Here is a 72,089-nt window from a genome sequence, read left to right on the forward strand (position 1 = left end):
AGAACCTCTCCAGTAGCATTCCGGCAAGCAGCCACTCGACTAGCCACGAACTGAGCGTTTGAGCAGTGTACACTTCCGACTGGGCCCTCGAGATAATGTATACTCCTGTCTTAATGCACAGATGAGCATGCACTCTCGATTAGGCCCACAGATGAGCATACACTCACAGTTAAGACCATACTCCGACAATCAACATGAGCAACCTTTTAAGAGAAGTGTTCATTCGCGGCTAGGCCTGCAAGGGGCATTCTCCACCTCACATTGGAGTAGGCAGCATGACGGACATAGTGAAACATTCACTCGATACGGCTCAAGTTCAACCGGTAGCCTATGAGGAAATTACTCGCTTGCTAGAAACATATTACATGCATTGCAACCGCAGCATAGACAAGTCGAACATATAGAAGAACAACCTAAACTAGCATGTTAAGACCGGGGGCAGCCAAAAGTTCCACTACCCCCAACAAAGGCAAATTCAAGAAGAAGTAGAGAATCTCTTGACCGAGCGATTGCATGACTTCCAACGTAAGGAGGTCACCGATGAAGCACTGTGACGATACATGACCGACATGAGCAGGTCACCCTTCACGAATGTGATCGAGCAGGGAGAGTTTCCCGCAAGTTTAGCATGCCATATTTCATATCTTTCAAATGAGATGGAGATCCGGAGAGACACTTGAAGCACTACCGAAGCACGATGGTCCTTTATCGGAACAACGATGCCCTTATATGCAAGATATTCACTATCACTTTGCAAGGCGAATCGCAAGATTGGTTCCACACCTTGCCGCCACGATCCATCCGGAGTTTTGATGATCTTTCTTTGGTTTTTACCAAAGAATACTCGTCATATCGCTCAATTAAAAAGAATTACGACCACTTGTTCAACGTGAAGAAGAACCCAAAGGTTGCGTGAAAAGGTTCAAAGTAGAGAAGGCAAAGATAGTCGGATGTGACGACTCAATAGCAAGTGCAGCTTTCCAAAAATGACTCCCAGTAGATCACCCATTGTTTGGAGAATTAATCATGAAATAAGACCTAACTCTGGCAGACTCATTCTCTCTGGTAGAAAAGCATACATTTTGGGACGAGGCTCGACGAGCAGACAAGGAACCCGAGCAGCCTCGAAAAGAATCGGTAGTAACTCAAACAAAAGAAGATGGGAAACAGTACAATAATAAAAAATAGGCAAGAGGCCAAGCGTAGGGATCGGTCCCCTACCAAAGAAGGCTCTCTTAATCCTGATCCACCAAATCCCTTCGCGACATCAAAAGCGAACCATGGTTCAAGCTGCTAAAACAATCAAAGAGAGATACTTCCAAGTTGAATCATACCAAATACTGCGCATTCCACTGAGGTCCTGGTCACACGATTGACTACTGTTACACTTGGAAGAACTACTTAGAGAAGCTCGTGAAAAAAGGCAAGGTCGACAGATACTTGGACAAGCCAGTTGTGCAGCCTAGAAGGGACGCAGACGTCGATGAAGAGTCACCAACTAAAACGTTTGGATTAATGGCATCTTTGCCGAATCCGAACACTTGGGATACCAACAATTCTAAGAAGATGAAAATCCAGCAGGCTCTATTAGTTTCACAAGTCCAGGCAGTCGACACTCAATCTGGACCTATCGTTGGTTTCATCGAGCAGGATGCCGAAGATGTCGATTTCTCGCACGACGATGCACTAGTAGTATCTGTCCAACTGACCCATACCATAATCGACAGAATGATGGTTGATAATGCAAATATAGTTAATCTACTTCAACTCTTAGTAATTCAGAAGATGGGCCTGGAAAGCACAATCATATGCAGAGCGGAGACACATACTGGATTCAACGGACACACCTCAACTGCCATCAACCACATTACACTTAACGTGAAAACACCACCAATTGTCTCAAAATAGACGTTCACAATAGTAAGCGACTCATCTCCCTACAATGGGATTCTAGGGATACCTTGGCTAATAAAGTTGGACACCGTCATTTCCATCAAGTATCAAAAAATTTGATTCCGCATCCCGAGATAAGGAGTCGGAGAAATGAAGTCTGACCAGGCCGCATCTCGACAATGCATTGTGCAAGTATTGAAGGAATCAAAGAAGAAGATCTTTACCCTCGTAGAGGCTATGGAGGTTCAAGAGGACTATGGAGCTACCAAATAACAATTACAGCAAACAGATCAAGAATATATGGCGCGTTTACTAATCCGTAATCAAAACAGGTGGAATTGAATTGAGAATGAATTGAACTTAGGAGGAATTGAATTGATGAGGAATCAGAAACAGATTCCTACGAAAGGTGTTTACTATAGTGTCAGGAAATGGAGTAGGAATAATGTCAGTTCCATATAAATTGTTTACCAATTCACTTCTGAATCGGAATCGAAACCATTTGATTACTAAAATGCCTTGGTCTGAATGAGTGATTTTATGTGATAATTAATAAAATTTAATTTTCATAACAACATTAACTTATAAATAATTGAATTTTCTGTCTGATCTTTATAAACTAAATTGTTAACCCTTTTTAAACCTAATTTTTATACCCACCCCCCATAACTTCCCAAGCAGCCCAATTTTTCGACCTTTTCAAACCTTCATGTCTTTTACTCTTCTCCCAATATCATTCGTCAGTCCTTCCCAGCCGCCATCACCACCACCATCACCATCTCCCTCCCTTCCCTACATTTTATTTTCTGTGCATCCTTCATTATCATTTCCTACGGCTCCGTCTCTATCCTGCTCCTCCATCCCCACACGACCACGACGCCACAACCATAGAAGAACCATCTTTACGATATCTGAAGACGGTTCGGTTGGTTGATTGGGGTGTAAATGCAGAGGGAGGTGAAAGGGAGGCAGGCGGAGAGGTCTGGGCTTGTTGGTTTCACTAGCAGATTGGAGTTTTAGGAATTAGTTGGGGTTTTAATAGGTAGAAAAGTTGTATTCCGGATTCCACTTGTCTCCCGGAATTCAAATGACACATCCCACCTCAGGAATACAATTCTTCCAAAAACAGGAATCCAATCCCATTTTTCGTATGGGCCCCACTCATTTTGATTACTCCAAATTTTAGTAAACACAAGAATAACCCGTAATCGAAATCACACTCCGACTTTTGATTCCGATTACGGACACGTAAACACGCCAATAGTGTCCAAACCAACGCGCCAGTAGACGAGACGAGATGAAAACCTGAAAAGAACTTCAAGCACAACATTCTTGATCCCCAATAACCAAAGAAGATTGCTAGTAACGGCTCATGTCTGAGCCCGAAAGAAAAAGAAAAACTCATGGTTTTCCTTAGAGAAAATCGTGATATCTTCGTGTGGTCACATTCCGACATGCCCGGCATCGACCCCAAGATAGCTTGCCACAAGCTGCACGTCAACCCCGCTGTCAAACCGGTGATCCAAAAAAGAAGGCATTTTGCACCCAAACGAGTGACGATCATCGAATAGAAAATTGACAAGCTAGTGGAGGCTGGATTCATAGAAGAGGTAGCACATTCAGCATGGCTTGCCAACGCCATGCTAGTAAGGAAAAAAAGAAAGGCAAATGGAGGGTTTACGTGGATTACACTGACCTTAACAAAGTATGGCCAAAGGATCCTTACCCATTTCCTCAAATCGATAATTAGTGGGTTCAACTTCTGGGAACCAGCTGCTTAGTTTCTTGGATACATACTCCGGCTACAACCAAATAGCCATGTACGAGCCCGACAATGAGAAAACCACATTCGTGATCGAGCGAGGCACCTACTATTACAAGGTTATGCCCTTTGGTCTTAAGAATGCACGAGCCACTTACCAAAGGTTAGTAAACATGATGTTCAAGAAGCAAATTGGAGTAACCATGGAGGTCTATGTTGACGACATCATAGTGAAGGGCAAGCAGTGATCAGACCACATCGGCAACTTGGCAAAAACTTTCAACATCCTTATAAGATATAAGATGAAGCTCAATCCTGCCAAATGCACATTCAAAGTATCTTTAGGCAGATTCTTAGGGTACCTAGTAACCCAACGAGGAATCGAAGCACATCTCAAGCAAATCTGAGCAATCCTTGAGATGAAATCTTCAACTACCTTGAAGGAGATCTAAAGCTTGAACAAACAAGTAGCCGCCTTCAACCGCTTTCTGTCGCAGTCCACCGATCGATGCAAGCCTTTTTTCAAAGCTATCAAAAGGGCACAAGGAGACAAATGAGATGATGAATGCGAAAGAGCTTTCCAAGACCTGAAGAAGTATCTCACATCATCTCTCTTAATATCCAAGTCGGAAGCAGCAAATGATTTATACATTTACTTAGGGGTGGGTTCGGTTTAAATCGGTTTGGTTTTTTGCCAAAACCGAAACCAAACCGAAATTTCCATTCGATTCGGTTCGGTTCATTTTTTTTTCGGTTTTTTTCGGTTCGGTTTTTCCGGTTCGGTTTCGGTTTTTTGTTTTTGTTTTTTTTCAAAAAATGAAAAACATTGAAATTTTAAATTTTAACATATCCAACACAATCATAACATAAGCATTCTAACTAGAATCAAAGACAATGAAAATAAACATTTAAAGTTGAACTAAAATCATCATTCAAGTCTTCCAAAGTCCAAACTAACAACCTCACAACATAAAAATCGTACAAATGACTTAGAAAAGTTAAATTGTATGATGTTGTTCAAAGATCAGGGTTGTTTGCTTGTAACTGCATGTTGACAACTTGATTAGTAAAAGTAATGTGTGGGTGGATTTATTTAGTGTGTGTTGGATTCTTTTCCATCACAAATTACCTAAGTAATCTACCCGAAATAAATGTTTATGGATTCTGTTACATGTTATATGAGAGTAGATTTGGAAAAGAAAGCTGGGGCAGAAGTAGACAATGCTATGGAGATGGATGTAGGTACTTCAGGAGGAGGTTTGGTTCTGGAACCTTATATGGGGGATAAAAATAGGTTAGGGTTTAGAGTTTTTATAGGCTTTTTTTTAATATTTTGAGCTTAAAGTTTGGCAACACATTGAGTTTAGCACATTTTAACTTACAAATTGGGTTTAGAAAATAATACCCAAAACAAATAATTAAATAAAAATAATAATTTAATTAATTCGTTTCGGTTCGGTTTCTAGATCACTAAAACTGAACCGAACCAAAAGAATTTGGTTCGGTTCGGTTCGGTTTTTTCAATTCGGTTCGGTTTTTAAGGTTTCGGTTCGGTTTGGTTTTCGGTTTTTTTCGGTTTTCAGTTTTTTGAACCTACCCCTACATTTACTTGGCAGTCTCAGAAGTAGCAGTAAGTTCTGTCCTCATACGAGAAGAGCTGGGGGCCCAACTGCCGGTATTCTACACTTCTAAAGCTTTTCTTGATACGAAAACTAGATACCCGCAGATCGAGAAATTAATTTTGGCGCTAGTTGTTGCTGCTCGGAAGCTCAAACCATATTTTCAAGCTCACACCGTCATCGTCATAACTCAACACCCTCTACAATCAATCCTACATGGACCGGATGCTTCTCAACGAGTAATGAAATGGGCGTTGGAACTTGGCCAATACGGCTTAGTTTTTCGACCCCGCACAGCGATAAAGGCCCAACCCTTGGCGGACTTTATAGCAGAATTCACGCCTAGCCTAAGTGACGCAACAAAGCGGCCCAACGACGCCCCAGAGGCAGCCAAACACACCTTAGCCATGCCTGCTCCACCTAATGGAGACTTATGGCATTTGCATGTCAACAGCGCATCCAACTACAAGGGTTCTGGAGCATGCATAGTCCTTGTCACCCCAGATGGTTCGATGCTCGAGCGGGCGATCACTCTAGGCTTCAAAGCATCCAACAAAGAAGCAGAGTACGAGGCCCTACTAGTAGGCCTCCGAATGGCAAAAGACTTGACTGTGAAGAAGCTAGCAATTCATTCCGATTCTCAGCTTTTCTCCAAAGAGGGCCGGCCACACCCCTATAAATAGCCCTCATTTCTCAAAAAAACCTAAGTCCAACTCTCTTCTAAAATTCTCTAAATTTCTTTAAACACTTTTCCCTCAAATTCTAACTTTGGCATCGAAGGATCTCCAACCAAAGCCCCCCTCCATTCATCGTGGGCGCGTGAGGCTCTTGGCCTTAACCTAAAGTGTTAATTGTTTTACAGGTGCATTTTCGCCCAAGAAAAAGTAAGCGGAAATTTGCATCCACAATCATCATCATCAACTATATTTACAGGCCATGTAGTTTCCACTGCGTTATATATGACTTTCGTAGTTACCTCATATTTATTTGGGTCCACATTCACATTACATGTACTATCTTCTCAGGTTCCACAAATGTAATTTTATCTGAAATAAGTAATCCTTTTGTTTTGCAATTTTTGTACGTTGAGTTAGTCCACCTCTCACCATAGTTCACCAAAATTGTCAAACTAGACATTTTCATGAAAATAAGCAAAACAATAAAAAAAAAAAAAATTTATGAAAAGTTCTCGATACTGTTCACTTTAACGAAAAATCATATTTTTATACTAAAAAGTCAATCATGATACTATTCACTTTACCCTTTATTTTATCTTTATCGTTAAAACTCAAAGTTTTCAAGCTCTTTTCATTAGACCATCTCCAACCCTTGGGCTAAAAGCCAAATATTTTAGCCTGGAAAATTTAGCTTTTAGCCTAGAAACAGCTTTTCTGCTCCAACCCTTCTGGCCTAAAATTTTAACACAGGATTATTAAAGAATGAACTTAGGCTAATTTTTTTCTTAAATTAATTAATAAATAAATATGTAGACTATCATAAATTAATTTTATGAACATTTTAATTTAAAAATATTTAAATTCCGATAAATATTGAAAAATCACTAAATTTTCCACGCAAGCCTTCGACTTTCACCAATCTTTCAACTTTCACCAAACTTTCAATTCACCAACCGTTCAACACCAAACTTTCAACTTTCACCAACCGTTCAACTTTCATCAATCATCCTCTATATAAACACATGTCCAATATTAGTTAAGCATTTATATAATAATTTTAAGTGTACTATGTTGTTATTTTCTAGTAATAAATTAAGTGTCTTCTTGTGCAAAGTATTTTGTTTACTACATTGGATAAATTATTGAATAAAGGTTGAATTATTGAAGGCATCTATTCTACATCAAAGTGTGGAATAATAAGTACAATAATTATTGAAGGCATCTAGATTAATATAAACAATAATTAATAAACCACATAAACTTAATACAACTCATGCCAAGCATAAAGCAACATCTTAATCACATGTTCTTAATATGTGATGAACTACTCCAGATACTGCTGCTTTAACCTTGTAAAAAAAGGCAGTAGGTCCATTTTGTAGGTTCTTAATATAATACGATTTTATTAACTATTGCAGGTGACACACCCCGTCCCGAAGGAGGGCATGTTGGCCGTCACGTGAGAGTGACATAACCATTTACACAGTTCGGAAGCTTTAAAGATACAATTACTAAGATGTAACACCCGAGGGTGAGTCCTACTTTTGTGAATTCTGTCAGAACACCGTTGGATTCCTCATGGCCACCAAAGCTCTGCTATCTTGAATCTGGAGGGGCGCAAAACAAAGTTGAGTGGGTCAATAAAACAAAGCTTTGCAAAAATCATCTCATTATCAAAACGCAAATCCCTCACTGTAAAACCCGTATACTTTCCCAGAAATATGTAATACGTATACTTATCTCAAAACCAAGCTTAGAAGTAGTGGTATGTGAATTATATGCCATGCCAAAATATCTCAACAAAACATATAAATAGCTCATGAAAAATAATATGTCAACTGGATCCATCTTTAGTGGCCTGTACGGCTGAACTATAGCTCATAATCACTCTCATCAATCAATCTAGCCGGAGTCATCGCAAGTGACCTGTACGGCACTACACTGCACACAAGTTGGAACCCCTGGAAAGGTCTGTACGACTGGGTGAATATAGTTATGCTCACACTATCCTCCCCTAATAGCTATGCGATAAATCGCTAGTCACCTACGAATCGGAACCACCTCTAATAGTCTGTACGACTGGGCACCTAAATTGGATCCAATTGTGAGCGTATAGTGCGGGGGTGACTATATATGTACATGCCAGAAACATCTTTACCAAATCACAATCACCCTAGTGCAGGTTTATGAGCTTTCCATCATATCAACTTAACAATTACATAATTAAATTTATGAACTTACATGTGCGTCCGCAGCACCAATCATGCATGTATGCAATTACTAATGTATAAATAAATAGGCATATATTTTGCATGGCATTTCATATCGCATTTCACTTAAATTGATTTTCTGGGAAGAAATCTCATTTATATAGATATATATACGGAAAACAAAACTGCCTATTCACCTGGAGTTCACCCTACAACTCCCTAGCACAACACATCAAGGCGTCATGACGATCGGTGCCTAGAATAATCATCAAGACATGCCTCAAAAATCATATCGATATAATATAACTTATATAAAACACGTCACTACGTAGATCGATCCGGAATATCTGCAACTTAGATTTCCGATCTAAAACTTCCAGAGATCTACAATATACCTCTAGGACAACATCCTAATATTTCATTACCATTCAACGGTCGGATCTCCGTCAATTGCCAAAACTAAGTTACGGTTAACATTCTATAATATGAACTTACAACTCCAAGTCCGAAAGATCCGTAAATCGGATTCCCGATCCGTAAGTTCCTATAATCCTCAAATATTACGTACTACTACGTATCAAAGTTTGGTGACGATCTGACGGTTGGATCGTCGATTCACCTTTTGGCCTAACCACAAATCGTAACGAATTTAGGTTCAATTACTCAATTTACGTCAATCAATTATCAAAACTGAACCTAGAACATTAAACACATGCTAAGAATGACATTGGCGGGCCATTGGCCACGCGCCGCCGCACGGGCTGCTGCGGGTAGCGGTCAGCCGCCCCGGCTCGCCGGAAAATCCAACTATCTCCAAAAATTACCAAAATTTACAGAAAGGAAGATCTCAATGAGTAGAGTAAACTTTATACCTGAGGCCAAGGCCAATTTGGCCTGGAAAAGCTCCAATTTTTCCAAAACCATACGAAACCCTAGAAATGGGTGAGTTCCAATTTGTCCTCAAATCAACTCTGTCGTCCCAACCAATGCTTGGGCTTTGTTCTAGGCCTCAAGAGGAAGCTATGGGTGGTGGAAATTGAAAGAATTTTCTTCAAACATAGGAGAATTTTGAACATGAAGCTCGCGGCACCCGTGGGTATTTCATCCAAACTCACACCTAATCTCCTCAAATTTGATATGGAAATGATAGAGGGAAGGCATATAAGATGATTGGGAGTGGTTGTTTGGCTCAATGCATCGGAAAAATGGGTGAAAAACGTTGAAATTTGGGTGTGGGTGTCGCGGGTCAAAACGGGTCGCAGGTGAAAACCCGTTTTCTTCCTTCTCTCCTCCGCTTCTCGCCCTCTCTCCTTTCCTCCTTTCTCTGTTCCAATTGGCCGGTTTCCTCTCTTTCTTCTCCCCATTCGCCAGTCTCTCTCCCTGGTATGTCCCGGAGCTCCTGCCTCTTCTTTGGTTGGGCAGTTTTGCCCAACCCGCTCCTTACTTCTTCTTTTTCACCAGTCACGCACACATACATACACATACAAAATCTTCTTTCATCTTTTTATTTTTATTTTCTTTCCCTTACATCCGAGCCATCCATTTCAGATTTCCTTTAATATGGGCCATCCAAATGGCACACCAAATTTTTATAATAAAATTCATAAAATGCACAAACTTCAAACTTTAAAATCTTTTTCGTTATAACTCCAAATCACGAACCGTCTACGCCCACGCTTCCGTAGCGACGAGTACTACGAGGATATGTCAAGAAAACAAATCTTAGATGGCATGACACGACAATTAACCTCGAATAATGCGTGTACCTCAAAGGGCATTTTGTAAAATCCTTTATTAAAACTTTAAAAACTTTTAAAATCAGGGACGAGCTGTCACAGCAGGGCCGTCCTTGAGGGGGTGTGAGGAGTGCGACCGCACAAGACCCCCGTTTTTTCAAGGCCCCTAAATTTAATATATAACCTTTGAAATATACTAGATATATACCATAAACGTGAGCATATTAAATAAAGCAGTCATAGCCGATTTGGCAGGCGCTGCTTTTGCTATCTACATGTGCACGAGTTCGAGTCCGTGCCTACCTATATTTACAATTATTAAATACGAATGGATACATTTATTTTTAATTATGAATTTAACCATTTATCTTCTAGTCACTATTTGATGGTCATCTAATTTTTATTTTATTTGAAAACCATTTTGTCATCCATATATCAATGATTTGTTTAACACATAAATTTTTCTTAAGATGAACTTTGGATGATAATAAAGAGCAAGAATGATTCTAAGTATAATATTTGAACGGTGATATGATAAGTATATATCCACCATACCATGCTTTTTCTATTAAAAAGTAAGGAGTTTCAAATCCAAAAACAAAAGGGATGCATATAGATACACAAACCCAACACACCATGTTTCATTTTTATTTATTTTCTTGTGAGTTATATCAATTTATATACATAAAAATAAAAAGAATAAAAGAAAATATAGCAACCAAAATTTTAGGCCATGTAAGGCCCTATTTGGATCCTGCACAGAGCCTCTAAAATCTCAAGACCGGCCCTGAACTATTGTACCAAAATTCTGCTTTAAACATGTTTGCCATATTATGTTTGCATTCAGAAGGAAGAAACTACAAGATCAAAGAGATAATATAGACAAGGAAAAATATAAGAAAATTAACCATCTATATTCACTGTCGTTTAGGGTTGCACAAGTCTCCACTATTTCCTACTAGCAGTCGATGCCTTCGCTCTCTTATGCACAAGTCTCCACCGTTTCTTACGTCTAGGGTTTTGCCGTTAGGTTTTCTAATTCCTCAACTAATACAGTTTTGGTTTTTTAGTTTTTATTTTTTTTTAAATTAAGAGGTATTTGTATCTATTTAAGTAAGATTTTGAATATATTTAAAAGTTTTTATAAAAATTGACATATTTGAGATTAAAAGAAAACTAATGAAAAGAGTTTGAAAACTTTGAGTTTTAATCAAAATGATAAAAAGGTGTTGTAAGTGGATAGTACTAGTAGTGACTTTTTAGAGTAAAAATATCATTTTCGTTAAAAGTGAACAGTACTAAGTGTTTCGTTAAAACTTCTTAAAATTAAATTAGAGGCTATTTTTTTTGCTATTTATGATAAATTCTCCTATAAAATCCCGAAAAGAAAAAAATATATAATTTTTTTCAAACCCCGAATCAGGCCTGTAGGAACCCTTCTCTCTCCCTCAGTCCCCCTCTCAGAGAAGTCCAATTTCTAGGGTTTTCTGTTGCTCTCCTTCTCCGTCTCCGTCTCCGACCGCTTGGGAGCACGATCAGTCCCTGTTAGACGTACTCAAATCATACGGCATGTCGCTGAGGCCGAGCACGAGGACCGAGGTCCGCCGGAACCGCTACAAGGTGGCGGTGGACGCCGAGGAGGGACGTCGCAGGAGAGAGGACAACATGGTGGAGATCCGGAAGAGCAAGCGCGAAGAGAGCTTGCTGAAGAAGCGTCGCGAAGGCCTCCAACCCCAGCAGTTCGCGTCATCTCTCCAGCCCTCAAATCTCGAGAAGAAGGTAATAGTTTTGCTAGGGAATTTTCGTCGCCGATCTCTTCAATTTTGGATTTGAATGGATCCGACTATAGACATTTAGGGTTTTGATTTAATGTTTTGAGCAATAGGGTAAAATTCAACTTATTGGTACTCATGTGGGTTTGCATATGATTGCAGTTAGAGAGTCTTCCTGCCATGGTTGCTGGGGTTTGGTCTGACGACAACAATTTGCAGCTGGAGTCCACTACGCAGTTCAGAAAACTTCTTTCGATTGGTAATTTACATGATTAAGATTTCTTTGAGTTGTTTCCCTTGTGTTTGTGTTTAATGTTTTTAGTGTACATGAAAAATTGGTAGTGTTGATTATAATCTTACTTTTTGAACTTGTAGAACGAAGCCCTCCGATTGAGGAAGTTATCCAATCTGGAGTGGTTCCTCGCTTTGTCGCGTTCCTCATTAGGGAGGATTTTCCACAACTTCAGGTTCGAATTGGGTTCTGTGTTGCGTTGCTATTTATGATTGTCTGTGTTTTTGTTTATTTGTGTTGATGATTTATTTGATTTTGTCTAGTTTGAGGCTGCTTGGGCTCTTACAAACATAGCGTCAGGAACCTCAGAGAACACCAAGGTGGTGATTGAGCAGGGGGCAGTCCCAATCTTTGTAAAGCTTCTTGCTTCTCCGAGTGATGATGTTAGGGAGCAGGTATATTTTGATACTTATTGGCTCTGTTTGTTGGTCAATGTATTGATTGTAATTCACCACATAGATTAGACTGGGCTCTTTCTGAAATTGTAGGCTGTGTGGGCATTGGGAAATGTTGCTGGTGATTCTCCTAGATGCCGTGATCTTGTCCTCGGCAGTGGAGCCTTGATGCCGTTGCTGGCTCAGTTGAATGAGCATGCAAAGCTTTCAATGCTGAGAAATGCAACATGGACTCTGTCTAACTTTTGCAGGGGCAAGCCACAGCCTCCATTTGACCAGGTTTGTGTCTTGCTTTCCACTGGTTGGTATTCAAAAAAGTTGTTTGATTATTCTTCTGGCATCTTGTTAACTTTAGTGTCTCATTATTAGGTGAAGCCAGCACTTCCAGCTCTTGAACGTTTAGTTCATTCCAATGATGAAGAAGTCTTGACAGATGCCTGTTGGGCACTTTCATATCTCTCAGATGGTACAAATGACAAAATCCAAGCTGTGATTGAAGCAGGTGTCTGCGTCCGACTTGTGCAGCTCCTCTTGTGAGTGTTACACTCCTGATCTCTGTGCTTTTACTTATCTCTTATGGCCCATGATACTGATGGTTTGTTTTTTTTTTTGTTTCAGACATCCATCTCCTTCTGTTCTCATTCCGGCACTTCGCACTGTTGGTAATATTGTGACCGGAGATGATCTTCAGACTCAGGTATCAGGACCTAGAATTTGTTTTTCACTTACATTTTGATTACTTGTGTTATTTATGAATATGTTTTAGAACCATACATCAATGGTTTTTAACTCAAGGCTATTACCTGACGCAGTTAAAACTAATTATCCTTTTACGTCCGCATAAGCATTTTTCAGTAATTTGAAATTATGGTAAAGAGAGAACCTAATTGGAAAACAATGTTGGTCATGTCATACACATATTGGATGCTAGTGAACATGTCTACAGATTATTTGAAAGTCTGATTAAACTTATTTACATCTTATGCATGTTCAACATATGAATTTGAAGAATTTTTTGTTTTAGGTATAGACCATTATAATGACTTAATGAGAAACAAATCCCTTTGTGGTTGAATCATGGTCATCGTTAGGCTATTAATTGTGTCCTAATTACTAAATCTGATTTTACCTTTATGTAATGTCATTTTTGCTCTCATCTCAATTTGCTAACCATTTTTTTTTAGTTTTTTATTTATTTTTTACGATCATGACTTGCAATCGTTTTCTTCAGTGTATTATTAACAATGGTTCACTCCCATGCCTTCTGAGCCTGTTGACTCATAATCATAAAAAGAGTATCAAGAAAGAAGCTTGCTGGACAATCTCAAACATTACAGCTGGAAATAGGGATCAAATACAGGTAATCATTGTAAAATAGGTTATTGTATTGATTCTCCTCACTTCTAATATTGGCTACTGATGGCTTTACACTCTCTTATAGTATGTTCTCAGAGTATTCTTGTGTATTGTTTTATGCATCTTACAATAAATCTCTTTTTTATGAAGTAACAAATTAGAATATTGGGGTTTTCTGAGTGGACATTTTAGCATTTCGTCAGCATCTACTATCCTAAGTTCTTAACATGACATGTCCAATCTAACATTGAGACTGATGATTTTATTTTCCTAGTATCAACCTTTTCCGTTTAAGTTTGGGGGAAAAGTGCATCATACCAGTATATGAGAATCTCAGTTTATGTGGGAGCTTTAAGTAGATAACATGCTGCAAGTACGCAAGTGTCGATCGTTTCAATTATCATGTCTTATAGAAGTGACTCTTTTGAAAACCTATCCTTTGCAACTGTGTTCATGAAATTTTCTTATCCATGTTTTCTAATTGATTTTAAAATGACGCAGTCTGTAATTGAAGCTGGTTTGATTGGTCCTCTGGTCAACTTGCTTCAACATGCTGAGTTTGACATAAAGAAAGAAGCTGCATGGGCAATCTCAAATGCTACTTCTGGTGGCACTGCTGATCAAATCAAGTGAGCGATCTCTTAATTTCCTTCTCCAGGCCCTCTTGGTTCTCTAGTATGGGTTCATATTAAGTGTATTTTTTCTTTATGGTGTCAGGTACCTGGTTGGCGAAGGCTGTATAAAACCATTGTGTGATCTTCTTGTATGCCCTGATCCAAGGATCGTTACTGTCTGTTTAGAAGGGATGGAGAACATTCTGAAGGTTGGGGAAGCTGAAAAAGCTGCGGGTAACAGTGGAGAAGTTAACTTGTATGCCCAGCTGATTGATGATGCTGAGGGTCTAGAAAAGATTGAAAATCTACAGAGTCACGACAACACTGAGATCTATGAGAAGTCTGTAAAAATTCTTGAGACATATTGGTTGGAGGAAGACGAAGAGACATTACCAGCAGGAGATGGTACCCAGCAAGGCATCCGCTTTGAAGGGAATGAGGTTCAGGTTCCATCTGGTGGATTCAACTTTAGCTGAAAGGTATGCAAAGCCCATCCGAGTTCGATGTGGTTTGGCGTGTAATGATTGATGGTTATCCTAAACACGGCGACTGGTTCAACAAGTAATTGTCTCCCTGTTATTTACTGTTTTGGTTTCCGAAAATTGCAGGGCTTTTAATTGAATGGAGCAGAAGTTCTGACGAGGGTCAAGTTTGGGGTCCAGTCTGGTCAAGTTGGAGTGGGTCGGGGGCATCTCGAGTGTCTGGTTTCAGTGTGGTCCGGTGACCATTGTGGTCAGAGATGCCAAGGGTGGGTCAGGTCAGTATATTCTACTATGACCGAATAAGAAGAGATTGAGTTGTGGCACATGACGTTTGGTCGGGAGGGGTCATCATCGCTGCCTCGTACCTTGAAATACCTATGTAAGTGTCGTAGAGGCTCGTTGCTGCATGAACAGGGCCCTTGAACGAATGTGCTGGTGAGGGTTTTCTTGAATGCAGCATTGAGTCCGATCTTTTTTTTTTTATAATTTGGAGTCAATGGTTTATACGAGTAATTTTTTTTTTCTAAAGAGTCGATGATTTGTTTTGCCTTGTCGAGTGAATATAGAATTGAACAACTCATTTTCTGGTGTATTACAAGGAAAATGATTAGGGGTGTTTTAGTAATATGACATTGTGCTTTTTGTATTATATTCTTTCCATATTTCCAACTTTTATAGCTTGGGCCTTGTTAGGTTTCACCTCTAGATTTTTTGCTTTTGTTTTATTGTTTAGAACAAACGATATTATCAATACTAAAATGTGAAAGAATGAGTTAAGCCTTACAATGGGCTAATTATAATAATTTGGTTCAGATTTACTTTTAACGAGAATCAAACACAAGTTTTTTAGCTTACAAGTGAAGAGAAATACAACTAAATCGAAGTACGAAGTGTCGGTTTCACCTTTAGTTCGCAACTAGTTTCAGCGTCCTCTTGTTGTCCACTTGGTTTTGTTAGAGCGCTGGAACTCGATGGACATGTGCTCGAACAGGGCCACAATACCCCAGCAACGAAGTCCAGCCCACGCTGGCGATTGAGCCCAAGGGGGCTCGAGGGAGAGGCCTGGCACGAGTAGCTGGCCTAAGAGCCCGATGGCCAGGTGACGCAAGGCTAACGTTAAGGCGACGTCAGCTACGTCTATCTGTTTTTTACGTCAGGCGCGTGTGTGGTGGCGCATCATCCAACACGTTTTCAGACGTGAGGCCTTGCCCGGTGGCACTTTTTTGAAATGTTACTGTTAGGAAGGCCACGTGGCTTCTCCACGTCTGTTGGATTTCAACGGCTGCATTTTATGGACCGTTGGATTTCCAACAGTAAAAAACAAAATTTAAAACCTTCATTAATTTCTGCCGTTGGATTTGAGATCAACGGTCCACATTATTCGCCTTTATAAATTAAAAAAAAACAATAAAAAATTTGAAATCTTACCGTTGTGCCACGTGGCACAATCTGGAGGGTTGGAATTCAAATTTTTTTTAATCCAACCGCAGATATTAATTATGTAAATAAAAAATTCAAAAATTAAAAAAAAATATATTGATTTTACTTTTCTATAAATACATTCTCATTATCTTCTACCTTACACCACAATTTCATATTTTCTCAACTACTTTCAACCACATTCCTATCTTTCTCTCAAAGTTTGAATCCAATTTTTTTTTCCAACAAAATGACTACTCAATTAGGTACGAATTGGACGCTTCTTGAAGATGTTGCATTGTGTACTAGCTGGGTTCAAGTTACTCATGATTCGCTTACGGATAATGAGATGCAGTTGCAAGAAATGTGGAGTCTTATTCATACCAATTATCTTGAGAAAATAGGTGGGCAAAGAACTAAATAATCGATGTCCAGTCGTTGGAGAATACTTAGCCAATCATATAGTATGCCTTGGCACAAGCTAGTAGTAATCTTCGAAGTGGGGAAAATTTAGCGGATCAGGTAATAATATATTATTTATTTGTTTGTACTATACCCAAATTTACATTAGCCACTTTGATTATAATTATTTCTTCTCCCGCATTGTGTAGACACTTCAAGCACAAGGTTGGTATAATGACAACAACAAAAGCAAAAACAAATCATTCAACCGGTGGGAATATTGGAATATTGACAAAGATTGTCCTAAATTTAGAGTTGTGTCTGTTAGTCTAGAAGTTTTCATGAACAGTACCCATCTACACTCTACGCCCGATCATGCCTCATATGTTCATGAAGATGACACAAAAGAAGTGCTAGAAATGCCCCCTGAACAAGCGTCAGGGTCCACCCGTTATCCAATTAGGCCTCAAGGTAGGAAGGCTTCAAAGAGAAAACGCAGTGCTTCCAAGAATGATTATGCAAAGTATATGGAAGAACTTGCTCGCCAAGGTGAATTGACTTTGGCGCGGGAAATGGCTAAATTTGAGGCTGATAAGGCTAGAGATGAGGCAAAAGTTTTAGCTGTTGAGAAATTATTTCAAGCTAATGAGAGAGAGAGAGAGAGAGAGAGAGAGAGAGAGAGCTACTTAGGCAAGAAAGGGAAGAGGTTAGAGAAGAAAGAATGGCTCAACGAGATTGTGACATTATGAACACACCTTTAGAAAGGAAGTCTCCAAATTCTAAATATTTTTGGAAGTCGGAGAAAGCGGATGTGGTGCGAAGGAGGAGTGTAAGAGAAGCAAGAACAAGAGGAGATGATCCTAGCACCACAAATTAGTTAGGTGATGATGATCCATTCACGAGCCTATAATTTTTCAATCACTTTGGGTTGTAATTTCTTATTTATTGAATAGAGTACTTTATGTTGCTTCCAATTTATTGAATTTAGTACTTTATTTAAACTAAGAGTATATTTATTTAATTTAGTAATTTATTTATACTAAGAGAATCTTTATTCAAATGACATAAACACATCAAATAAAATTACATAAACATACCAAATAATATAAAAAAACTCACTTAATGAACTTAAAAAACACACCAAATAAAATTACATAAACATACCAAATAATAAAAAACTCACTAAATGAACTAAAAACAAACACACCAAATAAAATTAAATAAACACACCAATAAAAACAAACACACTAAATGAACTTAAGTATCTTGAGCTTGTTTCAATTCCCACTGGTGCTCTATCAAGTCAATTTGTGCATATATGGCTCCTGAAGTATAGTATATCGTTGAATGAGCCTTTCATTGTAACGATTATCCCTTTCTAATGGCTCGTGTTGCACGGGTTCTTCAGTGGCGTCATAAGCACAATATATTTGTGTTTTGGAATTGTTCATCATGTCTGGCTCATATTCATCAACAACATCATAATCGTACTCATCTTCCATAATCATGTTGTGAATGATGCACGTCATCATGATGGATTAAAGCGACTCTAAATCAAACATTCTGGCAACACCCCTGACAATCGCCCAACAAGCTTGGAAGATACCAAAACAACGCTTCACAGCATTCCTACACCCCTCTTGATAGCTTGCAAATTGTTTTCCCTTTGCACTTCGCTGACGTGACACTGTTTTGACAAGCGATGACCACCTTGGGTAAATGTCGTCTGTTAGGTAGTGAGGCCCATTGTACTCATGTCCGTTAACCTAGTACGTGACTCTTGGCGCTTTTCCTTGCAGGACATCGTTGAATACTGGGGATTGGGTAAGGACATTGAGGCAATTTTGAGCTCCCGGAACCCCGAAAAAGGCGTGCCAAATCCATGTATCAAATGATGCCACCGCCTCCAAAATGATACTTTTTGCTCATTTTTTGTCCCCATAAGCTCTTTGCCATACACTTGGATAGTTTTTCCAAGTCCAGTGCATACAGTCGATGCTTCCAATCATCTCAGGAAAACCTTGCATCTCGCCCTTCTTCAGAAGCATTTGCAAGTCCATCTCAGTAGGTCTCCGGAGGTACTCTGGGTGTAGATAGATTCGATTGAGGAGCAAAATCTCATCAGGAACTCAAGAATGGTTGATTTCCCCATCCTCGCTATCTCTTCCACTTGGTCTGCAGATGCTCTATATGCAAGCATCTGCAAGGTAGCTGTAAATTTTTGCTTATGCAGGAGACCCATAACACCAAAAGCATCATTCTTTTGCATAAAGTAAGAATCATGGTTGCAAGCCCATGATTTTGTTGAACAAATGTCGTTCCATTCTAAAACGATGTCTAAAGTACATATTAGGGAATGCACTATTACGGACAAAATAATCGTCCAAGAGATCCTTACCTCGTCGTTGCCTGCTTCTATCAATGTTTGCAGAACGACTGAGCCTGGAGATCTAAGCCACAACTTGGATGACTCGACGGGAATGTAAGGCTCTTGCCATTCTTGCTTCGTCATCTCTTTTTCTACGCTCCTCATCTTCTTCCATCTCATTTTGGGCCACCTGGAGATTGAACATTCCTTTTGATTGGTTAAACAATTCTTCCTCTTGCTGATCAATTTCCCACATCATCCTTGAAGAAGAAGACATTGTAAAAATGAGGCAGAAACTATGAATAATGATATAGATTTTAATTTTGGTGAAGAAGGAAGCAGAAAGGATGATGTTGAGAAAATTGGTGTGAGATTTCTGAGGATGGATGTTGGATTATATGGAGGTTTCAGAAAGGATTAGGTTGTAGATAATGTCATGTGGCATGCCGTCATTCGTTAAAAATCTAATCGAAATCTATCAACAAAGATTCTAAACAGATTGTGACACGTGGCGCGATGTGATTGGTTAAAAATCTTATCGAAAATCTAACTTTAACAATTCTGAAAAAGTAACGACATGTGATACGACGAAATTGGATAAAAATCTTATCGAAATCCATCACCAATAATTGTTTTTTCGGATAATGACACGTGGCACAATGAGAACAATTAAATATCTTATTCGAAATTACAAATAAAATTGTTTTGCATTATTTTATAAATAAAAAAATACTAATATTTTATTACCATTGATAGGGCTATTCAATGTAAGGGTGGAGATGCAAAAGGTAGTTACTGTTCATTAAGGACAGTTACTCTTTACTGGATGAATTAAATAGTGAATAACCTTATGAGTCCTTTGCAACGGTGAAGTTGCTCTTAGATGATCTTTGAAGCACGGATACGGGGGCGGGGATTCAGAGCGTGAAAACATGATACAATTACCTTATTTATGGGGCCATTAATCTAATTTTCTTTTTGTGTTGGGCCTTATAATTTTCCATATCAAAACTAACAGTAGAAAGAAGGTAATTACATAGATGGTCAGGTAAAAGTAAAAACATGATACAATTACCATTTTCCATATTATAAATACACAAGTGTTTGTAGATATCGAGAAAAAACTGAAGAAAGGCTATCGGTTTACACAAAACCAAGGGTTTAGGATTTTAAGGGGACAGAAAATCCAGACCAGCAAACCGATATTTTTGCTGCGATTTTATTTTATAAATAATGGTAAGGAGATAAAAAAATTTAAATTAAATTACAGACTAAATGATGTGTCTTGATTAATAATATATCATTTACAACCACATCATTTTCGTTTATAAATTTGGTTTTAAAAAAAAAATAATCTCCCTAGCATTACTTTTATTTAATTATGACCCTTGCTTTTTCTATTATTTTTATGCTTTTGTGGGCGTGTGAATTGTTGTGATGTTCTTTCCCTGCCTTTTTCAGAAGCCCAACTTTTGATTTTCTTGCAATTTGCACCAGACAAAGTGCAGAAGGAGAGCGACTGTTTGGGCTCGCTTTTGAATAGTAAAAAACCTCTCTGAATTTGTCTGAATGGTAAATAAATAATCTTCTATGATATGAAGCCATTGGGAATTTGAGGATTGACCGAGCTTATTAGCAGTACGCATGCTGATTCTGCAATATATAATTGGGATAATTACATTTTTACCATTGTATTTTGAGGCAAGTCACAATTTGCCCCATGTCTTTTGTAATAAGACATACCGTTAAGTTTCTAAATGTTACACTACTGACCTTCGCTCAGTCAAACTATAAGCTAACGTAGTTTCCAAAAATAAATAAATAAATAAATATATATATAAGCTAATGCTATTATTTTTAAACAATACAACACTCAGTAAGCTTATCTTTGCTTATATTAATGTCATATAAGTTATTTTTCATCTTTATTAAAGTTGTTATTTGTTGTCCATATATAGCCCAGTGTTAATCTGTTTGTCATGTATACGGCTCTATGCAGGTAAAACATGGGTCAACTGTCAGACTAGACAAAAGTGTAGGAATTTGTAAAAGGTTAATAAAGGTGTCAATTATCTTAATAAATAGACCAAAATGTCACTAACCTTTGAACTAAGGTTCAATTGGATTAATAGCCTCGTGGTGACAAGATAATCGAAAAATAGTCTATTTAGCAGAAGAAGAAAAAAAAGATTTAAATCTGTGTGGTGAAATCTATTAGGAGACGTTTGTTTGGCCTCACTAAGTGTTACTGGACTAAACTGGACTAATTATTAGTCCAGTCCTATGTTTGATATCACGCCGGACTAGTGTTAATGAGACTAGCCCGAACTCGCCTAGACTAAAGGCATCACTAAACGTTCTTAGCGGGAGTCCTCGAAAACCATGGGACAAGCTAAGAACTGCCTCTCTCCACTCTCTATTTCACTCTCTCCGACTCTCTCCTTCTCTCTCCTATCCTTGCCCAGTCTCCGACTCTCTCCTTCTCTCTCCTTCTCTCCTTGCCCAAAACCCAGAATCATAAGACCTCATATCTGCTTTTCCCGTGCACATCTCAAGTTTATCGCCAAGCTCGCTGTCGAAAGGCAGTGCTTCTCTTCTGCTCAAATCCTCGGCTTCCTCAACTCCCAATATCGCTCTTGACCATCACCTTCATCTGCCGGGACATCGTCGGCAAACTCCACAATGCCAGCCAAAACCTAGAAACAAAAAATATCAATCTGCCAAAACCCAAATGAAATTCAGAAGCTTATGAAAAATCCTGAAAAAAAAAACCCACATGACAAATCAGAAGCTTTTTTTAGAATGAATGAAAAAGAATTGAATTTGATTATAAGGGAGAAAGTGGTGAAAAATAATGGGATTTGGTGATGAGCGAGAAAGTAGAAAGAGTCAGAAACGCAGTTGGACGGGAAGGAGAAAAAAATGGAGAGCATTCTAGAGAGAGGGTGTTCTAGAAAGGTAAAAGACAAAAAGAAAAAGAAAAAAAATGTAAAAGATAGAGTTAAATATTATTATTTTAGTTCGTAATCCAATACTACACCAAATGTTTCACTAAGTTAGTCCAGTTTAGTCTAGTTTAAGCCAATCTAGCTTAGTCCCTAAAGTTAGTCCAGTCCGAGTTAGTCCGGTGCAACAAACGCACCCTTAGGAGTTTAGGCTTAAAATTGAAAATTTTGTTAACTCTCTGTTAATTGTTAGTACATGAGGCTCATATATAACTCTATGAGGCTAAAAAGGTGACGTTAGTTTCACATATAAGCCTCACGTGCTAACAATTAACATAAAATTTCGTTTTAACCTCATACATATGAGCTTATTAAATCCCTTTTAACCATATGAGCTTCCAACCATCCTACCACCACAGCAAAAAACAGCAGGAAATGGAAATGAAGAGTTGGATAAAAAAGTTGAAATTAGGATAGCAAGCAAGTAAATAGGGAAATGTGTGTGGTGTGGTCCAGGATTATCATTGGGTTGTGGTGCAAATAAACAAAAGGTGGCCCATCACCATGACCTCTCATTTTCCTTCGTAATATCATATAACATTTTATATTAAAATATTGTCCGTCTGGCAAATTTTTGTCTCTTGTTTCCTTCCTATCAATGGGAATTAGATCCTCTTCGGCTGCTCACTGGAGATCCAGAAGATCAATGAATAATAAGCACTCATAAAAGATCGTAAGGTCACAATTAAATAATTTATATATTTTTAAAATTAAAGTAGTCTCGTTTTGGATAAAAAATATATAAAAAAAAAATTGTAACCGCACGATATTTGATGAACAGTTAATATTCATTGATCTCCAGAATCCCAAATGAGGGGATCCGGAGAGGGACTTGGATCCTCTCTTGAGCCCAAGGAGAGGATCCTCCTGACCAAAAGACTTAGGCCGTTTGATGAAAATTCAACGGCTATAATTATTATAACTTTAAATGAACTCTCCTGTTTGTAACCGTTAGATTTTCATCCAACGGTCCAAGTTCTTTGGTCAGAAGGATCCTCTCTTTGGGCTCAGGAGATGATACAAGTCCTCCGAGGATCTAATTCCCTATCTATGATCTATCTAATATCTGTACAAGCCTTGCCAATAGGGATCAAAAGAGGTCCTCTTTGGTCTTTTCCCTTCGTTTCATCCAATCTTTTTTTATTGGTTTGTGATTAGTGTGAGTTTTGGTTTGGTTTGTGATTAGTGTGAGTTTTGGTTTGTGATTTGTGTGGTAATGGATGAGATTAAGAGGATAATAAAGCTCATCTTTTACGTGTGGCCTTGAGGGAGCTTACTTGGTTTATCCAGGGCCACTCGCCTACTTTGTTCAATAGTGACTAGTTCTAGAGATATCCCCATGCTTCTTCAAATTCCTCAACCCTTTACCAAAAACAACAAAAATTATGTATTGGGTTCCATGAGTACTCTACGTAGATCATATTTATGTATTACATTTTGTATAAGATGTAACATTACAAGTGATTAAAAAAAACACATTTTTCAGATTTAAATCACAATTTTCTTGCCATTGCTTTACCATTACCTCAAGAGAATTTTTATTTTTTCACAGTTGCAACTACTAACCATTGCAAAGAATTCAATTCTTACCGATTATTACTCAATACTCAAGTGGACTCATCAAGTGTATTGAGAACACGACATCGTATGCAGAGTGTAATAATACAATTGATTTGAAACTTGAAGAAGAAATTTTCATTTAACTGTATTATAACTCTTAGTGTAGCAAACCGTGTTCTTATCATACTAACAAGTTTCTCCATTACTTGAGGTTGAGAAAATTTGTCTATCCGTAACTAGGTAATTAGTAACTCCCATCATAATTTAATATCCTTTGTAGGAAGCAACGGGAAGAAAAATCAAATTCCAAAACTCATATTAAATTAGAAACTAGAATTAGAAATGGCATTGAATGGCTTCCCGGCAATATTCAATTCACTTAAATTCAGTTTATATAATACAATAATAAATGGATGGAAAATTGAAGGGATCCCATTGAAATTAAAACCCAAAAAATGAGGTGTCATGCTTTAAAATCAATTTAAATTATTTATTTTTGGTAATCAGCATTAATTTATTAAGTTTTACAGAAATTTGGATTTGCCGCCAACTTAAAACGTGTTTTGAGCCCCCCAATCTCAAAAGCAAGTTTGACCTATCAGACGGTGCAGAACCAACAATCTCTCTGATTCAGTCGTGACTCACTCCCGCCACAATCTCACCACCTCATCAGTCATCCCCCTCTTTCTTTTCCAATTTCCATTTAACCCAACAATAATTATTTTAATTTAAAATAAAAAATCCGAATCCCATATCCAATTTCGGAATGTGGCGCCCTTTTTATTCCCCCTCAATTCACCAACCTTTTGGCGCGGTTGCCTCCCGTTGGATCAAATTTGTGGTTTCTTCCCCAACCGTGGGTATTTTCGTCATTTCCGTTTACCCGGGCTAGGGTTTCGCGTCTCGTTTATATAAGGAGTCGATTTTCAGATCAGCTGCGCGGCGCGTTTGAGTGTGTGTCGGTTTGATTCCTCATTTTTCCTTCTCGCGGCGCCGCTCTCTCTCACTACCTCTCATCCTTTCTCTCTCTACCTTCTCCCACCGCATGTCGGTTTAGTCTGCGTATTTAGCCTCATCATCCCAATCACCACACGCCTCCATTGCTAGCCTCCTCTGTTTTGCTCGCTCTTTTTTCACTGTGCTTTTTCGAAAAGCTGCTATAAGCACTTTCGGTCTCAGCTTCTGAGTTGTGATCGATCTCTTTCCTTCTTGTTCCTCTGTTTTTTTCCATAGCTTGGGTTCGCTGAGTCACTAAAGTTTCTTACTTGACCAGAAACCATTCGATCAAATTGATCGCTACCCAGTTCGATTTCCTACTCGTTCTCAACTGGGTTTGTCTCAGATCTTCATAATATCTCATACAGAATGTTGGATCCAATCGATAAAGTGAGTTTATTTGATGCAGAGCTTTCATTTGATCTGGGTTTTTATATTTTGATCCGGCTAGTTACTGATCGGATCGGGTTTCTGTGTTTTATGCAGGGATCGGAGTCAGAGGAAATGACTATCAAAACCCCAGATGCCGGTTCCTCGGAGGAAGGCTTTAAGAAAACCTGCGCCGACTGTGGAACCTCCAAAACCCCTCTGTGGAGAGGCGGTCCGGCGGGCCCAAAGGTCATTTCACAACCCATAGGCCCTTGATTATTTTTTAAATTCCTCTTTTGGGTTTTGATCTGATTCGTGTATTGTTTATGTTTTTCAGTCTCTCTGTAATGCGTGCGGGATCAGAAGCAGGAAGAAGAGGAGGGCTATTTTGGGATTAAACAAAGAAAATCCCAACGATAAAAGGGGCAAGAAGAACAAGCAGCTCGGCGACGGCTTGAAGCAGCGGCTGTTGGCTTTGGGAAGAGAGGTTTTGATGCAGCGATCGACGGTGGAGAGGCAGCAGAGGAAGCTCGGCGAGGAAGAACAAGCGGCGGTGCTGCTGATGGCCCTCTCATATGGCTCTGTTTATGCTTAGCCTATGTTCGGATTAATATCAAGCTATAAGTAATAAGTAATTAATTAGGGAGAAATGGCAATTCTAACCTCCATTTTTCAGTGTAATTTCACCCCCACCCCCTCCCGTTTTCTTGCCTCTTTTATTAGTGGAAATTTACTTTGTTCTTTATTTTTGAGAGTGATTGAGCAAATGTAAGAATTTTGGAAGATCTTGTTCTAATTTTGCTGACATAATTCTACTAGTTTCGGTGTTTGATGCTGTTTTCTCTAAATTTATGTATGTGGATTTTGCAAGAATTTTTTGTCGCTTTCATGCATGTTTCCCCTTTTGGCCCATCAACAAATACTAACCCACCAAGCATAAAGGTGGAAAATGAAAGCTCTCTCGTATTGGATGGGAATGTTTTCCTGCAAATTTTCCTTTTTGTTCTGTTTGGCAACTGAGAAAATTGGGTGAGAGTACAAGACTTTCGGAGGGAATTGAAAGATCATTTGGTACTTAAAAAGGGAGGAAGGAAATGAATTTTATGAACCAAGTAGAGGGAAATTCAGAATAAGATTTGATCTTTTCTTGGTTTCTAGAGGGAGAATTAGATCAAGTAGAGGGAAATTCAAAAGATTTTAGTATTCTTAGCAAGTGTTGACTGTATGATGCTCTATGCGACTTTTCAGGAAGATGCAACAAGAAAGAAATATCGATGGATAATTTAAAAAAAATCCATGTTACGGGGCAGGAGATTTGGACTTTTAGTCAACTTGATCAAACTTATCAAGTTTAATCACCCCGAACGAGCACCTGTATATTAATCAACTCGAAACCATTTAGCCTAAGGCTATCTCTAATGTGTTAGCCCCTAAAGTTAAAAGTTATATTTGGCTTCAAAAGTTATATTATTTTATTTTATGACATAAAAAATCATCATCGGCGTTCTCCTCGGGGATTCAACAAGTGCTTAAATAAAATCAAATTCATATTGTGATGAAGCTAATCGGGTTGAATGTACCCCTGAATGAAAAGATCATTTGATTCGGACCGTTAAAATTTGATCAAACGGTTACAATTATTATAATTTTTAGAGAAGTCCCTTGTTTGTAGCTTTCGGATCAAATTTCAACGGTCCGAATCATTTGATCCTTAAGCTCAAATTATTGCAATCCGGAGAGAATTCGGTTCCTAAATAGATAAAGCTGGCCATCAATATTTGAAACAATTATTTTTTTGTGTAATACATGCTTTGGCATTTGACTTCAAAGTCATATATAACTTCAAATTTTCAGATGCAGAGGAGAGTGATCAAGTCAAATATGAAGTCAAATATGAAATCAAATATGACTTTTAACTCTAAATTTTTTAACGCATTGGAGAAAGCCTAAATACCAAGTTAATTAGATGGAAAAAGGTGATTAACAAAAAGTATGAAATGCAGTGTCATGCATGCATGTAATTACTAATTTAGGTTTGATCATGATTGTTATATGATGAAGAAGCTAGATCCTTGTAGCGCCATAACTATTGGTGAAGAAGCCATTACTAGTTAGTCAGACTCATAATACAAAGACAGGAAATCAAAGGCTGGTACTTTTCTTTCCAAAAGCTAAATCCTGCAGTAACTTGTTTTATATTGTGAGCCACCCTATCAAGAAACGACGCCGTCACTGCCTGCCCCAGGCAGTACCATGTACTAATTTACTCCTACGTGCGTGTATATAGAAGGAAAAACTTCCTTCGTTAGAGAAGTTGAGCAGGATAATACTTGAATACAGTTTAAGTTCTTCTTCTTCTTCTTTTTTTGTATTTTTGTATTTTTTTTTATATTTTTTGAGAATGTTTGACTATCTAGATGTTTCGGGTTGACCTACACAAGTTGCATTTAATCCGCAATTGTAACGTGAGATATGTTAACTTGTTTCATGTAAATTAATATTTTGTTAGAGTAAAAAGTAGAAATATAGAGAATGATCTGAATGATGACTTTGAGGTATGACTTGAATCGTTTCCTTAAAGTGTTATTTGCCCCCACTCGAATGAGTTTGCTAAAGGGTTCTTGACAAGTTACTTCCAGGAAACAACAAAGTATGAAATATTCGATTAGCAAAACCGAATTGCTAAAGGGTTCTTGCCAAGTCATTTCCAGGAAACAACAAAGTATGAAATATTCGATTAGCAAAACTGAATTGTATTCCCTTAGAATTAACTAAAAAGAAATTGTATGAATGTGATGGAGAGAAAAGAGAGCAAGAAATGTAGAAATAAATTTCTGAAATTGTGTGTTAAACATTATGCCACAATAGGCATTTATAGGCATTAAGGCACCCGTTCATCGAGTCATTTCATTTTAGTTGAAGATATACAACTCTTCTTAAAAGTGTTGATCCAAAAGACATGTCTTCTATTTAGAATTTAAAAAAAATAAATATTGACTAATTATATCTATTAATTCTACTCATACAATTTAAGTAAGTATCATGTCTTTTAACCAAAACTTGCAACCATTCAAAAAGTATACAACCCTAAAAGGTTGAATAAAACACAACCTTTTGTAAGGTTGCTGCCCTTTCTGTGCGCACACACACATGCTGCACAACGCAGCCAAATCATATATATATATAAAATTTATATATTTATTATTGAAATCTCTAACATATTTTCCTTCTCATATTGTACATTTTGAATTGAAAACCACGAATGCATGCACACAATGTATAAAGATTATGCGCTTGGGACGGTTTGTTGTTGCCTAAAAATGTTCCAAGTTGACCATCTAGCTATTACGAGGAAGGAATGAAACGGTGAGAAAATTTGGATGAGCAGTTTTTGGTTTCGATTCGTAATGGAGCAAGAATGAAGTGGTGTAGGAGGAAGCAACGAAATGGCGAGAAAAGAAAATATGCATATGAATGAAATGGTGTGGAAGCATTTAGACTTAGTCTACTGAAGAGACGGGTATTTTTGTCATTTTTGTTGTGCAAGCCAAAAAAAGAGGGAAGGAGGAACAGTAAAACGGGAGGCATTTCCGTCTTTAAACTGTATTTAGGAACAATGTTTTTCTCATTGCGCTTTACCATATATAATTTCCTTGTTTTGTGACTTATGTCACGGTGGACATATATACATACAAGACTAAATCTATCAAAAGAATTAGTACAATATGTTTAAAGCTAAAGCGCAACAGCCAAATATGTTTCCCCGCTTTTATGTCAACACTAATACTATTATTTTAGACAACTTTGCTACTAGATGGTGCATGGTTAACTTAATATTCTTAATTACTTTTTGTTGCGTATTTAGCAGACCAGCATAAATATTCTATGATCTCTTTTTTTTTTCTTTTTTTTTTCCCTTGAACCAATTGAACTAAACGCATCATTTTAGTGTATCTCCAACAAAATCGAAAATACTCAATTCATGTTGAAATTTGTCACATAAATAACACATCTAAGCAACTTTTCTGTAATTGTGATCGTCATGTATGGAGAATCCTTTGAGTGCGGCAATACATGTTAGATGACGTGAAAACGCATATGACAAACCATTTGACGAACGCATGAAAAATGTGGCTCTACGAATGAAGCCACACAAGAATGCAAGAGGGTCCGGGTCCCCTCCACTCTCCAATTCCCTTTCTTTCTCCAGAAAAGGATCCTTGCCGGATCATTTTCCTGGGGATCTGGAGGATCCCATGATCATGGCTGTTCATCGTACATCGTATGGTCAGTTTTTATTAATTACTATTTATATTTAATTTTAAATTTTAAATTTTAAATGATTTCTGATCGCACGATGTACGATGAACGAACATGATCACGGAATCCTCCGAATCCCCAAGAAAATGATCGTCGCCCGATGCTTTTACTCTTTCTTCGTTAAACATGACCGACCCCTTTACACTACGGGGTCCCTCAAACTGTGAAATGCCCCTCTTGTTAAGCCCAACTAAAAAGACTTTAAAATTTGAGCAAGACATAAGGGCAAAAATGAGATCCTGGTCCAAGGCATTTTGGTCTGCAGTGGTTCAAGCTCAAAGCTCAATGTTTTGAGACAATCCCAAGTTTTGTGTTATAGAAAGATAGAAGTGGGCCTTATTCTTGATGATCAAGAGGCCCAATATTAAACCTTTGTACGTTTAAATGGAAAAGGTGAAAATAGTGAAGCTTTCATAATATCCAAATTGTCATTTTCTTATTAAAATTTCAGAAAAATAAAATAAAATACAAAATTATGGAGGGTGGTTAGTAAGTCCATTATTTTTCTTTAAAAAAAAGCCAATTACCACACGCGCAAACGTGTGGCAAGATGCTAGTATCGTTTAAAAATTACACTATTCAGATTTTATATGTAAAAAGTCATTTCTGCTTAATTAACACATATGCGAAGTATCTCACTTGAAATACTTCATGTTTACGTAACAATTTCTACGTCAAAAAATAATTTTTACATGTAATGAATCGAGTATTTTTTTTTTTTAAGCATTCATTTGTGATTATTACTATTATTTCTTCATATAACTATTTAACCACAGAAGAATCATGCATATGTCTTCTAGTGCAGGTTCAATTCTAATCTATTCTACAATGTAGAGAGAGTGGCAATCTCTATCCTACCTATTTCCTGTGTGAGTGCTCGAGCCTAGGATGCCATATGCCAACTTGGCTGGACCCCCAACCCAAAACCCATTGGAATACGTGCCCTCATGCTAACTGTTCCCCACACTTCTACTGATCCATACAACACATTGCTTGCCCTTTTATTTGTCCCTTTAATTCTCACTTGAGCCACCATCCAAAATCCCTAAATCTGCTGCTGACTTGTTTACAAATCACCACATCTTTCTGCATTTTATCAATCTCATTTATCTTCCCTTTTCTTTTAAGGTCACACATTTTCAATTTATTCATTCACAAAGCGGGTTTGTATTCGGTAGTGCAGTCTACTAAGTAGTATGAACTATTGAAGAAAAATTGTTAAAAAAGATTGGAAAATTATAACCCATTGAAGAAAAGGGAAAGTTTGTTAATTTAGCAGAAATGGTCAGCCAGATTTTGATCTCCAAAATCTATTTATTTTTTATTTTCAATAGGGGTGGGTTCGAAAAACTGAAAAATAAAAAACGAATTGAAAATAAAAAATCAAACCGAAAGTATTGGTTTGGTTTCGATTTCAGTGGTCCAAAAATCAAACCAAAGGCATTCATGGAGTCTATTCCGAGAACCTACAACAAAGGCATTCATGGAGTCTATTCGGAAAACTTTCTCTCCCTTGTGAGAGCTTTCTTGTGCCACTCTACCATTTCGATTGTGACGAATTAATGCTCACCCACCTTCGTCCAAACCTACCTGGGAACTTCATTAATTATACCCTGGTTTAACCGAACTTGATACCTCTGTTTGGTTTCATATTTATGCCTTCACCAACTTTGGGCTGGGTATTTATGTGGCTTTATAAGGAAATATATCCCCAACCACCAGATTTGAAAATGTGGGGGATGAATGCGAACCAACTCGTACTTCTGAATTTATTGTGAAGGTTTCGAGCCTTTATGCCAAGGAAAAAGACCAAAAACATTTGTATTACACACATTCTGTGCTGTGGGGCTTCTGGGTAAGAATCCTTATCTGTATTGGGTACCTATTGGAGTACAAGGATTATTCCATCTGGTGAAAGTGAAAGGTATGCAGAAACAGTCTTGGGTGTGTTTTGTACTACTTGTCTTCTTTTGTCGATTTACTTGTCTGGAGATGGATCAAGCAGGGGTGGAAGATTTGGTGGTATGACTGGAAGAGTCTTTGGAGATCTCAAGTATGGAGCAAGAGGTGAAGCTAGTGGGAGCAGCTCTGACTGATAAACCCCTGAATAAGTGAGGTGTCAAGAATATTCTCATGAGCTTAAGGAAAGAGATTGGGGAGGCAAAAATCAACTAGGTCCAAGGAAATACGTTTATCATCATCGATAAATATGAAGATACATCAAATCAAATCATTGACTTGGTTCCTTAGGCGGTTATGAACCAAAATTTCTCAGTAAAACGATGGCCTAGCGATTGTTCTCTGGAGGAAATTAAGCTGGAGGTGGTCCCGTTCTGGGTGCAAATCAGAGGTCTTCCCTTAAACTTGTGCACGGAGGCCAGTGCAAGGAGATTATCAGATGAGATGGGCGAATTCTTGGAGATAGAGAATTTGGAGAAGGCAATGGGCTTTTACGGGTAAAGATTCTGGTGGATACCGTGAAACCCTTGATTACATGGTGTTGGCTTCCAAGATCGGGGGAGATTGACTCCTGGGTAGAATTTTGATATGAACGCCTACAAGACTTTTGCTACAAATGTGGAAAAATAGGCCATGTCAATCTCAAATGTTCTTCCTAACCAACCCGTGGTGGCTCGGCAGGCTTTAGCAAGTAGACGAGGGCTAAGCGGCCTCGTGATGCCCAGGAGAACCAACACATAAACTTCGTGATACTGGGAGAACGACGGTAAGCCGGTTCAGTGCGGGGGAGCTCTAAGGCTGGCTATCAGGGTTCATGTGGGAACGATAGGCACCAGGCGTATGAACAGAAGGCGTATGGGGAAGTCTCACCTGACACACAAATGGTGGGCAATGAGGAGGCACATAACCCAATAGGGTCTGAACTTGAAACATTACTTATTGGCAGCTCTTGCAACAGATAGCATAAATGAGTTATGAATGTGACAATTGGTAGGTCAATCCTACGTATAGCTCATAAATTCTTGGTGGAAAAAGAGGGCTATGGGGACAACCATAATTTCTATCTAGATCCCCGACACCAAGCAAAAGGGAGAAAAGGTGATCATACGAGAGCTGGACGGGAGTAGTGATTTGAATAGGCCTATAATACATGACAGGCTTAGGATGAGGGATAGATTATTAATTGGGGGCCAACCTGATAGCCCAAGTAGGCCAGGGATCTTTGTAGATCTTTCTACATCTCTGTCTCTTGCCACGATGGATAACACTTTCACAATGAACTCTAGTTCTCCATTGCCTGGAAACATATTTGAAGACTTGGGTTTGAAGAGAAACCTTGGAAAAAACGAGGGGCTCTCTAAGTTGAAAACCAAAGTCATGAGGTTTCTCGGGGGCTCGTGGGGGTAAAAAGATAAGTCATTTTGATGGAATTCCCCTGCAGGAATAGTGGTACGCGGTGGAGAAGGCGATTTTAGCGGAGGATGAGCTTCAAAATGTACCGATTACAGAGGAGGATAACATCTAGGATTATTTGAATGGTGCTGTGAAAGTGGAAATGAAGGCGCTCAATGCACGAATGGCCGGGAAAAAACCCGGGGTGGTGGCGGCTGGCCTAAATCAGCCCCAAAATTGCCATGATTTACTTATTATGGAATTGTTGTGGTCTCGGGTCGCACACGGTAATAATAGCTCTATTGTCACACCCTGACCCGGGCTTCATCACACCCCGATCTTTACTCCACCGTAGCAGGATATTGTCCACTTTGGGCCCCAACCACACCCTCACGGTTTTGTTTCTGGGAACTCATGTGAGCAGAACTTCCCAGTGGGTCATCCATCCTAAGAATGCTCTGGCTCATTTCTCGCTTAACTTCGAAGTTCTTACGGAACTCGAAGCCAGTGAGCTCCCAAAATGTCTCGTGTTAATTGGAGATGGGTATGTACATATAAGGCATATAAGATCCATTCCCCTGGGCGATTTGAGATCTAACATCTACACAGGCTTATAAGAAGGCATAAACTATCTGTGGTGTTTCTATATGAGAATAAGATGCAATGCCACAAATTAGAAGGAGTAAGAATGAAGATGTGATATAGTCAGGGGGTTTAATGTCCCTCCAATTAGAGCGGTTGAGGGGAGGGTTAAGCTTATGGTGGCATGAGCCAACTGAAATTCAGATTTTGTTGTTAACAAAAAACATTATTCGTACATCCATGAGGGAATCTGGGAATTGTGATTGGATCCAGGCATCTTGGATTTATGGTAACCCATATCGCACGGAAAATAAGGGTATTGGAAATGGCTCTCTACGATTTTGGTGTCTACGGAGTGTCCATGGTTTTGCGGGGGTGACTTAACTGATATTGTGGGAGTTTGAGAAAATGGGAGGTTGTGATGATTTTCATACTAGACCACGTTTCTTACATGAATTCATGACAAATATGAAGATGATTGACCTTGGCTTTTATAGGCCAAAATATACTTGGAGGGGTACTAGGAATAATAGCCTTGTCCAAGAAAGGCTTAATCCTGACCTTGTCAATGGCTGCTAGCAGGTTAGATGACCCTCGACTTCGATCACCCATGGCATCGTGAAGGGTTCTGACCACTGCCCTGTTATTGTCAACATAAAGCCTTTGAATGCTAAAAGGAAAAAATTATTTAGATTCGAGGCTTTTTGGCTTGTTGAGGATAAGTGTCAGGAGGTAATTCAGCGAAGTTAAAGCATTGGTGATGGGGGGGACCTATGTTGATGGGTGGTTGCGACGCCTAAATTCGTGTAAAGGTAACCTTTTGAACTAGAGTAGGCAGATGTTTAGTGGTGGCCGAGAGGAGATTGGGGCTCAATTAAATCGGCTGGAGCAGCTTTAAAACAATTGGGAGGCAAATGTTGAGGAGATTCGATCTCTCTCTGGTCTAATTGATAAGTTGGAGGCAATAGACAAAATGTTTTGGTGGCAACGTTCTCGTGTTAAATGGTTGCAGGATGAGGACTTTAACTCTAGGTTTTTTTCACCAGACAACCATTCAACGTCGGCACTTCAACAAGATAGGGAAGCTGCAAGATGCTCAAGGGGAGTGGAAGGAAGACATTGTGGGCATTAATAGAGTTATCAATGAGCACTTCACTTGCCTCTTTACCTCTAAGGGTCAGAGGGAGTGGGGATCGGTCCTAGAATCTGTTCGAACCTCCGTCTAGGAGGAAATGAACTCACTTCAGACCTATTGTTTTGGAAGAGATTAAAGATGCGATTTTCCAAATGGGTGGAATGAAGACACTTGGCCCGGACGGGTTCCATGGAGTTTTCTACCATTCCTTTTGGGATATTATTGCAGATGATATGAATGGGTTGGTGTAGGATTTTACAATGAGGCAGAAGAGTCCCAGAAGGCTCAATTCCACTCGTGTTGTCCTTATTTCTTAAGATGGCGAATCCTGTGACAGTGGGCCAATATCGTCCGATTAGCCTATGCAACTACTCCTACAAGATTTTTTCAAAATTGTTAGTTAACCGGTTGAAACCTTGGCTTCCTATGCTTATTTCTCCTTCACAAAATACTTTTGTTGAGGGCAGACAAATACAAGATAATATTCTTTTAGCACATAAGGTTTTCCACTTCCTCAAGCTAAGGAAAATTATGACGAAGTTCGAGCTGGCAATGAAAATTGACATAAACAAGGCATATGATAGGATTAAGTGGGACTTCCTCAAGACAATCATGGTTCGGATTAGGTTTCATATGTGGTGGATAAATATGGTGAAGGGGTGCGTCTCTTTTGTTGACTTTTCTATCCTTATCAACAGCCAACCAGGGAAACGCTTCAAACCATCCCGTGGTATTCGACAAGGGGATCCTCTCTCTCTGTACTTGTTCTTTATTGTTATGAATGTTCTTTCGTGCCCAATCTAATGGGTGGTCGACGGAAGGTTCCTTGAGGGTGTTAAGATCAGTATGAATGAACCTCTTCTTTCCTATTTGATGTTTGCTAATGACACCCCAATATTTTTAAATGTCTCTCTGTTAAACTGCCAGAATATTGTCTAAATCCTTAATGTTAATTATTTGGCATTGGGATAGGAAGTGAGCATATAAAAATCCTCTATATTTTTTTAGGCTAACACCTTGACCAAACTTCTGGAGGAATTGTACAATATTTTGGGAATGTTGCAGGTGGTGGACCAGGGTAATTATTGGGTATCCCGACAGTCTGGAAAATGTCTAAACATGAGGCTCTAACCTTTGTAAAAGATAGGGTGATGGCTAAGATTTAGGGCTGGAAGCAAAGTTTTCTCTCCCAAGCCAACAAGGAAGTTTTAATCAAAGATGTTACTCAAGCCATTCTTGCCTACCCAATGAATATCTTTTGTTTCCCCGACAATATCTGCAATGATATTGACTTTGTTGTTGCTAATTTTTGGTGGGGGTAAAAGGTGGGAGAAATGAAGATCTACAGGGTAAGTCGTGAGTCTCTAGGATTGCTCAAACAGGAAAGGGTATAGGATTCAGGAACCTAAAAGGATTTAATCTAGGATTATTGGCTAAGCAATGTTGGCGTCTCATTCACAATCCCGACTTACTTTGGGCCCAAGTTATCAAAGAGCGATATTTTTCCAATTGCTCATTCTTTAAGGTCAGAAATGGGGTAGGTCCTCTTGGGCTTGGGCTAGTCTCCTCGAGGGCAGATATATTATCGCTAAGGGAGCTCACTGGAAAATTATGAGTGGTGAGCATACTCGGCTTTAGGTTGATCGATGGATCCTGTCCTTGGCTTCTAGGCACCATGTTCTGGTTTCGGGGGTCTGCATGGATCTCTCACGTCGAGTCTCTTCTATTATTGATCATTCTTCTCGGGATTGGTAGTTGGATTCCATAGAAATGGAAATGGCGGAAGGAGATAAAAGGACAGTCTTGGATACGCCGATCAATGTTGTTGGGCGCAATGATAAATTGGTTTGGTCGACTGATAGAAGGGGACGATACACAGTCAAATCTGGGTATTATTGGGTCCATAACATCAATCGCCGGTCTCAGAGTCTTTGTCTTTCCTCCTCATCAATTGTTGATTTGAGGGTGTGGAAGTGTATATGGAATATTCTGATCTTTCCCAAAATTAAGAACTTATTGTGGAAGACTCTTCAAGGGGGCTACTACTACGAAGATGAATTTATTTCGACGAAGGTGTGCCTCTTCCCCTATTTGTCCTTTGTGTTCCGAGACGGATGAATCTATTGAACATATTTTACTAATTTGCCCTTGGGTGGACCAGGTTTGGTTTGGGGGTGCTTTGGGCTTCAGATTGATAATGATTCGGTGTCTGCACTCCACTCATCGCTCTAACGTATTTGGAATGATCACACGGGACCAGTAGAGGATAAGAGGATACTCATGTCATACGTTGCGTTTACTTGTTGGTCCATTTGAAAGGCAAGGAATGATGCGATTTTTAACTCATGGCAACCCTCCCCATCGCGAACTGTGCTCACCATTTCCCTTGCTGCTTCATCCTTCCTGGAAGCTTGCTCGAGGGTTGGTAGTGGGCCGGTTTCGTTGAGTCCACGCGTCCGTATCAATACCCCTTAGTCTCTTCCTGGGCAAGGTGCAATTAATGTGGATGCTAGTTGGAAATGGGTGGATGGGTATTGCCATATTGATGTCGTGATGCGGGATTCAACCTCTTACTGCTTGGTGGTACGTAGTAAGAAGATTTGTGCATCAAGCGTTTTGGCTGCGAAGGTGATGGGTGTTTTGGAGGGATGTGTGATGGCGAGACAATGAGGCTTCCATAGTATTGTGGTGGAATCTGACTCCAATGAGATAATATCATGGCTAAATGGATGCATTGACCATGGATATTGGGAGGTATTTCCGGTGTTGTGTGATATTTGTGGGGTTGGCAAGGCCTTCAATTCGTGTGTCTGGTCTTGGGTGCCAAGATCAGCCAATGAAGCAGTGGATTATGTAGCGTTGCATGCTAGTTTGAAGTTGAGCGACTTAGTCTAGGTTCAACGACCCCCATCTTCGTTTGTCCGTATTCTGAACAAGGATGGGCTACCATGCCCTTAAAGCTAGCTTTTGTTTAAGTGGGTCTGAGGGTGACACGTGTACTCCTCCGTGTCGTAGTTTATTTCCTTTATTCTTTGCTTTCATGTCTGATGTTGTTAACCTTGTGTGGCTTTTTGTACTCTCTTTGGCTTTAGCCCTAGTTAATGATATTTCTAGTTTCCAAAAAAAAAAAAAAACTGAATAAACCTAAAACTGCGTCGTTTGTACTTACCCTGTAACCCTAAACACCTAATACTGTTGTACGCTCGTTCACTTCTGACTCCTCACTCTCTACACTCCACGACAACAAGTCCAACCCCTCCTCCTCGACTGCAACCACCCTCTTTGACTCACCCGGGCTCCTTCGCTGATACACTCTCTCTCTCCCCTCCCCAATCTTTCTCATCGATCAAAGGCTCATAGCTTTGCATTGTGTTGCCCTTACATACTTCTCTCCTCTTGTCGATTTGCACCATTACCCCCAACACAAAAAGAAAGTTCCATCCGTTCAACCTTCTCTCGATCCGTGATCACCATTTTCACAGTCGCCTTTTTTTCTCTCTGTTTAATCGATTATTGATTTGTTTTTCGTTTTCTATTTGTGTTTTACCGAAACCGAACCCACCACTATTTTTCAGTCAAAGAAAAGAAAGCACTCTGAGGCGTTCCTGTTATTGGTATAAAGAAGGCAACGCATGATGCACCCTTTTGCACATGGAGTTAGGAAAAAGAGAAGACTATGGCACCCTTCAAGAATATAAGGGTGTCACGCGGTCAAACATGTAGGGTAAGTTAATAAAACGTTATCACGTTGACACGAGTGAGGCCAGATCAACCATACAATAAAATATATAGTTTTTGCGTGTGTGAGAGAGAATGGGGCCAAAGAAAGAACACAATGCCCCCACTGATTTTTTTTCTCATGACACACCACATTCATCAGAAAAGCGTAGTGAAAAGAGGCCTATCGAGCACAAAGTTTTTTCTTTGTGATGCTCAAACCTTCTTTTCTGTTCCTTTTTTCCAGCAGAGGAAGAAACAGATGCCTCATGACTCATCAGTGACTTAGTTGCTAAGCTGCTTAATCAAATCAGAAACTCGTGTCAGAAAGAACAGCATCTTCCACATCTTTTGCATACTATTCCGGTTCAAAGAAGCTAGAAAGCAATGATCTTAAAGATTATTCTCAAGTACAGTCGCCCAAACGCGCATGGGTGACTCCAAGGTGTACATGCATGCGAACGTGGACGACTGACCTAAAATGCGTCTAGAGATATGAACTCATCATGCTTGGAATTGGAAGTTCTGAGAGATATCATACATCATCTCTAATTAGGAGCGATATGGACTCAGCTCAACTCTTTAATCGAGCACTGTGCTAAATACTATGTCCCAAATATTTAAATGATCAAAAGCAGTCGGTGAGCCAGAGGTGCATTGCACTTCGGAAGCTGGAAGGGGTATTTTTTAACATGCATTGGGATGAACTATACCAACATAATTTTTAGCGTTAGATCATTAGTCGAGGATCTAATAAACATTATCTAACTGCCAACGAGGTATGTAAATAGGATACACCGAACCATAATTAGAAATTTTGAGTGCCAAACCATTAAAAAAATGGAATTACAAAACTTGGGATGCGAAGGTGCGTACCAATTATGGGTCCCCATATTGTTAATTTGTGTAAAGAAGAACATCAGGTACCCCCTTGGAACCCAATTGTTAATACCAATTGCCCTTTTTTTTAATTTTTGTGTCAAAGATAATCTTGCATAAAATCAGGTACCCTCACTTATTATATCAATAAGTGTACTCTCACTCCGCAGACAAATATTATAAACTTAAAATATCAGAGAAGGAATAAGTAATGTATACCGAGCTCAACAGTCTCAAATTATGTTAAAAGATCATGTATCGAAGGAAGAACATCGACGTTATCAATACAAATTTCAATGAATTTCTATCGAGCTAATGCAAATTATTAGCAAAAAATGATTAACATTTTACTTTATTTTCATAATCATATTAACCATATAACAATAGGTACAAATTGGCCACCAAATTACAACAGATCATCGTTATAATTCAGACAGATAAATTAAGGCAGAAGAGAAAAATCAAAGAGAGATGAAGAGAGAGAGAGTTTTTACTTCCCATCCGTATTCTTTCAGCTTTAATTTCGAGTGTCAGGGCACAGAAACACCTGTTCCTCAAGGGCATTTTCGGAAATGTGAAACCAGCAGTAGGCAACTCGCATCTCTCTGTCTTCGATTTCTTCCTCTTCGGTTGTTTGCTCGGTCGAAGATCTGTGAATCTGCCGCCACATTATTAATTCCACCTTCCTTTTCCGTTTACTTGTTCGTCAAAGCAAACAGAGAACAACAGAAAACAGAGCAGCACTGTAAACTAGTGGGTGGCTAGCCACCAGCTGAACTGAGCCGGATGACGTATGCGGAGGAGGGTTATAGTAGTAAAACGGAAAGTATGGCACAATTGGATTCGGCGGCGGCGGCACTGGGTAGTTCTGGCCCTTCGGCGGCGGATAAAACGCACCCCCGCCACCCCCGCTGCCGCCTTGTGGTGGCGGGTAGTAGTAGTAAGTGGGCTGGGAGGGTGGCGGAGGAGAGTAGTACGTGGTTCCGGAGCTCGGTGGTGCCGGAGGCGGCGGACAGTTTGAGGATGAGGATGAGGATGGCGGAGAAGGCGGCGGAGATGATGGCGGAGAAGGAGGGGGAGGAGATGGCGGAGGAGGGGATGGCACTTGGCCACATGGGTTATCGCAGACGGAGCACATTTCGCATTCGATCTGCTCCTTGGAGATCACTTTGGGCTTCGGCAGCGGCGAAGAAAGCGTTGTGGTTGCGACGGTGAGTAGAAGCAGAAGCATGAAAGAGAAGTGGGCATGATGAGTAATTTTCATGGTTAGCTGAGAAAGATGGAGAAACACAAGAAGAAAAAGGCGATGAAAAACGGTGGGTGTTTTTGAGAAATGGCCAAATGGAGTGGGGGAGGGGGGAGAGTGGAGGAGTGAGAGTGTTGAGGGACTTTAAGAGAGTGGGAGGGGGGTGTATGTACGTAGTAAATGTGTCTTGTCTTTGTAGCCTACACCACATCCTTTTGGAAGAGTGGGTTTAAATAAGGGGTATGTACAAAGAGCAAAGTGTAGAGCTAGAGGGGAAGTGGGGAGCTTCAAATTGTAAAAAGGAGACACCGAAACAACGCGGTTTTACTTTCACAGAAAGTGGCCTAATGTTATCGGCGGACGTTTAGGGCAAAAGTCCAGAATTTGAGGTTAATGATTAGGTAATAGATGGGCGGTGGGGGTGGGGATGCCTTTGATTTGTAGGGGGGTATCCCTAGTCCTGAATTTCGGCATAAGTATAGGTAAAGTGACGTGTATAACATTTTTTCAGTTACATGGAGTGTATTATCCTAATGCCATTAACTGACATGCGACGAAATGAATGTGCAATCAGAGTTGTTAAGAGTTTTTAAGAAGCTGACAAGTGAAAAGATGTAGACCTATATAAACACATCCGATGTTATGTTGAGTTGAGGCCTATTTTGTTTTCATCGCACTGGAGAGACGGATGCATTAGTTTTTTGGCCTAGCATTCACATTTTTAATGTGCCTCTTTACTTGTGAACTTATTTAATCTTAATACTTGAACAACACATATTAAATAACGCGTGAGCACATGAACTAATGAGTTCAATACGTAATTATAAAACGTGAGTATCTAACTCAAAATTAATATATTGCACAAAGAAAAGCAATGATTTTGTGTTGAAATGTTGGGTATCTCCCTTTGAAAAATGTTAAGAAGATTAAAATTTTAAACTAAATTTGCAAACCTAATTACGTGTTACCAATAGGAAATAAGCACATCAATAAATATGTAAGTAATAATTCAATCATCACATCTAGATCATTTGTTTGAGAAATCCTTTTGGTTCAGTATGGTACCTGGTTAATTAGTCGCTAATAACCATGCTTGTGAGTAATGAGCTGGGTTAAAAAGTAAAAGGAAACGATTGAAAGCTTGAGGAATTGTCAGAGTCATTGTCGTTGGGCTTGACTTGTACAGAGACGTTCATACGTGGAAGGATGAAATTTTTTGAGACGCAGACGTAATCAAGACGCAAGCTCCACGTGGTGTGCATGGATTTTTTTACTGGTATTCAGCCAAATATGCGTACTACACCGAATACTATTGCACTAGAGAATGATATATATCTGCATTTGGCTTTCTTGTTTTTGCGATCGACAAAAGTACGATCAGCAAAGCTTGGCGGCTACTGCAAATGCATAATGGATATGTTTGTGTGTGTGTGTCTAAATATATGGGTGTGCCATCCACGCATATCTTTTTACTTTTCACACATATTTTGTTAATTTCTGTCTGTTGATCTTCTTCAATTCATTCGATTTGATAGCCGAAAATTAGAAGAGTGTGTGAGAAGTAAAAAATGGTATGTGGATATGACATCCATATATATATATATATAGGAAAAATTAGTATCCGGTCTCTAGTTCTTACTGTTTATTAACTAAGACCTTATTAGTTATCAAATTTTGATTCAAGTCCCTAGCATTAATGTGATAATCAATTTACATGTTTATTATATAATTTTTTAATATAAAAATTAGTAATTAATTTAGGGTTTAATACTCACACCTCTATTAAACTTCTAATTAATTTTCAATTCAAACATTTCCAAAATAATAAAAAAATAAATTAAATTAAGTTTGTACCTATTAGTTTTTTTATATATATAAAAAGATTCTTAATTTTTAATCTTAAATGTATCCATTCATATAATTTTTCAATTTTTTTAATCTTAAATGTACCCATTCTCAAATATATCAATTTGTTATATGTAAAATGCACCCTTTTTTAATATAAAATCCATTCAATTTTTTTAATCCATGTTTAAACTTATATGGGTACATTCTTTTTCGTTGATTTGAGAATGTATCCATGTTTTGGTACAATAACTTTTTTTGTTAATTTTGGTTAATGTACCCATACATATATGTATACACACACACACAATATAATAGAGAGTATAATTTATATTTTATTATTTTTAATCCCATAAATTATGGGTTTTATTTAAAATCTCATTAATATAAACAATTACAAATTTCAATTTTTAATTTTTAATTTAAAAAATATAGTAACTTACATTATTAAATTAATGTCAGGGACATCAATCAAAAACTAAAAACTAACAAGGTTTCAATCAAAGAATATTGATAGGGACCGCATCTAAAGTGTCCCATATATATATACACACACACACATACACACACACACATACACACACATGCTATTTAAGAGAAAATGATCTCTATTTTTGGAGAGATTTTTCAATGTGACAGGCACACGAGGTGGTACACCACGTGTCACTATACAAATGATGAGATATGTGTGTTAAAAAGTTAATAACTTAAAAAATAAAAATTTCCACCACTTATATAAAAACACACGGCGTACCACCTGCGTTCCTGTCACAATAAAAATTTCTCCTATTTTTGGGCTTCTCAACACGCTTTTATTAAATGAGATCGTACAGCTACACGTGCAATTCTTATTTTTCTTAAAAAAATGAAAATTCTATCTCTTAAACCAACTCCAACCCTTGGAATAAAACTCAAATTTTAGGTTATAAACTTATTCAAACTTGCTCCAACTCCAAAACTCATTTATGGGGCAAATTTAGCCCAGGATTCCTCCTGAGGATTGGCCCACTATATATGTGTATTATTTTTTTAGTTTTATATTTATAAATTCATTGAATTCAACGGCTAAAATCTAATATGATCTAATTCAACAGTAAAAAAAAAAGATCTAACGGTCCAAATTTAAATCCAACGTCTAAAGTAATTAAAAAAATTTATTTTCTGTGTTTCATAATCTTTCATAGTGTTCTACGAGTTTCATAATGTCAATTTAGTGAATTTTCAATATTTATCGGAATCTAAATATTTTTAGGTTAAAATATTCATAAAATTAAATTATGATAGTGTACATATATAATTTTTTTTAAAAGGTTACTTTAAGAAAAAATTATCCTAAATTCATTCTTTAATAATCTTGGGCTAAAAATTTAACTCGTAAGGGTTGGAGGAGAAAAATTGTTTATGGGTTAAAACCTAAATTTTATAGGTTAAACATTTTAAGTTTTAACCCAATGATTGGAGATGATCTTGGAATGTTTGTTCGTATATATACACATGTATATATAATTAAAAAGCTGCATGGTCAATGGAACATCACATACATTCTTAATCTGGTATAAAATGGAGGAGAAAGATTAAATTTGTCTAAGTTATACACGTAGGAACAACATTGTATTATATCTATATACATGTTCATATTCGACAGAATACAAAATACTTCTTGACAAGAAATAAGTGATAAGGAATGAGTTGTTAAAGAGCACATAGATATGGGCCAGCTGGCATCGCAGAAAATAAAGAGATTCGGCTCTTTTTGGTTCGAAAATTGATAAATTAGATTGTTATTATTTAAGTTGGGTTATTACTCAGCTAATTAGCTCTTATACCATTTTTTTTCCCACCGACCAATGAGTAATTAGGGTTAAGAGGTCGAGTAATTTCAGAGTCCCCATTTAGTAATTAATGTTGGATAAGTAATAATAATAATAATAATGCATGCAGTGCAGGTCGATCACATGGCCACCAGCAATATGGGTGAGTGCACTGATGCATTTTTCACGCGGCTAACTATAAGTGCACAGAAATAAACAAACAGGAACCCGATTCTTCTGCATAACTTAAATATAATAAAATGCTTCACCATCACGGAATTTCTCTCTTGATGTTAATCAAAACACCGAGAAATATACGAAATTTATAACTCAAATGATTAAGAATCATTATTTTTTTATCCGAAATCTTGTGTTTGATTTCTGTGCAATGAGTTGGCATGACTGGGAGGGAAATGAATGAGCCTCTCTTGCCATTGGTGCCAACCGACGAACAACCAACTTCTTAGGCTAAGATAAATTCCTATGAATTTACATAAATGTTACTGGTAAATAATTATTCTCAATAGGTTTTTAATTTTTAATTTATAATTTAATCAAATCAACATATATTTTGTGCCATGCATGTAATATGTATTTTGGAAATATTATAAGATCACAATCTCCACATGGAACTTTCCAGCTGGCTGTTTGAGTGGACAATTAGTGGTCACAAAACATTAAAAAATAATGCCCTTCTCCTTTACCAAATTAACTCCGGTGGAGCAACTAGTCTATACAAAGATCATTGAAAGATGTCGGCCCTTTTGTCTCTTTAGTTTCATCTCGATGTATAAGTATTAAGTGGAAATACTAACCATGTTTGCATTCCAACAAAAAGAAAAACCATGTTTAACATTCTTTAATTACTTGTTATAATGCGCGTAAATTTAAGTTTAGTCAAGTTAGTTAGATAGTAGCGTATTTTATTGTTTGCATAAAAGTTCGAATTCCCGTCCCCATGATTTAAATAATTTAAATATAATACTATCATTTGTTAAAAAAAAAATGCTGATGAGACTCTCCATAAACTCTATACCCTTCATATTTTTGGCACAATGTTACGACAAGAGTTAACATTTAACTGTGAGATAGCAAAAAATTCATACAAAAAATATTCTACTTTTGAAAGAGTTCCCTCAACATTTTTTTAAAAAAAGGCATGCAGTGGAATATATTGCTAGTTCAGATTTGCTGGTATTACAAGGGTTTCAAAAGAATCCCAACCCGGCCAGTACTTTCTAATTAAAGGTAAAAAGATCATGATGTGCATATTAAATTCTAATTAGAAAATGAAAATTAATGTTTAATTACAAAAAGCTTCAAATATAAAATTGAAAGAATCTTGGACTTCACTGATCGTGATCACCTTTTGACTTTTGTTATTTTCTTAATGGCCTGTAGCTTCTACGTACTTCGCCTCAAGAGTGTGAATCATGATATAAAATAACTAATTACCTTCTTAAGTTCTTACAAGTGTGAAATATAGCCTAGTTTGATGCCAAATCCAAAATCCAAAACCCGGGTAATTCTTACTTCATATATAGGTTGGTTCAGTTACACTTGCAAACCAAAAAAAGGCATGATCATCACACTTCAAGTAAATAGTAAATAAGTAATAAATATTATACTCACATAAAAATATACTTTAAATACGTGCAAAAACCTCTCAAGAGCACGGATGCAAACTAAATAAGAGCAAATTGTGATTATACACCTTGTCTAATTGCCATTAGCGTTGTAATACGTACATCACTTCATGAAATCATAGGATTATGCATGAAAATTAAATATTCCGATCCAAAAGTGAGTTACTAATTGGCCCCTCTACCTTGACATTGATTAAGCAAGCATCTCTCATAGGCTTTCAAACAAAAGTGAAAAGGGGACCTCGATCGATTTGATCATGCATATACTTATCGGACAAGGTAGTTGCATGTGTGGTAGGCAGTCTCACTTGCTATAATATTCTTGGCCCCTTTTGATTTCTTTGAAGAGAACTTCATTCACGCTTTATTCTCAAACCACATGCCTAGTATAGTAACATGATGCATTATTTTTAATCAATTATATGTGAGTGGTTGGCGGCCATTGATAGATGTTACTAACGTTCACTATCCTAAAAATCTCCGCCTAGCTCCACCTAGGCCTCGCCTAAATGCTAGGCAGTTAGCCACTGTCCCGATTAATCACTAGGCGTTTGAAAATTAAGAAGGGCGCCTAGACCTGCATAAGCCCCCGCCTAGTCGTCCTGACTAAAGCTTAGCGTCTTTTATAACCTTGCTAATGTTGCACATTAAGAATTGGCAGTGGGTTGATTGATACCACTAAACAAAACCACATTCAGGCTAGCCCATCTTGTAATAAACTCTTGGTTCAATCCTTGATTGATACATAAGAGTTACTCGTTCACATGCATACAAACGGTTGACGATTGAGAAATTGATGTTAGTTGTGTGTGTAAGTAAATCTTTTGTTTTAAAAGGATTGTGTTTGATCAACGGACTAATAGACAAGAGAACTTTTTCTTTACAATTGTAATATCCGTTTGTGTGTATGCAAAAAACTCACGTGAGCGGATATATAGTAATGATGACGTAATAGATTTCCTTGTTTGCTATTATGTCCTAATCACCATTTAATTCGCTGGTGGAATGAGAGGTCAATTTTAATGAGTTAATGCATTCCACTAAGGTAGATTTGTCCCAAATCATAAAAGTGTTATTGTTCTCCTTCAAGTTCAATAGTTGATGTCCGTTTTTAGTGTTAACTAGCTAAAGGTTGACCCTTGTGAGTTGACGGCCGTTGAGTGTCTTATAGAGAGGTCTCATGTGATGTAATGTCTAACTCTTCTGTCTGTTCATCTTCTAACCCTAGTACTAACACTGTAGCATAATCAATAGTTTTTTAGGTGTACAACTTGAGATGCACGTGGTCGAATGGTAGATATAGGATGTTGGCTATCTACTATGTGTCTCGGATTTAAAACTTGCTCTCTTCTTAATTATTGTAGTAGTTTTGAACAGTTGCAGAGCCAACATGGAGACATTGGCTGCCACTGACCCCAACCACTTCGAATATCTCCCGTTTGAATTTTTATATGACCATGTAATAGCTAAGAAAAGCAAAATAGAGAGACCATTTATTAATATTTTTTAATTAAAACATACCAAAACTACTGCCTATCTACAATAGGTATAGCTTTTTTAGTGATCACCATTGTGAAGGATTCACATCGTGTGGAAAATCAATGATTGAATGATAATTTGGTTGTATACAATGAAAAATGAATGAAAGTCAATGGTCGAATAATAACTTGGTTATATGTAATGAAAAGTGTATTTGATTCTATTGTAAATGATGTTGTGATACGATGTTTTAAAATATGAGAATATGTCGTTGCCAATTAGAAATAAAAGTATATTTAGTTTTTGTAAGCTTCTTATTCGTGCCTCATTATTGTAAATTTCTAACTTTGCCATTGGTTTCGAATCCTCTCCCTCCCCCTAAAAATAATAATAACAGCCTTTTTATGGGGGGGGGGAATAAAAAGGTATATAACTTGAGATTAGTATAATTTTACGACAAAATTTTCTTTCAGTTGATGGTCATAACAAACCTCTTACATCCAAGGGTCCAAACAAAATCTCATAATTGGATGGTTATTGTTTAATCAAATAATTATTTAATCTAAGCTATTGGGGATAGCTCTCTCTGTATAAGGTCGTCTTCATGGTTTAATGTAACAATAAAAATCCTTTTCAAGATATTCATATGTTACGATAAGATTTAGAGGTGCAACTCGGGTCAGGCGGATTGAATGTCAATTGATCTCTAATATTCAACTATCACAATTTGGACTTGGGTTGGGTTTGGATTCATGCAGGCTCTTTCGGGATCAAGTTTCATTTAGGTCTAGGTTTATTCGGGTTGCTCAACTTTATCAAGTTCAATCTTTTAATATCTTATTTATTCTGAAAGATTTTTCAAAAATTTGAACTAGATAACATCAATACTAGTTAGAATTCAATTCCATAAATTAACATTCACACAAAAGTCAAACTAAATAGCATCAATCATTGACCAAATGAAAATCACCACCAAATTTCAAGTAATTTCATCCCAAAATTTATACGTAGCTTGTATAATATGAAGCGAAGTCAGTATTATGTTTGAAAGAAATCAGAATATAACTTGGGTTAGATTTGAGTTAACATGGACAGACAAGCATCAACCCAACTCAGCCCAACTCAACCCAATAAATAACCAATTGAGATCGGGTGGGGTTGAAACGAGGTTTTACTTAATTCTAACCGGCCTGAAACGGGTTTAAAATCAAACTAAACATAAACAGATTAAGATTTTGATCCAACCCAAATTGTACCCCACAAAATAATCTGCATGTCTTGCCTTTCAAAATTGGGCCCATGTGAAGGGCCGCAATGGTCAGATTGTGGAAAACCAGGCCGAGTCCATTAACATAACATATAGGTCCAAATGCAAACGAGTGAGCCACGTTTTGGTATCTATGAGCTTCAGACAAAAGGACGTGCCCGCAACATATTGACATGCATTGACTTTGCTGGTTACCCAATTATTTACATGAAACAGAATTCTTTCAAAGCGTTATCATTCTCTTACAAATTATCAGACAACATAAGATGCTTATATTGACAGACAGTGGATCGAGAATTTGATCGCATTGACTTTTGTTTGAGCGTTCTACTTGTAACCATTGTCTTAAACGTACGACTGATAAATACATAATTTAATTGTCTATTAACTCAAGTTTGACAAGAGAACATTTCTATCCGAAACGATCAGGTCCCTCAACCGATTAACGAACACAGATTCAAAATCAAATAAGAAGAGAGGGGAAGGGTTCCGTTGAGACAAAGACAAAGGGACCTTTTCACGCTCAAAACAAACACAAGCAGCAGTCTTCGCACTAGTATTTTCTACACACGCACTTTCTTGCCATTTGCTTTCAAACATTCAAAGACTTTTGGAATTGAATCATTCAAAGACGGCAACAAATACATAAAACATATATTTTAAAAACTTAAACAAAAAAATATTGTCAAATTACAGTTTCCACTATGCAGTATTAGTATTACATAATTTACAATCCAACGTTACTCTCTCTCTCTCTCTCTCTCTCTCTCTCTCTCTCTACGCGTTTGAAAAAAAGCGCACACAGAAACAGTCGCACATATATAAACCCTATCTGTTTCTCCAAATTCAAAAATCCAAACTTTGGGGAACCCCAAGAAAACCAAAAGCCATGGACTCGGGCTCCAGGAACTGGCCTCCGATCATGGCCCTCAATCTTCTCATTATCCTCACGATCATGCCCTTCTCACTCGCCCAGCCAACCGCCGCAGCTCCGGCGCCGGCCTCCGACTCGTGCAACGGCGTCTTCCTGTCCTACGCCTATACTGCCGGACCCCAGCTCCCGCCCGAGGTCAAAGACCCGAAACAGCAGCCTTACAAGTTCGAGTCGGTTCTCACAGTGCTCAACAACGGGCTCGACGATCTCAAGTCGTGGAGGGTGTTTGTGGGGTTTACCAACAACGAGTACTTGGTCTCTGCCTCCAATGCTGTTTTGGCCGACGGTACTAGTATCCCTGGGGGTGTCGGAAACGGCACCGTTTTTGCTGGGTATCCGATGACCGATCTGAAGACGGCGGTTAAGACGGCGGGGGACTTGGCCCAGATGCAGGTTCAGGTCAAATTGATCGGGACCCAGTTCGGTGTGGCCCCACCCAAAGTTCCCATGCCTTCCAATATTACTCTGGCCAATGATGGGTTCGTCTGCCCAGCGGCTGCAATGCAAGGTGAGCCCGTAAACTTCATTTTTGTGTTCTTTCGGTACATTTTTGGTTGATGGTTTTTGATGGACTTTGATTTGGAGTATGCAGATTAGATTTAGCTGTTGTGAATTGAATACTTTTGATAGCTCTTTTGAATGTTTATTGCAATTACCTGTATTAAATGAGTTGAATTTGATGAGACGATGCTTGGGTATTTGGATTTTGTTTAGTGATTTATTGAACATTTTATTTCGGTATGGGTCTCTTTAGGATATGCATCTGTTATGCAAACTGCCTCAAAGCTGCTGACTTACCTTCAGTCACTAGGAAAGTTTGATAGTCGACAGAGAATGTCTTGAACCACAAAACATTAGTTTTTCGTTTTCAGAAGACAACGCTCTCTATATCTGCAAGATAAATTTGTTCGTTTTGATCTACAGAGAAAAAATGCTATATCGTTAGGGTATGTCTTTTGTTTTACTTCATACGCTAAGTTGGGTTTTCATTTTCGACTTTGACTGTCCATGTTTATGAGCATGCTCATACACTGCTCTGATAATGTTCATTACAGGGACCCATGAAATGCAAGTCTGTTGCACCGTAGACGCAAATTTTAAAACGAACATCACTGTGGACGATGAGTTCCTCCCCCGTCAAAAGGGAGATCTTACAATGATGTATGATGTGATCAGTACTCGGGCAACAGATTACACGGCGCAAGTGACAATCGCCAACCATAACTCCCTTGGTCGTCTTGATAATTGGAAACTGAGCTGGGACTGGATGGAAGATGAGTTCATATTTTCAACGAAGGGGGCTTATCCATCTGTTGTTGATTCTTCTGATTGTATATTCGGTAAACAAGGTACATTCTACGAGAATCTAGACTTCTCAACTGTATTGAATTGTGAAAGACGGCCAACAATTATTGACCTTCCTCCAACAAAAGCCAATGACACACTTCTTGGTCTGGTCCCTTATTGTTGCCGAAATGGTACTATCTTGCCACCAACAATGGATGCAAGCAAGTCAGTTTCATCATTCCAGATGCAAGTTTTTAAAATGCCTCCAAATCTCAACCGGTCCCAGCTCTCACCGCCGCAAAACTGGGGAATCAAAGGCACGCTCAACCCTGATTATAAATGTGGCCCTCCTGTCCGGGTGAGTCCCAGTCAGTTCCCTGACCGATCTGGCTTGCCAGTGAATATATCTGCAGTAGCCAGCTGGCAGGTTGTGTGCAATATTACCCAACCCAGAGGAGCAATCCCTAGTTGCTGTGTTTCATTTTCTGCTTTCTACAATGAGTCTGTCGTCCCATGCAACACTTGCGCTTGTGGCTGCCCTAGTAATACAGTTCGAACTTGTAGCACAACTGCACCAGCTATGCTTCTCCCACCAGAGTCACTTCTTGTTCCCTTTGACAACCGAACTGTCAAGGCAAAATCTTGGGCTGATATTAAACACCTTCCAGTCCCAAACCCGACACCTTGTGGTGATAACTGTGGGATCAGCATCAACTGGCATTTATATACAGACTACTCTCGTGGATGGAGTGCAAGGGTCACAGTCTTCAATTGGGATGAAACGGCTTTTGTTGATTGGTTCGCTGCAGTACAACTGGATAAAGCAGGCCCTGGTTTCGAAAAGGCGTACTCTTTCAACGCAAGTCACTTGGAAATTAATGGTGTCAATAATACCGTATTCATGCAAGGCTTCAAAGGATTGAACTATCTTGTGGCGGAAACAGATGGAGCCAACCCAAAGAAGGATCCTAGGGTGCCTGGGAAACAGCAGTCAGTGCTCTCATTTACAAAGAAGATTACTCCCGGAATCAATTTGGTTGGTGGAGATGGGTTTCCGACGAAAGTATACTTTAACGGGGAGGAGTGCGCTCTTCCTACAGCATATCCTAGCAGTGGTTACAGAAAACGCACATCTCTAATTTTCTCAGTTCTCGTAATGGTTGTAGCGTTTATGGTGATGCAGCAGTAGCTGAGGGATGAGGCAATGCTAGATCTTGTAGCTACTGCTGATGTTTATATTCTTTCAGTGGTTTTGATTGATACTCAACGGGGAGGTTTTGCGAAATCCCAACTACCAGAAGGCGTGCATGCCATTGCCGGTACTTAAAAGAGGTTTTTAGGCGGATTTTGGTTGTGGCTGGTATTCTTTTGCTTTTCATCTGCAAATACCGAAGGGAGGATCGACACACCGCAAAGTAACAGCAAAACTATATGTAGCTAATGTTCTCATATTTTGTATAAACGATATATATTGAACTAGATGCTTGTTCTTGATTCTTTTTTGTTATTTGTGTACACTTTGTTGGTTGTGGAAGCGATAGCAGTGTCCATTAGAATCTCGTTCTAGACTCACCCTAATGTTTCCAAGACTAGTGCTTATGCCGCCTTTTTCTCCCTAGTGTTATCCATGTGCATTTTTACTTCTCACACACTCTTTTTAATTTTTGGTCGATGAATCGAATGAATTGAAGAAAATCAATGACAAAAAATTAACAAGGGTGTAAGAGGTGAAAATGAACGTGTGAATAGGCCTATCCTATTTTTAAGTTCAAGTGGTAATTGCACTAAGGCTTTATTTTTGTTGCACTCCCTATGGCTCGATTTTAATTTCACTTTTATCTCCTGTAACTCAAAAATCGCTACTTTACTCTCTGAAACTCAAAATTCGCTCAACTTTGCCCCTTGGAACTTGACTTTGGATCTCATTTTGCTCCTTAAAACTCAAAAATCGTCATTTCTATAAAACTCAAAATTTGTTTCACATTGCTTTAATTTTGTTAATTTCGTTATGTGGGATGTTGACGCATAATGGAGATTTATAATATTTTATGTTAAATTTGTCATTTTATCCTTAAAACTCGATTTTAAATTTTTATTATTGAATGTTAACGCATAGTGAAGGTTTATAATCAAATTCATTGGCCGGTGATAGACTTATTAAGTGATGGGTCCCACATAAGTTTCTAATTGTAACTTTTGAATTTTAGGGAGAAGAGTTCACATGATAAAGTGAAACGAATTTTGCGGCTTGTTCAACCGAAATTATTCCTTGTTAATATTCTATTCTATTCTGCAGGCTCTTCCATTTTTCTTTTTCGCTTCTTTTTGGTGGCGGTTGGAATGATTCCAAAGCTCATGCTTAATTAACGTGGACCACTTCTTATTATCTTATCCGACCACTTCATGTTGCATTGTTCCCGTTTGCCCATTTACTCTCCCTCCGGCACAAAGCCAATACACCTTTTCCAATTAGTGCCTAAAAATAGTGAATCATCGCCACTAGCATTACTCATTTGTAACTTTAGCATAAAACTTAGGACCACCTCGTCAGCACCTCTCGCAAAAGCACACAACTTCATGTATTTCAATCTCACCTGACTCTACAATGACTCCACGCGGTGTGAGAGCTTGCACTAGTCAAACAAACACAACGGAGTGTCTCTCCCTACTTGAAAAATAAATAAATAAGAAAAACCATGTACTAAGATAGGAGAAGATTATTAAGAATAGGGGACATACAAGAATTCCTAGAAATTTTAAGTACAAGAAAGCAACCAGAAAAGAATACCCCAGACTTATGTCTTGAGTAACCAAATAGAATATATGTACATCAAACTCAATTCCTGGAACGAGAAGGAAAGGCAACGGAGGAAGGGGCAAAAGAAATTCACTAACGGCAAGCTTCATGTGTTATTAGAGTTAGAAGAAGTATCAAAACCTACCCTAGAATACTCAAGATGAGCCTAAAACCGAGGACAAGTTTCACCGGCACCCCAGAAAACGATGCTTCTTTCTAGCCCCTCTAAATTTTGCATGCATGCTTTGCCTACCATGCAGCAGTATTGTGCACAACAAATATCTTTAGACATATTCGATCCACCTCGGTTATCCATCATCCTCATCTTTTATCTCCTAAAAACAGCACATCATGATATTCACAACGAAAGATATGATTTGTGAAATTACGCACTCTGGTTTTCTCTGGTGTAGAAACAAACTTGAATGTCCACCATCTGATTGCAGAAGAAATGACTTCCATTGCCGCAATTATATACACCAGATCTGCAATCATACAAAATACTGTAGGAGCGCATTCTACACAGGAATATTATCCAAGGAATACCCATCAAAGTCAAACTCATTTTCAGCGGGTCCAAGTCCATCTTGCTGCTGAAAAACAAAAGAAATTTCATGAGTAAATAATGCCCTTGATAGCTCGAAACACGTATCTAAAAATTCAAATACCGTAAAATGGAATGAAGGCAAAAAACTGACCTGTTTGAGAAGTGCGCTCATTAGATCATCCTGACCATATTGTTCATGAAAGAAGCTAGTTTGAGAAGTTGCATCGGCCGCACTTTCAGCTTTAATCCTAACTGTATTGTCAACAACAAGACCGTTAAGACGTTGACTGGTATTTTGCACATTCCCAAGATGACTGCCTTCGCCCATTGAGAACAGAGCTTTTCCAACACTCCCGCTTTGTCCACCTCTTTGGCTAGAAGAAAATCCTTGATGAACTATAACTGACGGCTCAAGGCTATTGTGCATGGAGTTTGTATGTTGAGAGGGGTCAAAAGTCAATCCCACATTCTGCAAGTCCCAATCATTTGATTTGAGCTGCTGTAACTCGTTAAACATATCATAACTTGGCATAAATCCAGAAGATATTTTTACATCAGAATTTACATCTTCTGGAAATGCTCCTTTAGACGTGAGGCTGGACATTACTGGTGTACTTCCAAGAGTAAAACTGTTGCATGGTAGTTGTGAACTGTTGTTCAGGGGATAATTCAACATTGACGAGTTTTGTTGCATTGGATTATATCCTCCGCCTCTGCCGCTATCAACAATTCCATTTCTTCCCGAAACTCCACTACTCATACCATTAGACATGATGGGATGCCCCATTGATGATGAGAGCCGTGGAACATGATTTCCAGAAGTTTCGTTCAAGATCTGCCCTCTTGGCTGCGATTGAGCTACCGGCATAAGTAGAGAACTGTTCTGGACTCCATGAGCATTGACTTGCATATTGACAGCCCCAAGAGATTGTGCAGACTGGTGCAAGTTGGCAAGCTGTTTTGCCTCCATAGTTGTTGGAATCCCATGAAGTAAGTTCATCGGTTTGCTACTGCTCAGATGATGTTGCCCCTCCGCAAACCTCAACTTTGGATTTTCAAAGCTGAATAAGTTCCTTTGATCAACAAGGGGCATAGGTACGCCTGATTTTGTCGTTGACCTCCCAAGTCCGGCTGCTTGGAGTGTGGCAAGGCTTTGAGCAGGGAGTTGACCTGTGACAGCTAGCGTCTGAAGATCCAGCCCACTGAGCGATGACATTGCTCCGAAAGACGCTTCTTGAGGACTCATGAAAGAGTTGCTCAAATTATTCTGGTGCTGAGACACCCCACTTAACCTTCTAAGGTACAGTCTGTATTTCTGCTTCATAAATTGGCAGGATGAGTTAATCTCAAACAAAAAACATATTTTAACCATGTCACATAAGAACAGAACTTTTCTCAAATTCATATTGTAAGAGAATTCCTCCTCGTAAATTATTATAATATGCATAATTACCATACCTGAAGATGGCTGGCAACATTTTCTCTAGTAAGCCCAGGAACATTCATCAACTCCAAAATTTTCTTAGGAACAGCCTCTGTATCAAATAATCAAGTTTGAATTTTTATTAAAAATAATTTGCAATACAAAATGAGACTTGAGCTCCTAATTATGAGTCATGCATGCCCATTCCGTTCGCGTGAGGAGTGTGTACGTAAATTCAAACTGACAGAGCTCCTAGTTGAAGAAACAGGTGCAAAACTCAAAGGATCAAAAGCACTTATACATATTAGGCTACAGTCAATCAGGAAGTATAAAATTGAAGAGTATAGGGAAGAAGACATACTATCAATGCCTAGTTGATTGACAGCGCCCACAAACTGTTGATGAAGTTCAACTGACCAAACGACCCGCGGCTTCTTTAATGTGGATGAATCATCCCTCTCATCCGTCTCTTCTTCCTCATCCTTCCTCCTCTTTGAGTTCTTCCAAGTCCCTTCATTTGCCGAGGACGAGTAATCTGCATCTTCGGATGGTTTCTGCTGCCGATCTCCTTCTTCCACACTTCCAGATTGCTCCACATCCTTCCATTCATTCTTTTTCTTCCGCACTACATGCTGCCATATGTTCTTCAGCGCCTCAATGCGAACCGGTTTGATTAGGTAATCACAAGCACCATGAGTCACACCCTTCATAACAACACTTTGTCCATCATCAGCAGACATCACTGTGGAATTACACATATCAGGTGTCAGCTCCAAATTAACACATACGATTCCGGTTAACAACAGTTAAATCTACACAAAATTACTCAAACGAGGAACTCACTGATAACAGGCAAGTCCATCTCCAGTCCAACTTGCTCTAGGAGTTTGAATCCATCCATGTCTGGCATGTGCACATCACTGATAACAATATCGAATCCGTTCTTGTTCTCTCGAAGCAACGAAAGTGCGATCTCCGCACGATTACATTTTGTCACTAAAAAATCCCAAACAAACCAACTCAATCAATCCACAAATTTAATAAATAAACAAACTATAGAACAAAATTAATAAAACAGGGCTATGAATCTACAAAGACACAAACCAAAACTCAAATCTTACTTCTGGAACAAGACGATTAACCTTTTTAGAAACAAAAAATTAAATCAAACCATGTAGAGCAAGTAACGAAATTTAACACAACCCATGATTCAAATCCAAACAAAATCACAACTTAAGCAGTAAAAGATATCAAATTATCCAAATCTTAACTTCTACCACAAGCTCCAAATCCCTTAAACAACAGCATGAAAAACACAAGTGATTATAACCCAAGTGGTAAAACTTGCAGTAAATCACCCACAAGAAAGATAAATCCATGTTGGGAGACAGGTAATTGACATCTACAGAAGGATTGAAGAAAACCCATGAAGCAAAGTCTCTAGAGAGAGAGAGGGAGAGAGAGGGAGAGAGAGGAGAGAGAGAGATACTCAGAAAAGAGTACCTTCATAGAGGCAAGTTCTGAGCATCCTCTCCAAGATCATAAGGCAAGTAGGATCATCGTCGACCACAAGGACTCTTAGTCCCGCAGGAAACTGGTCAGTGACCACATCCCCCGATTTCCAAGCTCCACTCGAACTAGCCGTTGACATCGAGCCCATGCCGTTGCTCAGATGCATAGCTTCAAAAAACCTAAATCTCGGAAACCGAATAAACTGCAAGATATCTCTCTATCTATATATAATTATATATAAAAATCCCCTACCAGATAACCCGAATTACATGCTTAAGCTCCGGTTTTGATTCATACCCAATTCAAAACTCAAAGAACCCAGTTGAGCAAAAGCAACAGAATTGAAAAAGATTATATTTTCAGCTGAGAAATTTTTTATTATGTATGTATGTATGTATGTATGTGTGTGTGTGTGTGTATATATATTCTTCGGATTGAAGTTGAAAGAGCTGGACTTGTCTGTCTCTGCTTCCAAGCTCTAATTGTCTGTGTTTTGGGTTTATTTTATGAATTTAATTATTTATTTGTTACCTTTTTTTAATAATTGAATATTTTATTCAGAGGTGGGTCACTCCTGGAAGAGTGGATCCAGCTCATATACAAATAAAAAATAAAAAAAAATTAACTTGATTAACTAACAAGTTCCTTCCTTAATTTACTGCTTACCATTTGTAATTTTGTATAATCTTTTCCTTTTCAACTCTGCTATTTACCTTCCTGTTTTATCTGTTTCCTGTGGTTTGGCCTTTCAAATTATCCAACGTTTGAATCGAAGTCAAATCAGTTTATCTAAAATTTAATTTATTTTGTCCAAATTTTTATTTTTAAATTTTGAACATGTTGACGTAAAAATACTGAAAATAAATTGTATTTGAATTTAACAGAGTTAGATACTCTTCCTTCCAAATCATTTTCCTTTTCTTCCATGCTTTCTTACTTTTTCTTTTGTTTTTATTTTTATAAAGAAGTCACCATAAATGTTAACATGGTTTAATCGTGATCGTTCAAATAGAAAAATACTAGAGAGGAAAGAAATTTGAAAGGAATAGAATCCTACTCTTTTACTAATTTAATCATGCAGCCAATGATACCTAGTTAAAGAAAAATATTAAGGTTAGAAAAATAATAAAGTCGTCCAAATTTGATTTACCTTTTATTTTATTTTGTGTTTCATTTACTTGTAGGAGATTCAATTTGGGTCACTAGCACTCTATTATTAGAAAAGGAAACAAAAGTTAAAATATAGACAAACTTCTTGTTTTTTCAAAAATGTTGACTATACGGGAAAGTTTTAAGATTATGAAAATAACTACAACGTTAAAAATATAAAACACACGTTTGACTAGATAAATTATCGAAAAGTGCATCATGAATAAGCATCGAGACACCTAAGACAACCTTACATATATAAGTACAAAAACGAAAAAACCATTTTCATGACGATGTAGAGGATAATGTTTGCTATTTTGATCGATTAATGTTTTACACCAACATAATATTCGTTTGTTCAAAACTTGGAAACCATGTTGCCAAAGTAAACAACCACTTCTATACATTGTTGGGGTGGTTTAGGTTTCCCACTTTCAATTCACCAATAGTGGTCATACAATAAACTTGCAAATTTTATAATACCAACTCAAAAAAATAATTTTAATTTATGAAAAAATTTCGATTAGCAAGTCAAGTAGGTCAATTTTTACACTAACTTTACGCAATGGAGTCAAATTATGGTAAATTACATGAAATTCTATACATTATGAAAATATACTCAAGAAATGATGTGATTGAACAACTCTGTGGAGAAAATTTTCAATTTTAAGGACAAGAGAGCAAAAAAGAAAGAAAAACAAAAGAAAATTAGGTACAAATCCATTAGTCCAAAGGCAAACATGATTCCCCGTGATGCAGGACAGAACGGAACAGACAAGGGGCTGCGGAAGTCCGTTCAATGAGCTTTTGTTTCTTTTCCCAAAAGCTGCTCCGTTGAGTTATTAATTTTTTTACCTCCGTTGAGTTAACCGGTGTAATTCTCTGCTGCGTTGCGCTGTTGCTGTCTGTGTCCAGCTTTTACTTTCCCACCAGTTACCACATTCTCAACCCGTTTCCCCCTCTCGACACGTGTCCTTTGGGGGGCCATTCATCAGGATAAGGCTTACTCGGCCTATATTGTTTGCTCTCTCATTTCCTAGTCATGACTCATCCTCCCTGCACTTGCAGATGCATTGCTTTTCAGTTTTGGTGGTGTGGTGTGGTGTGGTGTGGTGTGTTTGCATGTTTTCTTTTAAAACCTAGTTACTTTATTCGTTTCTTAATTTCTTAATCTTCATTGCTCTGAATATGGTATGTTTGATGATAGATTTATGTGTTAATTGTATTATCATTTGTAAATCAAACATATTTGGCTTATGCGTAAAAGTATAACGATCACACATGTTTATTTGACATGTGATGTATACGTGTTTTGTTTGAGTATCTTCATATGTAAAGGTGCTTGTAAAGATGTAGAATTTTGCCCCACATTGAAAACTCAAGGGACTTTTGCATATCCCAACTTTATTCCGCATTGGTTTTGAGGTGGAACATTAACTTTATTCCGCATAGACATTAACTCAAATTAATAGTGACAGTTTTTCTTCTTTTATCAGCTAGATCGTAGAAAAAAATCGAATCTAAGACCTCGAATAGAAACTTGAAGTTTTACCAAGTAATCACAATTTATACCATAGAATCCAAGACAGCGGAACTGAATCAGCAAACTAAACCAATATATTAATCCTGTAAACTATAATTAAATATAAAAAAGTATTGCTTTCCGATTCCTTGTGCAAGAAAAGCTGTGACAGCCATGCTAAAGCAACTAAGCATATTCTGAAACCGTATATTCCCTGTTAGTCTAGCATTTTCTCTATTACGATGAACAAACGCCAAGCTCCCTTTGCTTTTCATCTCTCACCGTCACAGGAAAAGAAAAACTCTGTAAATTTGTGACCTTAAAACTCACTCTCCTCTCCAGGCCCAAGAAAAACCAGCAAATGAAACCTCTGCGTCTGCGAGTGTGGTTGCCCTTTATGCTTTAAGCTCTGGCTTTTCTAGGCTTTCCCAGCAGAGATTTAAATCCATAAAGTTACTGATTAATTTTATAATTACTATTTATCGTTTCTTGTTCTAGCTTTTGATGGGTTTAGTAATTTAGGGTTTGCTTTTAACGCAAAAAAATGGAATAATATTTGTGTGTAAACCCGAGCTTGATTTCACGCTCGTCCATTAAACTATATCGAAATGCAAATGCAATGCAAAATTGCGATGCTTGTGGCTCCCTTGGGTAGGTTACAGGTGATTGGAGCTGCTGCTACTGTTGAATTGCCTCGTGGCATACCGTGGAAGTTGGAGAAAAAGTCCAAAGCTACTTTTGCTAACTTTCCCCCATCTCCTTTGGCAAATGCCACTTAAATCATGAGTGTCATCTCCCCAAGTCCCAATCAAGCAAAAGCACACATCCTCTCCAAACTTACTTTTCAAACCAACACTACCACATGATATGATAGTAGCCTCAGTCTTGTTCTGCATGCGCCTTGTGAGAATATATACCTGTGATCTCTTGACAAAGTTTTCATCTTAATTGCTTTTTTGCTTTTGGATGTGAAAACCTACATGGAAGAAACGACGTAATTTATATTTGAACTGTATGCTATATCGTTAGTCGTTCATGTTTGCGAGTAAGTCCACGAGACATGACCGACTCATCATCGCTTGCGCCCATAGAATTGTAGCATTCTCTTGTTTTTGGTTTTTCAACGTACATTCTTGTATATGTTTTGGCTGTCATTGTTTCATGGTACATCATTTTAGTAGATGCTTATGATTTAAAGAAAAAGATGTGTGTACAAGTTTTATTGAAAATAAAAGCTTCAAGATAAATTTCAAGAATTTCATAATTCTATCATAAAGAAACAAGATACAAGGTTAATTAAGGCAATTACATAAAAAGATCTAAATCCACGAGAATAACTTATATGAAACATATTCACTACTATATTATGACGTCCTGGTCCATGTAAGCTCTCTAAACCCACAAGTACAAGAAAACCTAAACAACTCTCATCATGCATCAATAGATCATAATCACTTACGCGTGTCCACGACTGTTATTTCTCTTTTTGGTTTTTCACCCAACTTCCTTTCACATGTTTTGGGTGCCATTGTTGCACATTCTTGGGTTGTTTAACAATCATTGTCCAATTTTTGTTTGCCCTTGACTAAAAGGCTTGCATCTCACTTACCCATTCTCTCACATGTTCTCTTGTTGCTACATTAACATCACTTGCATCTAATCACTGTCAAAATCACTTGTGGGCATGTCCTTCCCATCATCATTCACACCATTTTGTTGCTCTCTTTTTACCACTTTTAAGTTGATTGTTAACAAAAAGTAAAAAACAAAGCATGCATCCATGCATGTCCTCACTCCGATTATCCAATAAATTTTTTTTTACAGATTCCTTGAGGGTTTTACTTTTACCCTTTTTTTTCGTTGGATACTGCAATATTTTAATCCCAAAATTTACAGCAAGATCCAGCTAAGCTGTGCTACACCAAGTACCAGCAATGATGGATGAACAGCGAGTCAAAGACCCACCCACAAGGACTTAAGCCAAGTATTGAGATGACTCGGGTCGGGACCCACTAGGCCCACTCTGGGCTCGTCCACGACATCAGCGACGAAGGCAACGCAGACGTGACGTGCTGAGCGGTGCTAAACCAGCGAAATCGGACGGACACGTGGTGGCGTCCTTAGCGCAACCGGCGGGCCCCGGCTTGACTGTACAAATGGAAGAAGGGCGGATGCGTTTGCGGGAGAGCTGGGCCAACGCGGGAAGAGGCATGGGGTTGCGACCCTCATCGGTGTTTTAGAAAGAATTGTGGGGCCCCTCAGTTGTAACGTACGTGCGCCCCTCTTACGCGTCCCTATCGCGGCTCGTCACTAGGGACACAAAATAGAGGAGGTTCGAGTACATATTGTTCGTGCATGCGAGGGAAAATTCATCAGTTTATACCAGCTGTGATCAAGTACGGATCCACATAGGGACCTGGAAGGTCCCAGGATCCGTCAGTAGTCCTAAATCGCTGCTAGAAATTTTTCGGGGACCCCTCGTACTCGAGCATAAGGTCTGTGCAGGTTGTAGATTGCAGGTGCAGTGGTTGTCTTCTTCTCGGAGAAGATGACCGCCCACGGAGAAGATGACCGTCCACGGAGAAGAAAGAAAATAAGGATCCTTCTAGCCTCTCTCCTCCTTGCTTCTGCCATGGTCTCATCCATCGGTGCCATCCACTTCTCCTCCAACCTTTCTCTGTCGTCTGGCGGGGCAGTACATAAACCCAAATTTCCCCAAATTATTTCAACCACCTTAGTAATTTTTCTTATGGGTGAAATTTCCTACATAAGGTTAGTAAGATGGATATGATATGTCATGTCATGGGTTGGTGAAATTTGGGGGTGGAGCTGCCATGGCTTCGGGAGAATGGGGAGGGAGGCGGTTGGTGGAGGTATGGCAGCTGTGTTCTTAGTGAGAGAGAAAGTGGATGTTTGGAAATTAGTAAAAGAGAAAAATGGTGTGTTTGGTTTGAAAGATAGAGTGAGTTTGGGGAGAGTTTTATTTGACCGGTGTTTTAAATTTAATGGTTCATATTTTATAATTTGTAATATTGTTTTGCATATGATTTTTTAATGAAATGTATTATATTTAAATTTTCAATGTTGTTTTTGTCTATTAATTTTTTGACATTTATTATTGGGACTCCCCGAGTTTAAAATTCTGGATCCACCACTGGTTGTGATTAACGTTTATCGCTTTTTAGAACTTTGAATGTGACTTTGTAATGTTAGAACTTTGAATTCGTTACTGTTTCTGAGTATATATACTTCTCAAACTGTTACACTAATAAATGAGTAATTTTTTGGTAAAGAATCAATTCATGGGTATATTTGCTTGGTACGTAGTATATGAAGATGGGATGAAATTTTGGTGTTAGGACATGCATCATGCATATGTCCTTATAACTTCTTCAGTGCAATACAAGTTCTCAATGTAGTTATCGTATCAACTCTCAACCCATATAGATTTCCAGTAAATTGAGTTTTCACAAACGTAAAAATTGGACCATACTTGTCAATGTTCTCGATCATCTTCCAGAACCAACAAGTAGGGTAAATAAACTGATGAAGTCTGAAGAAAGATAGGCTGCCGAGTGGTGCATGCATATATAAAAAGTGAAAAAATAAACTTTGATTTTAAGGTAGATCGATCCGATATGTTATCGGTATTGTACAACTAGACATTATATGGTGATTAGAAAATACTTAAGGTTGTGATCTGAGTGCACGGTATTGTACAACTAGACATTATATGGTGATTAGAAAATACTTAAGGTTGTGATCTAAGTGCACACTGTACAAGATAAAATATTAGGAAAACTAATAAAAATAACTTGAAAACTTGAGTTAACTATAAGGACAAAATAAATAGTAAAGTAAATAATACTATAATTGACTTTTTAGTATAAAAATATAATTTTTTTTGTTAAAATAAAAAGTACTGAGAACTGAAAGCTTTTCTTTAAAGTTCTTTGAAATATAAACCAATTTAAATTTTTTATTAGGGTGGTGGTCGTAAAGGATCAAAGGGTCCCGGGTGGGTTTGTTGTCCCATCTATTTAAAACCATTTTTGGTAACATTAGGACTTTCAATAATTATACAAAAAGAAAGGAAGTATGGATGATGACGATGACGAGCACGTGGCAGCTAGTTTCTGCTTCCTCCCGACATCCAACTTCTTGTGCAATGTTCACGTCCACATGCAGATATCTAGAAAATGTTATGAATTCAACAGAAGAAGAATTATTGAAGTGAAGCTTGCGAAAACCACCTGTCATCCAAGCAAATAAATCAACCCCTCACAGGCTCGTATCATCTTTTGCCAGGCTCGCAAGCAAGGTGCGCGCATTGTAGTAGAATTAGCTAAGTAGGTCCATGGTCGATTTAACCCCAACCCCAACTTGACTGTTTATATATAGGGTTTGATTCATTGGAAGATATATACAGCTACTATGCCAAGAATGAAATCCGATGATGATCACAAAGTTAAAAACCTTCCCACTTGTGTCTGGTTTTATCACCATCACCTGCCAATGATCATGTCACAACTTAATCACATGCACATGCAGCTCTACATGGTTAAAGTTTTATCACAAGACTTGATATCTATTTTGTGACTGCCTCTTCTTTGTTACAATATACCTGCATGCATGTCATAAATTTGGCCTCTGGTTTGTGATTCTCTCTCCACTCTTAACGAGAGATTCTCTTTAACAACTATTTCATAGTCCTTTTGACATCACTTAGAGCATCTTTTAAAGAAATGTTAAATTTTGAATATAAAATTTAAATTTGACAATCTATGTGGTATTTTGACATCTTTTAAAGTTTTATTGTCCATCCGATATGTCAAATTAAATTATTATTTTATTATATTATAAAATAAATGATTAAATTAATAAAAACTTAATAAAAGGTATTTAATAATTATGAAATCCGGATCATTCACCATTTCTTTTTAACAAGAGGGATCGTTCACTTACCTCGATTGAACAAAAGGAAAACGAGACAACAACAATATTAATTGCAATGATGATTAAACCAATAAAAATTTAATAAAAAGCATTCATAATTAATTTTGAAGTTGCTGTCATCGCTACATAAGATTTGACATTTCGGTTGGAGAACATTAGTGTGTTCTTTCTTTTTAACTGTTATAACTTATGTGGACATTTTGACATCTCCTTTGGAGATGCTCTTAGCCTATTATTATTTTCTATGTGTTGAAAAAGTGATTCACTCATCTAATAGACTTGTCATATATTCAAATGGTTTCAAAAAAAAAATCTCTCATGTTATACCGTTTTCGATCTTCCAATGGTCAGTTGTATACATATTTTTAGGGATTTCCACTGGAGCTAAAAATATTGTTCTAATACTAGCCTATAGTTTATGACTAATTGGATCATAACCTAGGTATATTAATTTTCCCCAATAAAACTAGTGAAGGAATCAACACAAATTGCACAATGCATTCGTATATATGATGATTGCATAATTGAAAGTCATCGTCCTATATGGCTATATTGCAACAGTGTGGCCGGCGGCCGGTGGCCCCATAAAACAACCACCACAACACAGTTGTTTCCCCTATAAAACAATAGTTAGGTGCAGGCACATGGTCTAAATTATTTATTTATTTATTTATTTTCCTAGGATGAATGCACATGGACATGGTGCAAGTTAACATAACATAACAGAAGCAGCACCTGCGAGATCCTGCGTCCCACTTTCCACGATGGATTATCACATATTTATTCACAAAATCGGTTTAAGGATTTGATCATCTTTGCCTCCCACTGGACATGTAGCTAACTCGCACGTTGCCAATTAATCCCTATATTAACTTACAATTTTCCTACTTGTTAGTTACTAATTAAAAGGGATTTAAAAGAGTAGTGCTTTGTCACATGTTCTACATAGTGTTGATATTTGGTTGATAATTCATAATATGAGTTAAATAACGATAATGCATCATATACTGTATGTTGGCGTGTTAGCCTTACTTAATTAAGATTTTAAATAGCAAGTAGTACTATAGTCTAAAAGTATTATTCTCTTTATAAAAATCTTAATTGGTATTAAAACTGTCAATTTGTTCGACACATGAATTACCTAAACATGAATGCTTTTGTGAAATAATCTTTATATTGTTTTGTAAAAAACAAACTCTTGCGGTCGTGACTAGCATATAATGAAGATTCGTTAATCGTAACTGGAGTGCCAAAGGTTGTGCACCTAAGTATACCTGCTCTTTACCTATCACTCAACGCGAAGAATAAAAAAGCGAGGTGAAGGAATGAGGTTTCCTATACAAATGACCCAACAAAGGGAAAATGAAAAAGGGCCTAAATTATACAAAGCCTAACATGCAAAACATATCACATCAAATGCTACATATCCAAAAGGCCCAAAACTGGAGAGAGCATGAGGAAACAGTGAAGCGCCAAATTCTGAAACTCAATTACTTAAAGACTGCAAGTCGCGTGCACATAACAGATCGAAACACAGAGTGGTATACTACGTGTTATTATATAAATGGTGGAATATGTGTATTAAAAAATAAAATTTATCACAATTTATATAAAAACAAGTGGTTTACGATCCATATTTCAATCACAATGAAAAATTTATCCGGAGGACTCTGGTAGTTCAGAATGCGGAGGAGGAGGGCCTTGCCTTGACGTGGGTTCCGCATGTGCTGCTCTCAACCCCACTCCCCCTTCCTATATAATCACAATAACTATTTTTTTCCAGCTTCAAGCAAATTTGCAAATGAAATGTAGTTTCTTTCCCGTTTCGAACACATCAGGCAAATGAAATACTTCAAGTTGATGTTTTCTTTACCAGGCGGTTTTCTATTTTAAACTATTCTAGTTCACGAAACGGGCAAGGTTAACCCTAAGATTTAGGGGGGGGGGGGCCTAGGTGAGTCCTTGTTAGAAGGTCATTCAATTCATAGGTCTTTCAATGCATAGTGATCATATAATTTGTATTTTTATTTATAATGAGTTTTTATCACAAACGATCTTTGAAATTAACCTTCACCATCAAGATGATCATTGAAATTGAAAATCAATCAATGTAGTCCTTGAAAAAACGTGTTGCAAATCAATATGGTCATTCCATCACAATTTTGTTAAAATTTTCGCTAAATGCTAATGCGGTACATAAATAGGTCTCATAAGTCATTTTTTCTCACAAATTATCATTGAAATTGACTGTGACATCAAATTGGTCCTTGAAATTAACCCACAACATCAAAATGGTCCCTAAAATTGAAAATCAATCAATGTAGCCCCACAAGTAAGTGTTCCAAATCAATGTAGTTATTCCGTCACAATTCTGTCAAAATTTTGTTATGTACTGATGTGACACATAAATGGATCACACAAGTCTAATTAAATTTAAAAAAAATACAAATAGGTTTTGTTTATACCATACTTAGGGTCTCCGTATTTAGACCTCGTATAAATACTCGGGGGATTTAAATGTAATTATGTAATAAAGGAAAAGGCAAATATGTAATAAGTGAGGAGCCCTTATTCTATAAAAGAACCCTTCACCCTCACAATTAGGGAGAGCCTCACAAGCCCTCTCATCCTCTCAAAGCTATCACTCTCATATTCAGAGCTCCCTCTCTCTCAGAAATATAATATCAGTGTGGACGTAGCCCAAACCTTGGGGTGAACCACGATACATCTTGTGTTATTTACATATCTTGTAGATTCACGGTCGGATTTACGTTGTTCCAAAACCCCTCCGGTTTTGTGCATCAACATTTGGCGCCATCTGTGGGAATCGACACGAAAAGCTATGTCGGTTCTCTTTCATTTTTTTCATCTCACCATCGTGAATCTGCACAACCCAAGAACCTAGAACCTCCCTCCTTGGGTTTTTCCAGAAAACCTTCGCGGACCCCAAAACTCTCTCTACCTCTCCCTTGCTTCTGATCTCTTTCACCTCTTCAGAAAAAGACCACAAACTCTCTCTCTCTCTCTCTTTCTCACAACTCAACGACTCGATCCGGAGGAGCTCCTGAAGAAAATACGCAACAAGAAGAGAAAGACAGAGAGAGATAGAGAGACACACAGAAATACCTGCTTTGGTTCTTTGGTTCTTCAATGGCGTCGCGATAAGGTTCAGAGGTTGTGAGCTCCGATGGACGTGGAGAAGATGTCGTTGTGTAATTGCGTCGTGAATTTTCTGCTCGATGAGAACTACATGCTCACGACGTTCGAGCTACTCCACGAGCTACTCGATGATGGCAGAGACGACCAGGCCATTCGACTCAAAGACTTCCTCGCCGACTCCTCTCAATTCCCTCCCGATCAGATCTCTCGCTTTAACTCTCTCCGAGTTGCGGACCCTCAATGTTTGCTAGAGGAGAAAGAAACAGTAGAAGAAAAAAAAATTAGCAATTAGTGAATATGAGCTTCACTTAGCCCAAGAGGACATTTCGAAACTGAAGGTCGAGTTGCAGAAGAAAGCAGAATCACCTTCAAATGAATTGAGAGTTCATCAACCTGGGGCCAACACCCGCTAGCTCTCAGCCACCACCACCAGGTTTGATCTGCAACAACGTCATTTCCGACGGCAGGCAATGCCCAGTATCTGTGAAAGTGAGTCAATAAAGAACTCTCTCATTCTCCTCCAAAGCTTCAAACTTTCAGCTTGTCTCCGAAGAGCTAAGATCTCCAGTCTAGCTCAAGATTCCATTTCAGTCATGGATGAGAAGGTTTCTGAGTCAATCATTGCACCAAAACCAACCAAACAACCCCAACTTGAAGGTCTAACCCAAGAAGATCTCACAAAGATCAACCTCCTCCTCCGGCGCCTCTGCCTATTGAACCACCTCGACACGGTAACCCACCTCGCCATCACCGCCCTACTCGCAAACCTACCTCTCGAATCCGTCTTTCTCTCTGTCCTCATCCACTCCTTCACTTCCCAACCCGACCTGGCCCAACCCATGTCGCTTTTGAACCACCTCAGGCACAACCCGCCTTCGCATCCCCACCTTACGCTCCATCGAGCGCATGCTCCGTAAGAATTTACCAGCTGAAGTTAGGGAGGCTCAGGAAAAGAAGTTGGAAGGGTTCAAGAAACAACAGGAGATTCATTCCCGTCTAGCTGTGGAACGCAAAATATTTATGCGGGACAGGAAGATAAAGTTTTTTTTTTATAGAAGAAAGATAGAGAAAAGATTAAGACGTCTAGAGAAACTTCAACGTGCTTCTTCTGGTCAAGCACAAGATGCAGAGATTTTGTTGCAACTTTCCAAATTGAAAGAAGATCTTGAATATGTTAGGAAGCTGGACTCGAAGTGCATTCTCACAAGGAGTAGAAGCTAGACTCGAAGAGCAAAGAGCTGCTGACGTGGGCTCTGGTCAAGGTGGATCTCAAAGCTCAAAATATGCAGAGGAACATCAATCAAGAAAAAAAAGTGTTGTCACTTTAGAGAAAAGGAATACAGAAAGCAAAAGCAATGAGCGGGGAGACCACTAGTAAAGCTACAAGAAAAGAAACAAAAGCAGAAAAGAAAAGTGAAAGCAAAAGCAAAAGAAAAAAAAAAGGAAATGACATTATTCCCTTGTCTGTCATCTGCCAAAAGAAAGAAAAATAAAGAGAAAGCAAAAGGGAGGCACATGGGGACACTGCAAAAGCAAGGAATAAACACCCCACCAGAATGATGTAATTTATTTTTCTTATCTTTCGGAGACATCTGTATAACCCCATCAGAGGGTAATAATGAAAAAAAAAACAAACAAACAAACGGCAAGCCCAAAATAATAGGCTGGAAGGTTATGTGGAGGGCGAAAGCCCATATGCCTAAAAGAGCCAGGCCATCTATTACCACTAACCAGGTGATCAAAAGTACGTCCAGTACTACAAAAAATTATTCGACAGCCTGCCACTATTACCACCAACCAGGTGATCAAAAGTACGCCCAGTACTTCAAAATTATTCAACAGCCTGCCATTATTATCACCAACCAGGTGATTAAAAGTACGCCCAATACTCCAAATTTATTCGGCACCAAAAGTACGCCTAGTACTCCAAATTTATTCGGCACCCTGCCGCTATTATCACCAACCAGGTGATCAAAAGTACGCCCAGTACTCCAAAATTATTCGGCACCCTGCTGCTATTATCACCAATCAGGTGATCAAAAGTAAGTCTAGTACTTCAAAATTATACATGAGCATTACTCATGTCAATCATACATAAACATTCATGAGCATCACTCATGTCAATCATACATAAACATTCATGAGCATCATTCATGTCAACATTCATGAGCATCACTCATGTTAACATTCATGAGCATCACTCATGTCAATCAACATAAACATTCATGAGCATCACTTATGTCAATCTAGCTTCAAAAGCTTCATTTACAGAGTTCTAGCTTCGAAAGCTTCATTTACAGAACTCTAGCTTCAAAAGCTTCATTTACAAAAGCTCCAGCTTCAAAAGCTTCATTTACAAAGCTCTAGCTTCAAAGCTTCACTTGCAAAGCTTCATCTACAAAGCTACAGTGCAGGGTATACAAATACCGCATCCGAACAACCGCCACTTCGGCCCATACATGGATTCAATTTGAAGTCTCCAGCCAACAGACTCTATTGACCGAAGACTTGAGGGATTACATTATGTACCATATATTGGGCCTCAACTGGGCTTTATGAAAAATACTTGGGGGACTTAGCCTATTATTTATGTACTGAGGAGCGAACCCTTATTCTATAAAAGGGACTCCCTTACTTACATTAGAGAGCACCTATTATTCATGTACTAAGGAGCGAGCCCTTATTTTATAAAAGTGACTCCCTCACCTTCATTAGAGAGCATCGCCGCTAGCTGAGCAACCGCCTCGTCGCGAGCGTCACTCCTAACCCATTATTCATGTACTGAGGAACGAGCCCTTATTTTATAAAAGGAACTCCCTCACCTTCATTAGAGAGCATCGCTGCCAGCTGAGCAACCGCCTCGCCGCGAGCATCAACTCTAGCCCATATTTATGTATTGAGGAGCGAGCCCTTATTCTATAAAAGGGACTCCTTCACCTTCAAACGCCACAAGCCGAGCCAACCAAAGCAACATAAACCACAAGCAGAGCAGTCTCGCAACATATGCTACTTCTATCGAGTATCAGTTCTAGACGACATCTAGTTACTTCGGCCCACACATGGACTGAATTTCAAGTCTCCAGCCAAAAGACTCTCTTGACTGAAGATTTGGGGGACTACTGTTTATACCATACTTAGGGCCTCCGTATTTAGACCTCGTATAAATACTCGGGGGGACTTAAATGTAATTATGTAATAAAGGAATGGGCAAATATGTAATAAGTGAAGAGCCCTTATTCTATAAAAGGACCCATTACCCTCATAATTAGGGAGAACCTCACAAGCCCTCTCATCCTCTCAAAGCTCTCACTCTCATATTCAGAGCTCTCTCTCCCTCAGAAATACAATATCAGTGTGGACATAGCCCAAACCTTGGGGTGAACCACGATACATCTTGTGTTATTTACATATCTTGCAGATTCACGATCAGATTTATGTTGTTCCAAAACCCCTCCGGTTTTGTGCATCAACAAGTTTAATAATTTAATAGTTAATAAAAAGTTGTCAACCCCAAAACACAATCCTGCAATCATCTCCAATCTCAGTCCACATTCCTTTACCTCCTTCCCTGTCTATTCTCTTAAATAAAAATCTCAATACACCCACCTTTACAGACTTCAAAACCCTTCACCGAATTGAACCTGGGTCGAGATCACCTTTGGTGACGGCTTGGCTGATTGGCAACGACTTCTGGGACATCACCATTAATATTTAGGCGATCAACATCCTCACAACCTTAATCTTGGAGAGCTTGTTCGACGCTTCCTTGGTGGTCTAGTGACTCAAAGAATGGCGAGGTCTCTCTTGAGATAATGAGGTTATAACCGAGGTGTGTCTATTATTGGTTGAAAACTATTTCCAAATCCCATCTTAGGCCTTGGTTAAGCCTTGTGCCTTTGACAATTTCATTGTGCAAAAAGGTATTTAGACAACTTTTTAGATTAATTATTAAACCCACATAAGCACATAATAAAAAAAATTACAAAATTGTGGCAGAATGATCATATTGATTTACGATAACTATTTTCAAGGAGTAGATTCATTGAATTTTCAATTTTAGGGACCATCTTGATGGCGTGGGTCAATTTCAAGGACCATCTTGTTGGTGTGATTCAATTTCAGGGACCATTTGTGATAAAAAAACCTGTAAATCTTGTGGGCTCATTTATATGCCACATCAACACTTAACGGAAATTTTAACATAATTATTACGGAAAGACCACATTGATTTGCGGCATCTATTTTCAGGGACTACATTGATTAAGTTTCAATTTGAAGGACCATTTTGATGGTGAATGTGAATTTCAGAGACCATTTGTGATAAAAACTCATTTATAATTAATTCTTATATATATTATCATATTATCATTTATGAACATCTTTACCAGAACAAAAAAGTAACACATCAAACATAATATATCTACAACAATGAAATATAAATTCAAGTTTACCAAATTAAAAAAGATTAAACTCATAGTTTTTTATTGCAATCTTTTAAATCTAATCATATATTTTGATTCGCCCCTTCACTAGTATAGAGAGACCTAGAATTTGAAAAAGAAAGAGACCAAGAGGAAGTGAGAGAAGGAGAATTTCAA

General features: G+C 38.3%; 5 protein-coding genes across 6 annotated transcripts; 3 read left to right on the forward strand and 2 right to left on the reverse strand.

Moving 5' to 3' along the window:
* Window positions 1–11,290: 11,290 nt before the first annotated feature.
* LOC126606439 (importin subunit alpha-2-like) lies at window positions 11,291–15,457 on the forward strand. The gene is made up of 11 exons (XM_050273834.1): window positions 11,291–11,676; window positions 11,832–11,928; window positions 12,045–12,136; window positions 12,225–12,356; window positions 12,450–12,635; window positions 12,726–12,889; window positions 12,975–13,053; window positions 13,588–13,716; window positions 14,214–14,341; window positions 14,430–14,805; window positions 14,935–15,457. Exons 1-10 carry the CDS (start codon window positions 11,467–11,469, stop codon window positions 14,800–14,802), a joined length of 1,590 nt encoding a protein of 529 aa, XP_050129791.1. The 5' UTR covers window positions 11,291–11,466; the 3' UTR covers window positions 14,803–14,805; window positions 14,935–15,457.
* Window positions 15,458–24,464: 9,007 nt separating this feature from the next.
* LOC126606446 (GATA transcription factor 15-like) lies at window positions 24,465–25,757 on the forward strand. The gene is made up of 3 exons (XM_050273842.1): window positions 24,465–24,948; window positions 25,045–25,176; window positions 25,265–25,757. Exons 1-3 carry the CDS (start codon window positions 24,928–24,930, stop codon window positions 25,520–25,522), a joined length of 411 nt encoding a protein of 136 aa, XP_050129799.1. The 5' UTR covers window positions 24,465–24,927; the 3' UTR covers window positions 25,523–25,757.
* A 13,476-nt stretch (window positions 25,758–39,233) lies between these two features.
* LOC126606443 (leucine-rich repeat extensin-like protein 6) lies at window positions 39,234–40,377 on the reverse strand. Its single transcript, XM_050273839.1, has one exon. The coding sequence runs from the start codon at window positions 40,173–40,175 to the stop codon at window positions 39,618–39,620; it is 558 nt and encodes a 185-aa protein (XP_050129796.1). The 5' UTR covers window positions 40,176–40,377; the 3' UTR covers window positions 39,234–39,617.
* An 8,607-nt stretch (window positions 40,378–48,984) lies between these two features.
* LOC126608919 (COBRA-like protein 7) lies at window positions 48,985–51,960 on the forward strand. Its single transcript, XM_050276929.1, has 2 exons — window positions 48,985–49,647; window positions 50,195–51,960. Exons 1-2 carry the CDS (start codon window positions 49,095–49,097, stop codon window positions 51,613–51,615), a joined length of 1,974 nt encoding a protein of 657 aa, XP_050132886.1. The 5' UTR covers window positions 48,985–49,094; the 3' UTR covers window positions 51,616–51,960.
* Window positions 51,961–53,128: 1,168 nt separating this feature from the next.
* LOC126608917 (two-component response regulator ARR1-like) lies at window positions 53,129–57,188 on the reverse strand. 2 transcript variants are annotated; one of them, XM_050276928.1, is made up of 6 exons: window positions 56,697–57,188; window positions 56,037–56,189; window positions 55,555–55,935; window positions 55,229–55,305; window positions 53,922–55,085; window positions 53,129–53,813 (listed from the first exon to the last, which is right to left on the reverse strand). In XM_050276928.1, the coding sequence occupies exons 1-6, from the start codon at window positions 56,869–56,871 to the stop codon at window positions 53,742–53,744; spliced, it is 2,022 nt and encodes a 673-aa protein (XP_050132885.1). In that variant the 5' UTR covers window positions 56,872–57,188; the 3' UTR covers window positions 53,129–53,741. The 2 variants fall into 2 exon arrangements, with proteins under 2 accessions (XP_050132885.1, XP_050132884.1); XM_050276927.1 differs by having other exon boundaries at window positions 53,129–53,816; window positions 56,697–57,187.
* Window positions 57,189–72,089: the final 14,901 nt, after the last annotated feature.

This window comes from Malus sylvestris, chromosome 16 (assembly GCF_916048215.2).
Source record: "Malus sylvestris chromosome 16, drMalSylv7.2, whole genome shotgun sequence".
NCBI lineage: Eukaryota > Viridiplantae > Streptophyta > Magnoliopsida > Rosales > Rosaceae > Malus > Malus sylvestris.

Bases quoted from the DNA above. Each gene is read 5' to 3' on its own strand.
- LOC126606443 (XM_050273839.1), bottom strand. From the start codon at position 40,175: ATGAAAATTACTCATCATGCCCACTTCTCTTTCATGCTTCTGCTTCTA.
- LOC126608917 (XM_050276927.1), bottom strand. From the start codon at position 56,871: ATGCATCTGAGCAACGGCATGGGCTCGATGTCAACGGCTAGTTCGAGT. The intron at 56,190-56,696 runs GTACTCTTTTCT...GGGATTTTTTAG, and splicing joins CAGAACTTGCCTCTATGAAG to TGACAAAATGTAATCGTGCG. The intron at 53,817-53,921 runs GTCAGTTTTTTG...TTTGTTTTTCAG, and splicing joins TGAGCGCACTTCTCAAACAG to CAGCAAGATGGACTTGGACC.
- LOC126606446 (XM_050273842.1), top strand. From the start codon at position 24,928: ATGTTGGATCCAATCGATAAA. The intron at 24,949-25,044 runs GTGAGTTTATTT...TGTTTTATGCAG, and splicing joins TGTTGGATCCAATCGATAAA to GGATCGGAGTCAGAGGAAAT. The intron at 25,177-25,264 runs GTCATTTCACAA...TATGTTTTTCAG, and splicing joins GCGGTCCGGCGGGCCCAAAG to TCTCTCTGTAATGCGTGCGG.
- LOC126606439 (XM_050273834.1), top strand. From the start codon at position 11,467: ATGTCGCTGAGGCCGAGCACGAGGACCGAGGTCCGCCGGAACCGCTAC. The intron at 12,890-12,974 runs GTGAGTGTTACA...TTTTTGTTTCAG, and splicing joins CGACTTGTGCAGCTCCTCTT to ACATCCATCTCCTTCTGTTC. The intron at 14,342-14,429 runs GTGAGCGATCTC...TTATGGTGTCAG, and splicing joins GGCACTGCTGATCAAATCAA to GTACCTGGTTGGCGAAGGCT.
- LOC126608919 (XM_050276929.1), top strand. From the start codon at position 49,095: ATGGACTCGGGCTCCAGGAACTGGCCTCCGATCATGGCCCTCAATCTT. The intron at 49,648-50,194 runs GTGAGCCCGTAA...TGTTCATTACAG, and splicing joins CCCAGCGGCTGCAATGCAAG to GGACCCATGAAATGCAAGTC.